Source organism: Eleutherodactylus coqui, chromosome 11 (assembly GCF_035609145.1).
Source record: "Eleutherodactylus coqui strain aEleCoq1 chromosome 11, aEleCoq1.hap1, whole genome shotgun sequence".
Lineage (NCBI taxonomy): Eukaryota > Metazoa > Chordata > Amphibia > Anura > Eleutherodactylidae > Eleutherodactylus > Eleutherodactylus coqui.
In genome coordinates, this window is record NC_089847.1 from 115,592,137 (window position 1) to 115,653,084 (window position 60,948).

The window sequence follows — 60,948 nt, forward strand, 5'->3', positions numbered from 1 at the left end:
ATGCAACATAAATAATCTAATCTATCTATCTATCCATCCATCCATCCATCCATCCATCCATCCATCTATCTATCTATCTATCTATCTATCTATCTATCTATCTATCTATCTATCTATCTATCTATCTATCTATCTATCTATCTATCTATCTATCTATCTATCCATCCATCCATCCATCCATCCATCCATCCATCCATCCATCCATCCATCCATCCATCCATCCATCCATCTATCTATCTATCTATCTATCTATCTATCTATCTATCTATCTATCTATCTATCTATCTATCTATCTATCTATCTATCTATCTATCTATCTATCTATCTATCTATCCTAATGGATAGAAATTATGGCATAACCGCAGGATAAATGTCTGATAGATGTGATTCTCACCTCGGGGACCCACATGGATTTCTAAACTTCAGGGTAATACAGCTGATGGCCGATGCATCCAGGCAGAGAATGAATGGAGAGAAGACCACCCATGAGCAAGAGTCTGTCCATTCACTTCTATGGGAGTCACAGAGCTAAAAACAGTCAGTCCCATAGAGGTGAATGGAGAGCGCCGCGCACATCCATGACCTCTCTTCTATTCCCTCTCTGCATGCATGCGGTAGTCATCAATTACTTTACCGGGTGCGAGACCCCAATCAGGAGATAGGCGAGGGTCCCAGAGTTAGGACACACATCTCTCAGACATGGTAAAAAGTTTGCTTATAGCTTGGTGAAAAGATTGATCCCCACCGTGAGATTTTAACGGTACCAAACTTTCTCATTTTCCCCAATATACATTGTTGGGATAAAATGAGCAGCTGCCGTTTTACTAATATATTAGGGAATTGTGCTTTATGTCATTATCTAGTATTTTATGGGGTCTCCAACTCCAGGCCGGCAGTGGAGGGGATCAATGTGCATTATATGAACATCTAATCTTATAGGCCGTGTCTATTTTACAGGACAAAATGGACAACAGGAGAAAACATCCGATACATTTACTGTTGAGAATGAAGTCATAAGACCAGAGGAAGAGTAAGTTCTTGTAGTTCTTGTTGAAGTAGCAGTCACTGCCGGCCCTGAAGTCTAATAAAAAAAATACCAATTTTATTAGCGCCGCTTGTGCCGGTCACACACACTGATGTCAGTGTGCGCACCTGGGATCATACTTCCCTGACCTCTTCTCATTGTTTCCTTAGGAGGAGGGGAGAAGAAAAGAACCTCCATCAGCTCGAGCGACCTGCAGCAGCGCCGAGAAGACTAAGGGTGTTCATAAGACTACAAAGAGGAGGTAAGTATATGGGTCTCAGGGGGGGAAGGGCTACTACTACTGGGGCTATTGTGGGGTTAATATTATTACTGGGGCCAATATAGTGGACACTATTAGTAATATATTGGCCCCAGTAATAATAGTAGTACTACCGAGGCCACTGTGGGGGTCACTATTACTACTGGGACAACTGTAGGGGTCACTGTTACTACCTGGGCCAATAAAGGGGACATTATTACTACTGAGGCCACTGTGAGGGACAATTTTACTACTAAGGCCACTGGGGGGGTCACATATACTATCGGGGCTACTCTGCACATGGCAGAATACCTAAAGCTGACTTAGGGTATGTTTACACTTGGTAGAAATGCTGTGGAATGTCCGTTGCTAAAATTTACGTGGCATATCCACAGCTGATTTCATAGTATGCGGTGTGTCCCCGCATCCCAAGGCTTCCCACTGTCAGCACTTCCTGGCTTTCTGTTCCCAGCGGCCTGTTCAGATGTGGTTCACTGTTCAGGTGGGAAAGCCTACAAAGGAGGTGAGGGGGAGCGCCGCAAAGTATGAAATCAGCTGCAGATATGCGGCCCTGTCCTTTTTATAATGACGGAGGTAAAATCATACGTGGTGATAAGCCCCGCCCCCTGGTGTGTTGGCACTTTGTGATAAATAAGTGGGTTTTGGGTTGCACTTTGGGCACTCGGTCTCTAAAAGGTTCGCCATCACTAGTATCGACTGATCTGGAGTCTGCAATGGACGTTTATACTAGTGGTGTAATATTATCTAGAGCCCCCAAATGGATGCATGAACTTCCCCGACTGTCCTGCTCGGTATAATCTGTCTCCATGTACATATACGAGTCCTCCTCCCTGATGGCACCAACTTCACACGATAACAAGATCTTTGGGAATTATTCTTACACTGGATTTTGTAATTTTTCAGGTCTGAAAACCAACAGGACAAGAAGGAAGAGGAGACGGAGATAGTCTCAGGGACCGGCAATAAGACCGCAATAAGACCGCGACGAGGTAACATATAGCGCTAATGATATGTCTTACAGCAGCTACACTACTCCAGTCTATGAAAAGCCTTATGTGTATATATTTGTAAAGTTCTCCCAGTCTTCAGGTCCTTCCATATCATTCCTCTTCACTTCTGGGAAAAGTTGTTTTAACCCCTCAAGGACCAGGATGTTTTGTCCCTAAAGGACCAGACATTTTTGGGGGGATTTTGCCCATGTGGTGGTTTTACTGCCCTATTTGTTTTTTTCCATCAGCTGTCAAAATTAATTTTGCTGCATTTTTTTTCTGTGACATATAGGTCAGTTTTTAAAATATCCATCACTGATTTTTTTTGCTGTTTTTGAATTTTGTTAGGGGTAAAAAAAAACAAAAGAAACCCAATTTTTGTAAAATATATAGTTTATTTTTGAGCCCTTTGTAGCCTGTACAAAGGAGAATGTAGAAAATCACAGCGATATAATAGTTGTGTTCCCGCGATATTGCTGCGTTTTCTTGCGGCAATATCACCATTTTGTCGTGCTACAAAGTCGCACAACTTTGTATCGCTCTTTTGCCGGCATTTTCGGGGAAGCTTGAAACAAAAGTTCTACTCCTAAAATAGGCCCTAGCTGCATTTAAAAACAAACAATACATTACCTAACAGGCGCTCTCCTCCCCATACTCCAGCACACTTGTTTGCAGTCTTCAGGGGGGTCATAAATCCCACCTACAGGAAGCGCTCGCTCTGATTGGTTCTTAAAAGCCACAGCTCAGCCAATCAATGCAGAGCTCGATGAACCAATTACAGCCATTGGTTTACATCCTTTATAGTAGTATCTCCACCCTTCCCTTCTTTTGGATTTTATAATAGGTGGCACTGCCAAAGTATTGTAACATCTCCCGTTTGTATATTGAGGTATATAGTCACATTACAAACAGAAAACTCTCCCAGTGTGAACATCCACATGAGCTGACCGGCTTTCTAATAACAGGCGATGTCTGATTTGAAACACATGAGATCATGGCATCTAATGCTAGACAGTATAACAATGGGCGACCCATCACAGTGATTATATATAGTGGCATCTTGGGGTTATTGAGTTTGGGGGTTGTCGCATTTCAGTAGCCCATGTCCAGCCAATTTTGGCCTTACTGGTCCTTTAAATCTCTGCAACTCCATCAGCAGACTTTATCACATATAGCATTCCATCTTCAGCCATACTGGCTCTATACTGCTATATATCATGTGCATCAGTGGAAATCAACACTTGTCCACTCATCACTGGACTTCCAGACGCTCAGGACACCTCAGCAGGGCTGTACAGCATTTTCCTTATCCGCATCCTCCCTGTCATACCCACACAAGGGTTTTCTGTAATTTACTAGCAGAATGACTGCTCTACTGCCCCCTGCAGGCCATCTGTGCTACCACACTGCCTATTTCTTAAAAGAAGGTTTAACTAAATTGTCTTTATGTTTTCTTTCTGCAGGAAGTGACATTCCCCATAACATCAGGGGAGATGTCAAACAGCAGCAAATACCATCTGTTGCCATCAACCAACATCAAAAACCACCTGCTGCCAAGAACAGCTAATACCACCTGCAGCCACCAACCAACAACAGATACCACCTGCTGCCAAGAACACCTAATACCAGCTGCAGCCACCAACCAACAATTGATACCATCTGCTGCCAAGAACACCTAATACCAGCTGCAGCCACCAACCAACAATAGATACCACCTGCTGCCAGGAACACCCAATACCACCTGCAGCCACCAACCAACAATAGATACCACCTGCTGCCATAAACACCTAATACCAGCTGCAGCCACCAACCAACAATAGATACCACCTGCTGCCAAGAACACCTAATACCACCTGCAGCCACCAACCAAGAATAGATACCACCTGCTGCCATGAACACCTAATACCAGCTGCAGCTACCAACCAACAATAGATACTACTTGCTGCCAAGTACACCTAATACATTCTGCAGCCACCAACCAACAATAGATACCACCTGCTGGCACCAACCAACAATAGATACCACCTGCTGCTAAGAACACCTAATACCAGCTGCAGCCACCAACCAACAGTAGATACCACCTGCTGCTAAGAACACCTAATACCAGCTGCAGCCACCAACCAACAATAGATACCACCTGCTGCCAGGAACACCCAATACCACCTGCAGCCACCAACCAACAATAGATACCATCTGCTGCCATAAACACCTAATACCAGCTGCAGCCACCAACCAACAATAGATACCACCTGCTGCCAGGAACACCCAATACCACCTGCAGCCACCAACCAACAATAGATACCATCTGCTGCCATAAACACCTAATACCAGCTGCAGCCACCAACCAACAATAGATACCATCTGCTGCCATGAACACCTAATACCAGCTGCAGCTACCAACCAACAATAGATACTACTTGCTGCCAAGTACACCTAATACATTCTGCAGCCACCAACCAACAATAGATACCACCTGCTGCTAAGAACACCTAATACCATCTGGTGCTAAGAACACCTAATACCATCTGGTGCTAAGAACACCTAATACCATCTGGTGCTAAGAACACCTAATACCATCTGGTGCCAGCAACCAACATTGTTGTTTTTTAAAATTAATTTTTTGATTTGTATATATTTTTATATTTATAATCCAACATCCTAAATTAAAGATATATTCTTTAAGTCTTGGAGCGGCTTCATTTTAATATTATTCCTTTATAGTGCTTATTTGTAGCAAGAGATTAATGTGGATGGACCCCGCACCTCAATAAAATGAAAGAAAAGAAGTAAGGGGGAGGAAGAAGGGCACTCTTCTTGGTTTCGCATTATAAGGGCCCATTCACACGGGAGCATTTACCATCTGGCGGTTCTTCACGCATTTTACGGGCATCACACAGACCCATTATAGCCAATTTGGCTATAAACATAAACATTTTTTCACATGCACTGATTTTCTTTTAGTGTAATCACTTAACTTAGCTGATACTAGAAAGGTATTGCAGGCTTATCAATCAGGTATGCCTAATTATCATTTGATGCATTGGAGAAGAAAACAATGAGACATATTTAAGTGATATTTCCAAGCTCTTCTGTGTTTATTGTTCCAATGTGAGAGGTTATATAGTGTGGCAACCCCCACAAGGTTAACAATTCAGAGTCTACAGCATGTGTTATACTGCTCTCTTAGTAAAACATTACAAAGGTTAATTATGACAAAGCTGCATGCTCAGTATATGATACCCTGTTAGTAAAATTTCACTACAATGTGTGTCCTTTGCACTTGTACATCTTGCCATACACACAGCACAAATATTATGCACACAACACTGCTTCATGAAATATAATTCAATAATTTCACAAGCACATGTGAAAAATTGCAGCATGTCTTATTTTGGTCTATATCACAGGCCAGAGTTGGACATGCAATATCCTCTACCTGTGGGGCTCTGACAGTTCACAGATGTGTGTCTGTGTGCTCTCTGGTGCATTTTGTACCTGAGAATCTCAGGCACAGTTCACATACAACCATCTGAATGGGCCCTAAAACCAATGTGCGATCACCTGGTACTTTTGTACATGATGGGCACAACTCCCACCTATTAGTACATATGATACATATTGCCACTACTAAACATCAAACTTGGGTTGATGAAACAATGTGTAAAGACATTGAAGAGGAATGGAAAGCATTTTGGCTTCAAATGTAGAAAACTTCCTGTGATGAGCATGGAGAAGCTGAAAGCAGGTAAATTCGATGGACTACAAATCCAGAAACTCATGAAAGACCAGCGATTCCAAGATTCAGGGATGTAAGTGATGAACAGTGTGAACGATCTCACCAGGAAAAAAAGATTATTAAAGAGCAGTACTTTAATAGAGGCGGGATTTATGAATTGGCCAATCATGGCTCAGCCAATTTATGAATCCCACTTCCACAACGTGATTGGTTCTTCAAACTCTTCTCAACTAATCAATGCAGAGCTGGATGAACCATATTGGTTGATCGAGCGTGGCATTGATTGGTCGAGTCGAGCTGGAGGAACCAAACAGAGACATCGCTTCCTGGAGGTGTGATTTTTGAATCCCGCAACCAGGAAGTGATCTTCTGTGGGTGAACGAGGACTGCAGAATGGCCAACAGAGCTCAAGGGAACAGCAGGAGGACCTGGACCATACCAGCTAGGTAAGTATTCTCCTTTTTTAGGGGAGGGTTTAACCTGCTCGCAATTTTATCACAGACAACAGCAAAGCATCGCTGACGCTACAAAATTGCAGGAACACAGTTGTGATATCATTGCGATTTTGTAGCACCGATATGCCTGTATAATCGGAGCCTACACAGCACTGTCCTTTAATTCCAACTCCCCTTCCCTCTTTTCAGAAAAAAACTGGGAAACAGAACTTCAGGAGACCTTTATTGAGGACCAATGGCTTCTGTATGTCAGTTGGGTACTAAGAACTCTTGTTGTGCTAATCATTAAGAAGACGTTTATATAGGTGGCATCTACCGCTTGTCTGAAATGCTTCCTGGTACTTCTGGTTTGTGTTGGAGATGTTATGGACAAGTTGGATCTCTGTTACATATCTGGTGGTCATGTGAAATCCTTAAACCTCTATGGGATCAGATTTATTTCCCACTGCATTCAATTTTAAATTGTGACTTCCGATGGGGCCCTAATGTGGCCCTATTATCAATGTTTTAGTGTCCAATCAAAATGTAGAATTGTACGACTTTTGCTTTCCCTGTAAGATCCGCATAACCCCTTAGTGAAAAATGTTGAAGACCAAATCCTGGGCATGAAAGATAAAAAGCAGTCAAAGAAGATCCCTTAAATAACGACACGTGGCGATTACATGTAATGATATAAGACGGTAAATAATATTCCACACTCATGATTGCTCCGTAGAACCACAACAACACTCAGCCTACAGTTGTCAAAAATGCTGGACTTTTCTTAGACAGCCCTTAGACATCCCTTTAAAGGACATCTGTCAGCTTCTCTGCGGCTACTAAACAGTAGCATGGCAGGGAGTTTAAAGTGAGGTACAATCTACACATATCACCCCACTGTACAACCTGCCTCAGGAGCCCCAAACGCTAAAAGCACTAAGGCCCTTTGTAAATGACGCAAGAGTGATGCGATGCGATGGGTGCGCCATAGCTAGATAGTAATGCAAACCAGAAACCAGCTCCTCTGCAGTCAGTCCCATGCAAAAACTGGCTGGAAACCACAACAGATGCACAAGAAAAGGGAGTAGGTCCAGCGTAGAACAAAAACTCTTTTAATTGAAAAATCTAGACCGGTGTTTCCCAATCTTCAGTCCTCACGGACCCCCACAGGTTATGTTTTCAGGATATCCTATAGTAAGATCCCCTGTAGCAATGCCTGAGGCACCGACAATAATTACATCACCTGTGCAATACTGAGGAAATCCTGAAAACATCACCTGTTAGGATGCCTTGAGGTCTGGAGTTTGGGAAACACTGATCCAGTCAGACATAGAAGAACAAGTAACATGTGCCATTATACATGTGTCAAGCAAACATGTTGCCCTTTATCATAGTCTATTATCAGGGCAACATGCTTGCGTGAAATATGTAAGACGGCACATGGTCCTTGTTCCTCTGGATTTTTCAATAAAGAAAAAGAGTTTTTATCCTACGCTGGACCTGCTCCATTTTCTTGTGCATCTATTGCTACATAGTGGTTCTGGATTTTACGCGATCATGAACCCTTTCTCATTGGTCTTGATTGGCTGCTAGCAATATAACTGAGCTGTCAATCAAGAGCCAAGGGGAGGGATTGATGATGCACCCCCACCTGTACTATACATAGGTGAATCGGGGGTTCAGGCATCTGGGATAGCGGGATGACACCTCCTGGACAGACTGCTGTAAGAAAACTAACTTTTCCATTGCCGTTTATCTTTCAGGCTCCATAAACAGCAGGTAAGACGTTGGCACCTTCACCCCTACCAGTCTGTTTAGTATTAGGTTTGTTGTGTGCTGATGACCAGCCATCTAGGCAGGATTATGCCACTGAATTTACACACCGCTTCCCAGAACTGGAGTCAAACGGAGAAGACAGTAAAAGTACTTTTAGTTGGACATCTGAACTTTATCAGCCTTTCTGGATAACTGGAAGTCGGACAAAAAGATATTCACTGTAATCTTAACATTTTTTTTAAAAAAACCTTATATTTATATATTTTTAATGCTATTTTAGGTGCACATTTCCACTCTGGCATTAATTTTGACTTTGGAACATATAAGATAAGGACAGATGCATCTCAGTAGCCCGGGCCGTGCTGGTAACTTCTATGGTGACAGATGAACCTGTAGACTTCATGATCAGCGGGATCTTTTCCTCCGTCAGTCGAGCTGTAAAGAAACATTCTGACATGTGAGCAGTGTAGAGTAGAACAAAGGTGAGCACTAATCTACAGGGCAGAGACCAGGGGCAATGACTTTACCAACTGCAGTACACACATCTATGCACCCAGTGTTACGAGTTTTGTGTCTACTGCAACCTTCAACTGAATACTGTATATGTCATAAGCAGGAACCTTCAACTAACGTAGTTTCAGACCAAAAGATGCATTTTTTAGCAAGGAAAAATCTTGCAAAATAATCTGTGTCTTTTGGTCTGAGGTCAGGTTGGTCTGGCAGTGCCAGACCCCTCTGACTGCTTCCATATGATCAAAGCAAAAGCGCTGTAACTGATCATTAGAACCACCAGGAAATACTTTACCTCCCTCTATAGCTTTAGTCTGACCAATGTTGATTATCACAGGATCTGACATCTGACACTTCCCACCCAGGGGTCTGCGTTGCATGTACATGGCATGCAATAATGCAGACATTGGGGGAAGTATCAGAAGTCACAACCTGTGATAATCAGTGGAAGTTGGACCGGAGCTACGGAAGGAGGTAAAGTAGTTCCTGCTTGGGTTGCTACCCCAGCAGAGGTATTGGGGGCACTATTACCATGAGGACCAGTTAACTACTGGGGGCACTATTAATACTGAGGCCACTGGGGGCCACTATTACTACTGGAGATACAAAAAAACTGGTGGCTTGGTGCAGCGCTCCAGGAGCAATCGCATTATTATGGACGATTGGGTTCAAATTCTCCTTTATTTGGTAATCTAAACAATCAGCATTGGAAAATACATTTCAGGGCGAAACCCCTTAATCTGTTCAGCTGGATTACATAACCCCTGCATCCTCTACGGACATATCCCGGTAGTCTTCCCTATTAATAATAAGGCACTATTTACCCCTTGAGTGGCGGGTTTCTTACCACCCTGTCAGACCCACCAGGGCAGGTTTTTTTAAAAGGGCCAATCATTTAATTGCAACTAGTTTTCCAGTCGCGCTCCAATAGCCATAGCATTTTTATTTTTCCATTGACACGGCCATATGAGGGCTTGTTTTTTGCAGGAAAAGTTGTATTTTTTGATGGAATCATTTTTGGGTATATATAATGTATTGCATAACTTTTGTAAAAAAAATTTGTAGGGAGATTGGGGAAAAAAAGGAAATTCTTTCATTTGTTTTTTGGATTTCATGTTTACAGCATTCAGCGTGCAGAATAAATAGTGTGATAACATTGTTCTCTGAGTCACACGATTCCGGCGATACCAAGTTTTTACAGTTTTTTAATGTTTTCCTATTTTTGTACATTTAAAACATTTTTTTTTCTTAAAGGTTTGCTTTTGTGTCGCCACATTCCAAGAGCCGTGTTAATTTTTTTTTCCATTGCCAGAGCCCTAGAAGGCCGTGTTTTTTGCGGGATGAACTCTAGTCTTCATTTATCTAATTTTAGCAACATGTAAAATGTTGATCGCTTTTTATTCTATTTTTTCTAGTGGCAAGCTTAACAAAATCTGTAATTCTGGCATGTTTTTTATTTTTATTTTTCCCTGCATTCTCTGAGCAGTATAAATAATGTATTAAAGTAATTCTACAGGCCAGTACAATTTTCTTTTTCGCGACTTTTTCACAGTTTTAAAAAAAAAGTAATAAAAGTTTAAATCCCCCACTTTTTGCCATATCTATGAGAAAAAAATGTAAGTCATAAAAGAAAAATACATATTTGGTATCACCACATCCGTAAATGTCCGATTCATCAAAGTAGCATATTATTTACCACGCACGGTGAACGTAGTCCGAAAAAAAATAAAGAACGCCACAAATGTATTTTTTCAGTTACCCTGTCTCCCAGAAAAAATGCAATAAAAAGTGATCAAAAGTCGTATGTTTTACAAATTAGCACTAACGTAAACTACAGAACATTCCGCAAAAAATGAGCCCTTGATCAACTATGTTGTTAGAAGAATAAAAAAGTTATTGCGCGCAGAAGATGCAGCAGAAAATAATTTTTTTTTAAATTAAATGTCTTTGGAAAAAAAATACAAGTACTGCAGCAAAAAAAACTATATACGTTTGGTATCGTGGTAATTGTACCGACCCATAAAATAAAGTTATGAGGTCATTTTTGTTGCAATTTGTGCCGTAGAAACAAAACGCACTGAAAGATGGCAGAATGTCATTTTTTTAAATTTTACTCCACTTAGAATTTTGTAAAAGCTTTTCAGTACATTATATGGTACTTTTTATAGCACCATTGAAAAATACAACTCATCCCGCAAAAAACAAGCCCTCATACGGAGACGTTGATGGATAAAAAAAGAAGTTATGTTTTTTTAAGCAGGGGGAGGAAAAAAAGAAAAGGAGGAAAAAAAAGGGGGGGGGGCCCGCATGATTAAATGGGGGGTTAAATAATGTAACTAACTTCCTTCTTTTGGTCATTACGATGCAGGGTTCCCATATGTGTAATTTTTTTACATAGTAAAGGGAGAAAAGTGTTTTTATTTTTATCTTTTTAATTTTTTTACTTTTAAAAACAAAAACATTTTTTTTAACTTTTTGTCCCTTTAAGGGACCTCCACAGAGACCCATCAGGACACCCTGATCACATTTCGGGGGTCCGATAGTGACAGCCTTTACATACTGCATTCGCATAGACTGTGGCATGTAAAGGATTAACACTGCAGAGATCGGAGGTTTTCTCCATTTTCTGCTGTGTAACAGCTGGTGCACAGCTATCCTCTGACAGAGGGAGCCCCCTCCCACTGTCAGCTCTTTACATGCTGTGGTTGTATAGACCGCGGCATGTAAAGGGTTAACACAGCAGAGATCAGAGGTTTTCTCCCTTCTCCGCTGTGTAAGAGCTGGTGCCCGGCTATCCTCTGACAGCCAAGCACCAGCCCTTACCCTGCCACAGAGACCATTGGCTGGATTCTGACAAGCCGATGGTCTCCATGGCAACCTGTAAACAAAGCAGTGCAGGAGTTTTAAAAAAAGAAGCGGAAAGTTGCCGGCAGATTAGTTCTATCTTTCTGCTTCTTTGTTTAAAGTCCTGCACTGTTCTGTGTGGGACTGTGCAGGCAGAGCACACTGCCACAGCTTGTGGCATTGTGCTCTGCAGGTCCCATAGTGAAACATAGCCCGGACATCTTCCAGGCTATATCACTATGGGCAGTGGAGCTCATCCTGAAAGATTTCCGGGCGTGCCACTCAAGGGATTAATACTGGGGGCCACTATTATTATTTCCCCAGCAGTTAGGACCTCATGTTCATAAAATTCCCGACTGTGTGTAATCCAGCTGAAGTGATGAAGGGGTTTCGCCCAGAAATGCGTTTTCCAAGGCTGATGGTTTAGATTACCAAATAAAGGAGAATTTGAAGCCAATTGTTCTAATAATGTGATTGCTCCTGGGGCTATCCGCTGAGCCACCATTTTATTGTCTCCCAGTAGTAATAGTAGCCCACGCTGGTTTCAATATTAATACTGTTATTATAAAAAATAAATATAAATATATATCTACGGGGGGTCACTATTACTACTGGGGGCCACTATTCTGTATGCTGGATTCATTAAAAACACAGTTTCTTTTTAGTTCTGTTTTAACTATATTCTGCTGTTTCATAAAACAAAAATTAAAAAAACAGATCCAGTAAAAACAAAAAGAGAAACGCTGATGTGAATGAGTCCCAATTTTATTCAGTGCCTAAGCATGCAGCCCCCAGTGCAGGTCCAGCATAAGACAAAAGTAATGGCTGGCCTGCAGATCTGGGATTATAACATGTAGCATTGGTGAATCCATGCGGCGCAGTATTCTCCTCCCTTCGCTCTGTCCGCTGTGTGTTGGAGCTCGTCGCCCTGAAACTTTAAGCCCTTTCAAGCCTCATCGGTTCCTAACTGCAGAGTGTGTCTAGCCAAGGTCAAGGCAGACAAGCAACAGCAGCACTGAGATTCATTAAGGGCATTGTCATCTGCTTCCTCCATATAACAGTCGGAGGGCAGCCGGTCCAGTTGCTAAATTAAATAGTTTGTTCCCCTTGACAATGTTCTATGTTCAGATAACGCCGTAAGGCTGCTGTCACACCGGCGTTAAGGCTGATTTAGACAATGATTTTCATTCAAAAATTGCTCAACGCCATCTTTTGAGCGATAATCGTTGTGTCTAACTGCAATGACATCCTGCAGTTTTCGTTAAGCCGACGCTGATCGCTGATCTTTCAGCGTGCTGAAAGATCAGTGATCAGTTATCAGGAATTCACAGCGGGATACAGCTGATACTATTGTTTCAGCTGTATCTCGCTCCCTGATGACAGGTAAGGTATGAAGAACAGAGCCTTCCAGCTGTGTTCTCCATACCCATGCTCGGAGCGCTCAGCTGTATAACACCCGGGTGCTCCAAGCAGGAAACAGCTGGATGCAGAAGACAAGCGGGGCCACCTTGCTTGTCTTCTGCATCCTTCACTCAGTGCGCTCGCCTGTGTAACAGCCGGGCGCTCCGAGCGGGGAACAGCTGGATGCACAAGGCAAGTGGCCTTGCTTGTCGTCTGCATCCTCTGCTCGGAGAGCTCGACCATATAACAGCCAGGTGCCCCGGGCGGGGAACAGCTGGATGCGGAAGGCAAGCGGCTCCGCCTGTCTTCTGCATCCTCCTCTCGGAGGGCAAGGCGATCGCTCAACGTTTGAGCGATCATCTTGCGCTGTAAAGCACACAACGATTATCGTTGATAAATCGCTCAAAAGTTTTTTTGGGCAATAATCGGTGTCTAAACCAGGCTCTAGGGTTAGTTCAGGGTTTCCATCTCTGCTCTGTTTTTGAAGGAGAGAAACCGAAATTGATCACTTTTTATTGCTGTGCTACATCGTTGTGAGAGTATTTTTCAAGCTTTGTGAATTGCTCTTACCTTTAAAAGTTTTGTTGCTGGCTCCCCCTTCATAGATAAGCAGGGAGAAGTGCCGGCCGGACAGACTCAGCTGGTTAACATGGAGCAAAATAAAATGGTCCATTGGAGCCTGGAATATCAGCCGGCATCTGAAATAACCGACAGTCATAAAGCACTTCTAGCATCCAGTCCTGTGAGGAAGGACTGTGTACAGCTCTTAGAGCAGAACCTATAGAACATCTGATCATCTACACGGGCCCCATACTGGTGACATATGCCGCTCACATACCCCCACAAAGTTGCAGACATACCCCCACAACAATGTCGCCCTACAGTGCCCCAGAACAACGTCGTTCACATGCCCCTCAACAATATTACTGAGCCATGTTGCCGAAATGCCCCTCAACAATATCCCCAGAACAATGTTGCCCACATGCCAGTTAGCAATGTTACACGTGCCCCCAGAACAATGTGGGTCACATATCCCCACAACAATGTCGCCCACATTCCCCCTCAACAATGTTGCCTACGTCTCCAGCCACAATGCCAGCTATTGAAAAGTGCCAACCACAAGCCCTCCTTAACAGTGCAACCACAACACTTACACTGGGCTGTTAGTGTAGTGGCCCAGAGTTTGGGGCCCCTCCAGCACTGTAGAATGCATGTTCTATGTAGGTTTTATGAGTCGAAATATGTGTATTAGTATTTCCAGGCATGAAAGAGTTAACGTCTGTGAATGTCTGGGAATGTCTGGAAAATGTATCAATTTTTTTAGGCATGTATTGGTTGGTATGCACGTGATAATAGTGGAGAGAGGTGTCAAAGAAGAAGGTTGTGTTGAGTGAGTAGTTGGTAGTCGACCAATGGAGATGGAGGAGAGATGGGTTGCAACTCCGGCAGAAGCTCAGCCATGCTGGAGTCTCTCCTTAAAGAAGTTTTGGAACCCAGGACATGCTGAGTACTGTTCCTATTCAGAAACCGCAAGTCATGCAAGAACAGTGAGTGACCGCCTGATGTAACCACAAGTGTGAAAGAGGTCTAGACTCCATCCAGTTGAAAGAGTTTTGTCCAAGAAAGAGAGATCCAACAGATAACCGAGACTGTGGATGTATATACCTTGGAAAACCCGAACTGCACAAGTGAAAGGAAAACAGGCGAGGAATTTAACCCTACTACTAATACAACTCTCGTACTGCCCAAGTGGCTCCGTACAAGTTATTCTTCCGTTGATTGAAAAAGACGTTGAAGAAAAAGAAGACCGAACGTTCCCAGTTCTTGTTGGAAAAATACCATGTGTGTGGACTACTCTTTATTCAAGTTGGGTAATCCACCACTGATCAAGGAACGTTGGCGTCACAGTGACAAAACAGGGACTTAAGGTAACCCAGGTAACTAAACGTGATCTCCCCCAGTTGGTAACGAGGTCGGGTGTTACGCCAGCCATTTAGAGGAGACAGTAGAGCCCCGTGACAAGGTTGCTACTTCATTTGCCCCGCTGTCTCCTCGGCTGACGGCCTACTCCTTAGACACTGCATTAGCACTCTTCTTGTACACATGTGTGCGCATCTATACATACATGTCTGCATGGGCAACTGCTTTGTATGCAGCAAGGAAAACATTGCCATAAATTTACTGCGTGCTATTGCCATTTTTGGTTTCTGCTTCTACTGTATGTTGCAGCCATGGCTTAACGTGCACCTATATATTTCCACTGAGATATATTTCCATTGGGTAGTGCTGACCTATTTTACCTTTCTTGAACAAATATTTGTAAAGTTCTGGCTGCCCCCACCTGGTCGTGCCCACCTGCTGCCCATTTACCTTCTGTCCCTCCTACTGGAGCATACGAATGGTATCCTACCTTCCCTGGTTTTATTTGTACGCTTAGTCCCAAGAGAGGAACATTCTGAGAGGTGGGAACCCAACATTCCCAGGTTGAGATTTACCACCTGGTATTAATGTTAGGACCCATCTGAGCTTGGTCACCTGGACGTTGGTAGATGGGTCAATGTAATTTGATCAAATTGTATACCAAGAACCTTGCATTATTTAATGTGGTTAGAGTATTGATTATAGGTATGTACCCCTCTGATAGTAAATTTATTTTGCGTGCTGTTGCCATTTTTGGTTTCTGCCACCTGCTGTCCTTATACTACGCTACTGGGCTGCACTCAAAACCACATGTGCTCAATGCATGGTTGGTACCGGTTAAACAGCTTGAAAATACATGTAAGAACCATGAGGACCGACCACCATATAGAATACAGTAAAACTCATGCAGGGGAGTCACATAGTTGACCTGTTAGGATGTAGAAAGGTGTTACTGATGTGTTACTATGAAAAAAAAAATTGGTACCATGTTAGCCAGTAGAGACATAAGCCTGAGGAAGAACCCTGAGTAGGTTCAAAAGCTTGCTATATCATCATGTATTTTTGTGAGCCATTAAAAGGTATCATATCTACAAGATTACTTGGTTTCTCTTACTGAGAACAATCACATGATGTGTTACTGTTGCTTAAAATTTTATTCAGGTGTTTATTGAAAAGGGAGAAATGCTGGTTGGCGGTCTTGCAAGAGGAACAGGCTAAAAAAAGATTAAGGTATTCATGCGCTGCCTCTTTGGCGGCGGCAGTGTGTGGTCGTGCAGTGATGCTGACAAGTGAGGGGAAGATAAGTAGACCCCTCCAAAAAGGAGCTACGCAACGGCTCAGAGCACCACCAAGTCTAGGCAAAAGTGATTAAAGACCACTTTCTGAATAGTGAAGTCCATTCTGCTTCTTTAACAGAGACTGTTACCCAGCAGGACCCCGCTTACCCTGGTGATATCACCGCCTGCTGTATTGGTATATTACTGATATTAAAAGTTGTAAGTTCTTCAGGAAGACAAAGTGGAATCCTGTGTCTTAGTAGTTGTGATCAGAGGGCATTTGTCTCCAGTGTGTCTACCTCGAGCATCCATCCAGATACCAACAAGTGGTTTCTGATAGCCAAAGTGCCATCCAGTTTATTGAAAGATCCTGCCCTGGCGTTTGGCTCTGCCAGGCTTCCACAAGTGTTACATGGTATAGTTGGCAGGATAAACCAACCCATTATACCAGAACAGTATGAACTGACCAGCCAAAATACCGACCCAAGAACATCTGAACACTTTCCAAGTGATGAACTTCTCAACTGACTGAACCTGCAGTAAGCTGAACTACGAGTCCTGAGGCTTACGAGAGACCCTCCAGCAAGACTACAGGAGATAGTGCCATGGTCAAGAATGACCTTCACCAGTGAGTGGCAAAAAATGAGCTGAGGCCTAGGGTTGCCAGCACCATGTATAGGCTCATGTCCAAGGTTGAGTTGCAGTGGCAGGTGCTAAAGGACAGTGTACTCAGTGGGAAAGACCAGAAGTGCGCAACTGAAAGAAATCCTTATCAGTCATGCTGGAGGACTTAACTTTCAAGAACCATGATCTGGCTGAGAGTGGGGTGGTGTGCTACAGCTAAATGTGGAGCCTACGAAGCTACTGGGCCACAGCAATATACCAGTATGATAAAACAGGTGGAAATACCCCTTGGTAGAAGGTAAGGACAGAGAGAAGAGCCCACCATGACCCAGTACAGCTGGGAATTTAACTTATACTTGACTGGGAACAGTTCCGTGATCCTAGGGGTGGCCAAGAGAGGTCAAGCTCTGGGTCACCTGGCTGTGTTAGGTCTCTTGGACTCAATTCAGGGGACCAGGGAGGCAAACATGGAAGGCTGGAGAGGCCACTGACCCCTACTACAAGGTGTCTCTACAAATTAACCCCTTTGTTGTCATAAGAAGAAATATTCAAATGTGATAAGTAACAAATTAAAAGGATGTCACCGCTACTACAGTTGTTTTATTGTTTGATCTATTGTTGGTTGCAGAATCTGCAACCCTTAAAGAAGGGAGGGATGTAGAAAGGTATTACCAATAGGTTACTGTCACATTAAATTTTATTCAGTTGTTTACTGTAAAGGGGGCATTGCTGGAGGAATAGGCTATAAAAATGGTTAAGGTTAGCATGCGAGGCCACTTTGGTAGTGTAGTGACCGAAGCGCAGGGCACACCACTGAAAGATGGTGGGGGTGGTTGTCATGGATGTCACGGTAGCTCTACCAACTCCTCCCCTGAGGGACGCGTGTGACCCTTTGCCAAGGCCCTGACAGGATTCTTCAGGCAAACGCTGGTGGTGCAATTTACCTGTATATGGGGTTGTCACGGGTGACGCCACCATTCCTTACTCCGCTGTGAAATCCAAATGGGAGAAATAAAGTCCAAACACACACACGGGTAAATTGCAGAACACAGCCTACAGCCACCTGGTTTCCCCCTCACCCTGCAAGCTGGTGGCTGGCACCCTGTGGAACTGCCTGGGTTGCATGTAGCCAAGGTCAGCCATTGTTGTATATTTACATTTTAAAGCACCTTATACTGGAACCAAAGACCAAGGCCTGATAACATGAAGATGGGGACAATCAAAAGTGAATTTCATATACTGTATAAAGATTAATGGATTAATTGAAGCAATGGAAGGTATTTATCATCTCATTATGGCCGCCTGCAGACGGCCGGGGTCGGATCCCGCTGCGAGAATTCTCGCAGCGGGATGCGGACACGTGCCCCTGCAGAGACCTGCGGCTCACCCGCTCCTGGCGACTCGTCTTCTCTGTGATGTGCCAGTTGCCACACAGCCGGCGCATACGCAGAGCGGAGCGGGCGGATCTCTACTGACATTTCTGTGCGGTCCTCTGTGAGACCCGCACAGAAATAGAACATGCCGTGATTTGTTTTCCGTGTGTGTTTTCACACGGACAAATCACGGCTGTGTGTATAGGATTGCGTTCATGCATGCAATCCTATGGCAGCGCACACAGGCGGAAATTCTGCGGGAAATCCCACCGCGGAATTTCCGCCTTGTGCAGAGGCCTTATAGTAAACCCAGTGATTTATCTTTGATTTCTCTAGTCTCACCTGAGTCCTTCAGGTCTGTCCTTACCGCTGACGACCAATCTAAGGTCTCCCGGTGATTGTAGCGGCATGACGCCTTCACAAGGCACATACATGTTGTGTGAAGAGCTGGAAGCATTGGATGACCGATTGTCTGTAAATAGAGACTTGTATAGTTTATAAGTAAGTGAATGAAAGCGATTTTCATCCTGTGCATTGAATGGTTTGCAGTCTGAAATTTTTAGCATTTTTTGATGAGATTAGGAAAAGAGGTTTCTTTAAAAACTTTTATATTTTTACTATTGCAATAATTAACCCTTTCCAATCCACTGTCTGACATCTAAAGACATTCTGATTAAAGGCTGTATAGCTCCAATGTTGGAAGACGTCCGGCAGGGTATTCTTACTGTTTATTACTGGCCGCTCTGTTGTCGGGGGCCTCTCCAGCATGTCCCACACTGCAGTACTGGCTCTAGCCAGCAGATGGCGCCATTGTATAATGGCAGAAATAGAAAGCCCCCCTAGGAAACCCTGAATCCAAAATTGGATTGCAAAGGGTTAAAAATTCTTTATTTTATTTCTACTTTCTACCTACGAGTGTTTGATTGCTTATACAGTATAATGCAATACTATACTATTGCATTATACTGTATTCTAACAGGCATTCTACTAAGACATGCCAAAAGAACATCTTAGTAGGCAAAGTTTCTTGGCAGTCTTGGGGGCCTTCACAAAGCCGCAGGCTGCCATGACACCTGGATGGCATGTGGGGGTCCATTTGGGACACCCCAATCTTGATTTGGATATTTAAATGCTGCTTTCCGAATTGATAGCAGCATTTAAGTGGTTAACAGCTGCAATCAGAATTACCTTCTATCATGACTGTTGAAGGTAGTGTCAAAGACAGCCGACACCCTCTCTGTAGGGAGCCAGCTCAGTCCCCTGGGTTAAAGGGGTTTTTCATGACATTTTAGTAGCGTATAAAGTAAATGAAAAACACATACTGCTACTGAGTAAAGTAATTGTTCCTCAGTTCTGTCACATCTTAAAGGGGTTTTCTTAGACATTTTAAAATCTGACATGGGGCTAATAAAGGTATGACAAACAAAAAAACAAAAAACTCACCTTCACGCACTTCTAGAACCGGATCAGCAGTACCGGCCTGACGGAACATTTATCATGTGAATATGATTTTTTCCTTATATTATACCCTTATCAGTTCCCTGTCAGGTCTTAAAATGTCTTTGAAAACCCCTTTAAGACGTTACAGGACTAAGAGGCAATTACTATCTTCAATAGCTTTCACAGAGGATAGAGGCTCCCATAGAAAACATAACAATTAGGCCTCTTTAACCCTTTGCAATCCAATTTTGGATTCAGGGTTTCCTAGGGGGCTTTTTTTCTTTCTGCCATTTTACAATGTTGCCATCTGCTGGCTAGAGCCAGTACTGCAGTATGTGACATGCCGGAGAGGCCCCCGACCATAGAGTATCCAGTAATATACAGTAAGAATACCCTGCCGGATGTCTTCCGACATCGGAGCTGTACAGGGTTTAATCAGAATGTCTTCAGGCGTCAGACAGTGGATTGGAAAGGCTTAAAGTGACTGTATCACCTATATTTTTTTACCAATTTAAGCCAGACAGTGAAACATTTTCCATTTTTCTAATCTGATTTTATTTTCTGATTATTATCTTTTTAACCTCTTTTTTTGTACATAACTATGAGGGCGTCCATTTTGCATTCAGAGATTGGCTTTACAGCAGCCACATGGCCCATTGGAACCTGCAGTCTGGAGATGACTCGTTGACTTCTATGGGAGAATGTTGTTGGCATGCTCTGCAGAGAGGGGGAGGAGGTGAGCTGTGATCATCACCTATTGTGAACAGTGGATCCTGTCTATTAATAACGGTTACCTTTCATTGTAATACTTCCTGTGATGATAATGAGATGAGTGCTGAGCAGTGATCTCCACAGAACAGGAAATGCCAGATTATTATTAGGCTATGTTTTTAAATAAGCATGATGATGTTGAAAAATGTAAAAAAAAAAATCACCAAAAAATATAAAAAATTGGTTTTAGCATAAAAACGTAACTTGAACAGTAGGTCATTTTCTGATAGTGGCTCCCACAGTAGACCTTCAGCCGGGCAACATCCCAACAAGCATTGCACTCATTCTTCCCACAGCTCTGGTCGAGCTGCTGCTATCAGTCTGTGACCCCTGACCTCTCAATATGGCGTATATGCTGTGTACAGGAATGCAGATACAGGGAAGAGAGGTCAGGGGTAACAGACCGATTACAGCGCGGCGGCCGCCCAACCAGAGTGAGTGCAATGCTTGTAGGGTTGCTGCTGTGCGGGTGGCAGCCCTAGCTCTGCCCCTTTGAGGTCCTGCAGGCTGCCGCCTGAGGTGGCAGGCTCGGGTTGCCTTATGGCAGGGGTGACTTTAACTGCGCTTATGTAGCAGCATTGATATTATTACAGAGCCTCTTACTGGCCTGAAATGCTAGATGAGCGAGACCCCAGGACAACGACTAGGTACTTACTGACAACTAATTCTGCACTTACCTGAGTTCATCGTTTCCTTTATCCATTGAATAAACGCGAGAACATTGCTGTACACTCCAGGTTTTGAGTTTACATTGCATCCAACACCCCGGCTCACAATGCCATATACAAAGTAGCTCCCCGCATCAGACTGACGTACTAGTGGTGCTCCAGACTGTGTCTACAATACATGGACCTCTGTTATTACAGACACCTTCATATAAATGATAATACATAGGTTCTCTTGATCTGATTAGTTATTGACTTATTATAGCAGACGTTTGTGCCCCAGAGCTGATCTTACTATTGTAACTGGGAACAGAAAGTATCAATGATTGTTATACTAATCAGCATTATGACACCTGTTGGTCACCAATACTGTATACAGGTATACATAGACTTGTAAGGGGTGCTCTCCTTGGACGTGGAAGAAGAAGCCACGCCATCTTGTGACGAGCAGAATATCAAAGAGCAACTTACAGGATAGATTGTTCCTAACGGGTGGCCCGTCAAGACCAGGTGACTGAAATAATCAGTCTGTGTTGGTATCGGGCCGATTTCACAAAAATCATTGTAAATCGGGGCGGTCAATTTAGACTACCATTAAAGGTAATGGGAGTGAAAATTGGGTTCATTAATTTGGCTTCCCCCAAAAATTGGTCAAAATAGTGTACAGTGGTGTAGGGGGTCACTCATAGCACAGAAGTGTCACTGAAAACAAAAGAAGGTCCACATCGGGGCTCCTAGATCAAAAATTGCACCAAAGACGACAACAGGTCTGCAGCTAGTTTTAAAAACAAAGTTTTTAACTTTTTAAGGAGAAATTCTACCAGGTGAACTCAACACTCAACATGGGCCTCATTCTCCTTCAAGGAAAAGCAGTAGGGTTTGTGGCGGCCCACAAAGCCAGCAGTAACGCAGAGGGGTTCGGGTGGCAGAAAAAGAGCAGCGGCAGTGGCTCCGCTATTCCTCCTCTTACATACCGCACAGCGGAGAAAACAAAAAACGGACAAAAATAGAAAACTCCACAGTGTGAATCGTGTGTCTCCTTTGGCGTTTGGGTGCTACCCGTTGGGTCAGGTAGGGTAAGATGGTAAGGCTGTCAAGTTTGTGATGCCAGTTCGTATGTACAAAGAATATAGAGTATCCAGCAGCACTCACTCTATCCCAACACACACTGTGGGGAGGGGATCTCCAAAACACAAATCAATGAATAGCCAACAATGGGGTTGTGAACTGTCAACCCCTAAGGATCACTCAAATGTAAAGTATGAAATATGGCAGCATAAATGGTGCAGACGGCTTCCTAAAAAAAGAGCTTTTATTGTTCCATAGATAGATATACAGGCAACGTTTCGACCATTTCAGGTCTTTCTCAAGCCTAAAGACAATATCAGACAGCATACACAAAATAGATATACAAATAACACATAACACTTAATTAAAAATCAATCCCATAAGGGAAAGTACAGCACATACAGCTATCTGTTGAAACAGAGCACTAGCTCCAAGCTCCAGATGCCCAGCCTGACCACAGATCCACACCTAAATAGTGTTAGTTTGTCAGTGTCATAATTGTGGGACGTCCCGTTGGGGAAACCCACTTTCAGCATCTGTGTGTAATCACCACTAAATAGCGCAATGTTGTAGGTATTCCCCATCATTTGCCAGGGCTCATGCGCTGCGTGAGGACACGTGATGTCATCACATCAAAGACGCATAACGTATGGGCGTAGCATATGCCAACTATGATTACTTGAGTGCGCATGCGCCACCTGACAACAACATGTCAAATGACGCTGCTGGCGTGCTGACGTCAGGACGCAACATATACGTAATGTGATTCCAATTCGAATTTAGGCCGAGACCTACTGCAGACAAAATAGCTGAAGCCTGCAGCTTGATCGTGAAGGTACAGCTTTTATATTTGTTTGCAACAACCTACCCCCTGTCTGCCCTGCAATGTCCGTCTCTTTCTTTCCTCCTTCGAGCTGTTATCATGACTCTCCCTGTTTCTCCATGTTGGGTCAAGCACCTCATCATCTTCCACCTCCTCTTTATCGTCCTCCTGCTCCTGAGTAGACTCTATGTCACAGTGAGAATCAGTAGCTGGCATATCTGTTTCCACATCACCCTGAGTATACATTGCCTGTGGAGGGCTGACCGTGCACTGACCCACCCTCATCTTCTTTGAAGGAGGAAAAAAATGGTTGGGTTTGAGTGTATTCAATGTCTTGGTCTTCTCTCCCTCTGGTTGTTTGATCATGCAGTGCCTCGGATGTCAACCGGAAGGTTAAAACAGCTAGTCAGACTGATCCATGTGGACTGATGTGGAGATGGATTTGGCACAGGGTGAAGTAGAGGGAGGATGCTCATGGCCAACTAGTGCAGACTGACTGCTTTGTGCCTGCGACTGGGAGGAAGAGGAGTTAGTGGTACTTGAGGCATGCTGTGTCATCCATTCTACGACCTGTTCTGTGTGTTGCGGATGTAACGCATGGGCAGAACTACTTCTAAGGAATGTCAGGAGACCCACCTTGCCTCCTGCAGAAGGTGGAGCTGTTGCTTCAGTGGGAGAGACTTCAAAGTTCCAACTTGGCTTATCCTCCACCACCACCGATATGTCCCCTACCCCTTGCTTTCTTCATGTTTCTTTTTTTAATTTTATTTAGGTTTTTTTATTACTTTTTAGTGTAGATTTATGCAACTTATCAGCTAACTTGTAGTTTGCAGAAAATCACTGCTAGCTGCGTAAGTCCTGCAAATAATTTATAATGGCCAGACTGGAGACTTTGAATGAAGTCTGAGGCCCCCAACAGAACTGCAATATTGCGAACGCCAAAGTGAAGTTTGTTGGTCTGCTTTGCTTCTATATTTGTTGACAGCAGCAGAAATATACTCTCTCCTAATGTACAGACCACATTTCCAATAGGCATATATAAACGTTTCTTTCTGTGCTCCCTCCTCTCTGTTAGTATACAAGCTTTCACACCCTGCAGCAAAATATCCTCTGTAAAATATCTCTCCCTAACAACATACCATATGTTACATAAACCTGATGCAGCTTGTCTGTCCTGTGCTCAACTGTAAAATGGCTACTGGTTTTACTGTACCTATGTTATATATGGTTAGGTCATGGAATGCAGGCATCCAAAGAAACTGCTGCGCATATGCAAGATAGAAGGCACATTTGTCGACATCAGCAAGGTGCCCTGGCTGCTGATTGGCTGCATGCTGACCACTGCAGCAGGCATTATGTGAAATTCGATTTTCTCCTGATTTTTGCCAAAACGGTTTGGACTTACCCTATTTGATTTTGTAAAATTGAGGAGATTTTATCACTCAGTCAATCAAGACGAGCAACACTAATAAAAATAAAGTTCACAAGCAACCATGCACTTGCCTGGTCTTCTTTCTCCGTCTGGCCAATTTTTAGCCAGAGCCCATGGTATACTGCAAGCCCCGGAGAGGCCGGGGTCGTGGATGGTTTCTAGATGCACCACCAGGCTTCCTGACAGAACATCAGGTAGGCCCACCTTCCAGGGATAGTCATGCACATCCTGAACTGGAACCTTAGGCCCCATTTTAGACTCTTCCCTGGTTTCCATCCAAGAGTGTAAGTCTTATTTACAGTAGTTTACTTGTATAGTCTCACCTCTTCTTGGACTGAGACACAAGAGAAAATTCCTTCTTATCCTGGAGTTAGGAATGCTAAGTTCTTTTTAGATCTATACAAATATGGGATCTACCTCGGTTTCCAAGGATATAGTTTGATGACTGTAGTCTATACATGGTCACAGCTAGAGAGATTGGCAAAGCATGTGCAATGGCTTCTGGGTGACTCTAAAGATGCCACTTTACCTTCAACAGGGTATTTAGATGCAGTATAGGGCAGGAAACTATACCTTCAACCTAGGGAAGGAAAGCTTAGCTATGACTAGGGTGCATGACATTGGCCTTCAGATTATTTTGTAGTTCAGTGTTGGAAAAAAGTGCAAGATTTTTAGATCTATTAGTGGATTATATGATTTATATGATTCTGGATTAATTTAACTGTAACTCCAAACAGAAGTTATTCTTTGAACTCATTGGAATGGGAATAAATAGCACAAAAGAGCCATGAAGCTCAGGGACTGGAGCCAGGTCATTGTGTCTCGGAGATGGAGTCTACCAGTCTACCATGGCACAGTGACTGCTCTCTCTATGAACAGAAGAGTTTGGCATGAGTACTGAAAAAACTAGGTAACTCTGAGATAAAAGCAGTACATTCATATATTAATAAATACCCATTTCTATTTTTTTTCCGTATAGCCCGCTCCTATAAAAGTTAGCAGCCTGTCCTGAAGTGCTAAGGCTAATGCCTAGTCAATCTTGTACACACTTATACGAAAAACCAAAGCCATATTTGCGTTAGGTGGCAGTCTTGATTAGGTGTGAAGCCCTCACAATGGTACTTACCGAGCAAGTAGAATTATCTTCTTCTGCTATATCCCCAGCACAAAGCATCCTGTCGGTCATACGACCATAGTATCTCTTACAAACATCATCAAGGAGCACCGGGACTTCCAGCTGCTGAAGTTTTGTAGATAATTTCTCTAGAAAAAATATATAATTTGTGATAATTGTAAAAAAAAAAAAACTAATTTGAAGGTAAGGAACCGATATTAGCATTTATCAAGTACATTTAGCCAATAGATGTCCATTGTGATCCATTTTGTAATGAATCCCATTGGCGGAAACCCAATAGGCACTAAAGTATTAGCAAAACTTAAAAACAAGAAATAGAACTACTAACTAGACCTTTGGTTAGGTAGATCTTTGGAGAACCCTAGCAATCAGGTGGTCTTCAATCCTTGGCCAAACATTTAAGACTTATTAAGTCAGTATTTACTCTTGGTGACCATTTGAATAGTTGTTCTCAAAGTTGTATTAATGTTTTTTTTGTGATTGTATCTAGTGGTGGTTCTCTTCCTCATTTTCTTGGAATTGTTCCAAGCATAGTTGCTTTGAAGAAGGAGCTGGGTCTTCTTATAATATATCCAAAATAAGAAGAAGCTCAGTTTGGTAATTTATTTCGTGAAGATACCAACTGTTGATTCTTGATGACTACAGTGTCTTCAAAGGTTTTCTCCACCACCATAGCTCAAAAGCTCAATACAGTTTTTATTTCAGTTCTGTATGGTCTTTTTAACATCCATAGAGACCCATGGAAATATAGTCTTCTAACACATCCATTTTTTGGATGATTTTTTTTTCATAGACACTTTGCTTTATAAATGAGATAGAATAGACAGAAATCCAGAACAAAACTTCCAATAATCCATAACCTGCATTGGCATTAAGAGTTTCCATTGGCAGTGAACTGCAAAGAAAAGCCAAATATGCTGCTTCTAAGACATTTCGTAAGGAAAATAATATAACACATATAGTTGTACTCACTGTTAAAATCCCATCCAGTTGTCACATATAGGTCAGATGGTTCTGGTTTCATATGCCCATGCGGGAGACATATGGGATGCACGAAGGAGTTATACTGGAATGGCTCATTTAAGTAGATCAGGGCCATGTCATAGTCAAAATGGACATATTGAGGATGTATAATAAGTTTTTTCACAGACCGATTCTGAAATGGCAAAAATAACTGGTACTAACAAGTACAAAAAAGCTGGAAATTACCAAAGCTTCCATGCTCAAGACTGCTAATGACTAACCTTTCTTAAATGGGATGTCTGCTTTGGAGAATCCCTCTCTACCAGTTCCCGAACAATGACCTGACCCTAGATTGTCCTACTGATGGGAACCTTCATGATTGGTTGTAATCTGTTGGAGAACCTGGCAGTGTTCAATGAAAGAGTATACCTCTAACGTATAGCACTGTAGAGACATATGTAGTTGTGCGGAAGGTCCTCCAGGGTAGCCACATCATCATTTGTCCTGTAACACCTAGCTATGTGCTTCTATGAGACCTAGAAGGTGCTGTACTTCGGAAATACCCTATTTTACCCCTTTCTTCTCAAGGCTAAAGCTAACTGCTTGGCAACAGCTGATTGCTTATTGGCTGCTTGTCATGCTACCTCTGATTGGTGGGGGGATGGTGTGATAGTCCAGAGTGGGAAAATATCAGGGTGAGACAGGATGTTAGAGGGAGGTGTAGACAGAAAGTGCGGGTGTTAGACAGGAAGAGAAGGCAGTTAAAAGGAAAACTTAGTAAATGTGTAGAGAGAGTCAGGAGGAGGCAGTCAGAGGAGAAGGACATGCAGGAGGAGTTCTGCAGTGTGAGCAGAGATAACGTGTTCTGAAATGGGAAGCCAGGATTTTACCAGTTTCTTAATCGGCAGCAGTGTGGAGGATAAAACGTGGGATCTAATCCACTAAAAACAGTGAGTTACACAAAACATGGTGAAGTCAAAGCCAGGGAGAGTAAAGAGGCCCATCTTAAAATTCACTTCATTAACTGCCTTAAAGTTATCCAGTAAGCCCAGCAGATAACTAGGACTGTGGGGATTCTACTGAGTAACCTCTATAGTCAAAAAGAGAGAGGATTGAAGGTTAATTTGTGTTCAACTGTATTCTACTGTAAAATAACAAGTCATTTCACTACAAAGTCATTATCTCTGCCAATTACTGCAAGACTGCTGTTGGTGTTGTGTTATTCTCCAAATTTGAGCTTGAGTAAAACTGTGCACTCCAGTTTACTAAATCAAAGCTACCAGGACTCGTGTCAGTTAATTCGCCATTAACTCTTGGAGTCTCGGGTTAAGTGCTGGCATCATGTGACAAAGCACCATTTAGTAATTTAGAGACTGTAAACCCTTTTGCCACTGTGCGTCCACTGAGTAAGGCACCTTTGCCGCCATTGCCAGTAGAGCCACCCATGACATCCATTTTGCTTTTCCCCATGGTCTCTTTCAGATTGGTGCACCCCACTCGGACGTTGCACATATAATGGTATATTGTTCATCACCCATTGATTGCAATCTTAAAAACATATAAACTATAGTATATGTTGTTTGCTATGGCCCACTGTATAGGAAACCACAATCTATGATGCTTTCCTATGCAGTTAAAGAAAAAAGTATACCAGCCCGATAGAAGCCAAAAGGACACTTGGGTAAAAGAAGGCCTATGACTTTGTTAGCATATGTGTTAGGAGTCTTTTCAACACATACGTCAAGTTTAGTCTAAAAGAAAGATGTGTCACCAGATGGACAATGAAGAAATTGGCTGTTCAGGTCTGTGCATGGATATATGCAGTCCTCCGAAGTAAAGATGCTCTTTGTAGGTGCTCTCTGCTCTGGCAATATAGAGTTGTTAATGTGGGATTCTCCCATATTAAAGGGGTTGTACCAGAATTACAAGTTATTCCTTCTGCTCCTGTGGATAGGGAATAACTTGTAATTCTGGTACAACCCCTTTAACTTGCTGATCAGTAGCAGCCTAACCACTGAGACCACCACCGATCCTGAGAACGGGAGTCCCATGTCCCCCTGTTCCTGTCACTGCAGGGATGCTTCTCCCACCCACAGTGATATCACAGTGCATGGAGCTCTGGCCGCGCATCCTATCTCTGCAGTTCCATTGAATATAAAGGGAGTGGCAGTGTGTTTGTGCGATTAGTACTCCATTTATTCTCCTCCTCACTATGGGGGGGGGTGCAGTAAGCCTGCAGTGAGGAGGAAGGCGGACATGGGAACCCTGTTCTCAGGATTAGTGGTTGTCTTAGCTGTGATTGGGCATAACTTGCAATTCTGGTACACTTTTAACTCAAAATTACCTAATAGGGTATTTAAAAATGGGTTTGGTAGAACATTGAATTCCATCAAGACCTCCAGAAGAACCATACTCCAACCCATAAATCCCATTTATATGCAGGGACTTTATCATGAGATTGAAGCCATTTTACATAGTAAGAACATTTATTTTGCTGTTACTATTAAATACTAAGTTCCATAATCCAAATGACCATATATTGTAATGTATGCACACATAACGTTATACTTCCAGTTGTATAAAGTCTCCAATTGAACCATGCAATCTATGAAGGTAATCTACATTAGACTCCATTGGACAATAACTCTACCAAATATGATTGTTCATTTTTTTAGAAGATAGTGGAAGCTGAGTAAGTATACAAACCTGAGCATTTATCGGCGACTCTCGATCATGCAGTCCTGCAACTACCAGCCATAAGTTGTGGAACGCTGCTCTGAAACAACATGTATAAGTTTTAGGGTCAAAAATATCTATAGTGCTGTAGTAAAGATTATCCAAATGATATATGATTTGTTTTAAAGCCTTTTCCCAAAACCATAGCTATCAGGAAGAAGACTTGAACATACAGACCTTTCTGTGACACAGTTGGCCGATGTAAGGACACAGTTAGTTGAAACAATCGCTCCATTACACACATGCTTATTATCATATTTGATGCTGACATGCCAAGGCCATGAATATGGAACTGCCTCTTCCGCTTTAGCTATGTTACGATAGTTGAACCTGGGTGGGACTTGAGAGACTCCACAAACCTCATCTAAGGGAAAACGGTAGAGACTGTAAATGATTTATTGACATGAGGCACATGGGACATGACCACCAAGACACCGGATGAGACCTTCATAAAAATATCTTCCCCACCTTTGAATGACCAACTTTTTATGGGCACAAGGAAAGAACAAATCACCACCACCAGCTACCCTAGAGAGTAGGAGTTCCCTAACTTTTCTCCAGATATCGGCTTGTTCAGATGATTCAATGCTTTGATGCCAAATACCACTTTTCCATATACACTGATGAAATATCCTTGATAAGGCAATCTTGATCACTAATGTGTAGACACAAATCAGATTCTACTTTGAAGGCTTGGATTGGTGGCCCTCTTCTTGGAAGCAATGTCAATGGGTCATTCATCAAGCTACAGTGAATGACAACTTAGTTAGATACACCTGTGACTTCAAATTAGGCCTAATCATTGGCGTTAGACGAGCTAGGCCCAGTATTTTAAAAACTGCCAACCTTGTGTGGTTTTCTTATATAACGGTGTGGACAGTATACAGAGAATACTCTGAATGAGGAAAAACATTCAGCAAAAAGGCATCCTGTGGATATAAACAACTCATCAAGGAAATCGGTCAGAGGAGGATGTCAAGAATAGCTCTGACAAACAGGCAGTGCACAGTCAAGCTAATTGCAGTTGAATGCAACATTGCTGCTCTAATTAACATTTCTGTATACACAACTCGTCAATCCTTAGCACAGATGAGCTATAACAGCAGGCGACTAGTTCCAGTGTCATTGCTGGGCAAAAGAGTGCAAAAATTGGATCAGTGGAAAAACATTGTCTGGTCAGATGAATCCAGATTTCTGTTGTGCCATGCTGATGGGAGGATCAGAATTTGGCACCAAGCAGCATGAATCGATGAACCTTTACAATCAACTGTTTAGAGCATGCCAGTACCTACATCTATTTAGCAGCAAATTTTAGAAGCTTTCCTATCCCCATAGGCCATGACGAATTGCTGAGGTTTTGAAGGCCAAGGGAGGTCCAATGCGCTACTAGTTGGGTGTCTCTAATAAAGTTGACATTCAGTGTATGCCGATTACTCCAGAAGAGTGAGAAGACCTATATTATGTGTCTTCCACCATATTGCTATACTGTATATCGCATTTTGGATATATAGCACCGATCAGATATGCTCTTCTGCTCCTCCTCATCTACAGCTCTAGTAATTCCAGTGAGGCTTGGTGCAAACTGGTGAAGGATGTCCATTGGTGGGAGTAGTGCCCTACAGTGGGAATTAGGTAATGCAGCAACTGGATTTTTAACAGGTCCCAGCCCATGGACCCCATTTCTAGCTTACACCAATTTGATGCAACAGGTTTGGGAACCATGTAAAGTATGGAGAACATAGTTGTTGTGAAGGGCTGTTGAAGCATGTACCAGGTACTGGATGCCAAAGGCAGAGTTACAGCTAGCCTCTTTGTTCTGACCCAAGTATTTAGATCAGTGCTACTCAAACTCTGAGATGGTCTTCACTGGTGAGGCAGCACCCAGCTATTGGCTACACCAATTTAAAGTTTTTGCAACATTACTGACCCTCTTCTGTGCTTATTTCTTACAGCTTGTGCTACTGGGTCCAGGATTCATATTTTAAGACAAATTAAGATGTTGTCATGATTTACGACCAATGGTGAGGCCCCATTATCGAAACAGCCAGAAGCCATGATTTACATAATGGGCTATGGTAGCAAATTTCTTTGCCTCACGTTGAAAAAAACTGAGCTATGCCTGTACTGAGAGGAAATATGTCAATTAGGCGTCACGTGCAAGAGTGATATTCGACATTACAAAAAATTACTTGCCAAAGTATTCTATTTCCTTTTGACCTTTCCGTGGCTGATTTTTTCCTCTCCACCGTCTCAATGGCCTAATATTACCTGTGATTTAAGAGAGAGAGTCATAGCTAATTATGTTTTTGCCTAGTTAAATAAAAATAAGACATCCTTTAACCCTTTCGAATCCACTGTCTGACGTCTGAAGACATTCTGATTAAAGGCTGTACAGCTCCAATGTCAGAAGATGTCCGGCAGGGTATTCTTACTGTACATTACTGGACGCTCTGTTGTTGGGTGCCTCTCCAGCATGTCCTACACCGCAGTACTGGCTCTAGCCAGCAGATGGCGCCATTGTATAATGGCAGAAAGAGAAAGCCCCCTAGGAAACCCTGAATCCAAAATTAGATAGCAAAGGGTTAACCCCTTCCTGCAACAGGACATAAGCTTACAACGTGAGTGGGAATGGATGTAGGTTTATGTCCAATTGATGGCACAGGCTGAGAAGCTGACTGACAGTCAGCCTCCCACTGCAACAGCGGGGATCAGTGAGAACATCAACTCTGCTGCTAATCGTGGTATGTAAAGGGCCCTCTGCTATGTAATCTCGGACGGCCAATGCCTTACCATGGCAACCGGAAGCCAATTAATGGTATCTGCATCTGCCATGGCCAGTGATCCTTAATAACAGTAATAACACATTGCAGTACAGAAGTGCTGCAATGTATTATCATAGCCATCATAGGTCCACAGGTTCAAAAGACTGTAAAAACAATATGCATAGTATCGTTGCATCTGTAATGACCTATGCAATAAATTGAACACACTTTATATGCTGCACGGCAAACACTTTAAAGAATAATGGAGCCAAAATGCATGTTTTATTCATTTTGCCTCTCCCCCAAAAAAACACAATAAAAGTGATCAAAAGGCCATATGTAACCCAAACTGATACCAATAAAAGCTACAGCCTGTAACACAAATGGAAAATGTAAAAATGTTATGAGACTTTAAACACAGCGATGCAAAAAAATTATTTCCAAAAAAAGGGGGTTTTATTGAGAAAAAGTAGAAAAACCTAAAAAAATATATATATACATGATCCATTTTTTTTTGCAGGTTGGTATGATTATGACAACGTCATATGTATATATAATTCTGGTGTTATCATAATCATACCAACCCGCAAAAAAGTGTATCATGTATGCTGCATGATCAATGCTGTAAAAAAAACTAAAACAATGGCAGAATTTATATGTTTTCTCTCCCTGCCCTCCAAAAAAATTAATAAATGGTTATACAATACATTATATGTACCGGAAAATTAGTTCCAATAAAAACTACAGCTCACCACACAGAAAAACAAGCCCTCATACGGCCATGTCAACAGAAAAATAAAGGTATGACTTTTTAAAAGTAGAGATGAAGATCCTCCAAAAATTGTCTTGTACTTAGGTTCAAAATAGGCCATGTCCTTAAGGGGTTAAGTTACGCAAAAAAAGAGGTAATGCTTATAACGACCAGCAGAGCCATTGACTGACTATAGGACCCCTTCATACGTACAATTCTAGTGTATTGCAAAAACTTCAATTTTCTTTACAAGTTTTTTTTTCTACTATCGGTATACCGTACAACTGTAGAATCAATTCACAATATCTAATCTTTGATGTAATGTGAATGTAGAGTCGATATAAATCTAGTTGTCCATTGAATGCTAATGTTTGGCACAAAATAGGGAGATCAGTTTGTGCCGTTTTACTCATCTACAGGACCTGCGAATATATATAGGCAAAAGATTTAGGGATTCTTACGAGATGAAGACAGAAATGAGATGACGCATCGAAATCCATTGTAATTGGCACTGTAATCAGAGGTAAATGTCATCCGCATGACATTGGAGACACTTAGAATTGGGTCAGGAAGTCCAAATCCACAATACTTTCCTAAAAGAGAAAAAAAAAGAATGGCAAATAGTGGTAGAATTTAATAACCTGTATATTTGCTCGAGGGCAATTCTAGCAATGCATGAGATTTTACGTTGATGGATAGTATATGACTGATGGAGAGAGCTCTCCCTGGAAACTTTGATCGAATAGAAGAATGGGTTTGATAATGCAGCTCATCCCATTAACCCCATTGGTTTTGCTGTTCTGTGGGGGCCCAGGGATGCCCGCCAATCATGCACTGTTGATTTTTCTTAAAGATGTATCAGGTAGCAGAGGAAGGTGTTCATAGAGCACTGAAACAAGAGAGCCGATGCCAGGCAATAGAAAGTGAAATCCTTTAATGGCGCTATGTGTTGGTGCCAGATTGGCATCTTTCTCTGGCTGTTTACAACTCCAGCACTGAAATGCGTTGCCATTAAAAGGATTTTTCTTGCTCTCCAGTGGCAGCATTGTGGTCGGATTTCTTGGCCCTGTATAACAGCATTTGTGGCACTCCCATTGTTCTTACCTGCAAGATGGCTTTGCTGTCAATGCTATCGGGGTCCAACGCAAAGGTAAAGAGGGATATGTTATGACTCATTGTCCAGGCAGATTATCCCAAGATTGTGGAGAACCAACATTTCCCCAACCAGAGTTCAATGGGTGGAGGCAATCATCTCTTCATAACGCATCAGGGTGTTGAGAACTGAGAAGGTCCTAGATCATTTTATATGGTGTGGCAGCCATGGCTTGAATTTAGATCATCTGCCAGAATGGAACAATGGTTGTCTTCAGGTTCGGGCATGGCATGGCAAAAGCTATCTTTGGGCTTGCCCTGGGATTCCTTGGCCTCACATGAGAGAATGTCATAGATAGCCTGGCCTCCCACATTTCTACTCGGCAGGGTTTTCCAACTCCTTTAAGGCCCTGATGTCCCTTCCCACCTTTTCCTCCCCTAGATTTCCCTTTCCTACCCGGAGTTCATCTGTTCTATTTTATGAGTTTTATTATATTGATTGATTTATCAGAAAAATCTTTGACAGGCTGTACTTTTTGGATGTTTTTCAAGGTCCACTGGCAGAAGAGATATGCTGTTAAATTCCATTTTACAGAGCTTAGCTTGTCAGAGTTATACAGCTATATGTTATAGTAAATTATGTTTGTTACCTATGTCATCATAAAATCTTTTTGAACAAAAGCATTTTCCTTTCTATTGCCTAGTCTTGGCTCTTCTGTCTCAGCGCTCAATGATGCCACTTCTTCTGCTACATGACACTGGCTGTAGGGAGGTCCTTGATCTTTCATCCAGGGAGGCATCCATTTGATAGGCTCTTTACCGTGTTGTACAAGTGCACAACCACCCAATGTACATTTATTCTTTGCTTTTCTTTGCTACTCTGCAGTGTTGAGACCCTCTGCACTATGGAGCTCTATTTTATATTTTCTATCTCTCTTTCCGTTATCCATACGGCTATGTACATCCTAAATGCATATTCCACATGCAGTTTGGACGTATGCAGATATCCACCGCATAAGTCGTGTATGGAGCCAGCTCTGGAGCTGAACCTGCTCCATACACGGCAGTTATCAGCTGTCTTGATGCGGCCCACAACAGCCGTGATCGGAGATAACACCAATTGCAACTGTTAGTCTTGACAGCATTATTTAAATGTTCCAAATAGCCCAGCCATAATAAGATTGCATGGGTGCTGTCAGGGTGTCATGGCAGCCTGTGACCTTCTGAGAGCCCCCAGAGCCATGACTGTTTGCCTATTAAGACATGCCTGTGGCATGTCTTTAATTAAAGGCCTCTTAAAATACAGTATAATGCAATACTATAGTATTGCATTACACTGTATAAACAATCAGATGATTGCAACTTCAATTTCCATATGGGAGCTAAAAAAGATAAAATATAGACTTAAAATAAACTTGCCTTTTTTCACATAAAAAAGAAGTAAAAATTAGTATACCTGCATCAATAAGGTCCAATTTATTAAAACATCACATTATTAATCCTTCATGGGGAACACTGTCAAAAAAAAAATTGCAGCGCCAGAATTGAGCTTTATTGGTCACCCTGTCTTCAAGCAAAAATGAATAAAAAGAGATCAAAAAGTTACATCTACCCCAAAATGGTACGAATAAAAACTACAGGTCGTCCCAGAAAAAACAAGCTCTAACACAACACCAGCAACGGAAAAATAAAAACGTTATGGGAGATCAAAAGATAGCAATAAAAAGCAATTTTTTCAATAAAAAGTTTTTTGTTTTTTTTTAAAGTAGTACTACATTTAAAAACTATATAAACTTGTTATCGCTGTAATCATACTAACTCACAAAAAAGTTATGATCTTGTGAAAATGGAAAAAACTGCAGAATGTGAGTTACGCAATAAGCCAAAATACAAGGGGCTGCTGATAAGTTTTTGACTTTACCCAGAAAGAAATGATATAGGATGAAACTTTACATTTATTCCACATACTCTCCACTGATGCCAACACACTTCTTACATCGGTATTCCAAGTTCTGTAAGCCTTCCAAAAAGAAGGATTTTGGTTGTGCCTCAAACCAGTCATCCATAGCAGCCATGGCATCAGAAATGCTGTGAAATTTGGTCCCCTTGAGGTGTTTCTTCAGGTTTGGAAACAGATGATAGTCAGAGGGAGCTAGATCTGGTGAATAAGGTGGGTGGTCAACCAGCTGGAAGCCTAGCGCCACCAGTTTTGCCGTGGTCGCTTGTGCAGTGTGAGCGGAGGCGTTGTCTTGCAGGAACAAGATTGCTTTGGACAGCTTGCCGCGCCTTTTGGCCTTCAGAGCTGCCTTCAATTGGTCCAAAAGTTCAATGTGATACCTTGCATTGATGGTGGAACCATTGTGAAGGTCGTCCACTAGCAGCATGCCCTCCTTATCCCAGAACACAGACGCCATCACCTTAGTGGCTGAACGTCTTTGGGCAAGGAGAACCACTGTGCCTCCACTCTTTTGACTGCTCCTTGGTTTCAGGGTCATACAAATAAATCCAGGTCTCATCCATAGTGACCAGTCGATCCAGGAAGTTCTTATTAGTCTGGAAACGCTGACAAATGGACCGGGCAGTTTTCACTCGCATGCTTTTCTAATCTTTTGTCAAACATTTGGGGACCCACTTTGCAGATAGCTTCTTCATGGATAATGACACAAACACGTTCACCAGAAATCCCCATGATGTCGGCTATTCCTGCAGCTGAAATTGGCCGATTCTCCAGTATGAGGTTTTGCACAGCACCGACGATCTCCGGAACTACAACCTCTCTCGGTTGTCCAGGACGTTCCTCATCATTGGTGCTGAAGTGGCCCGCTTTAAATTTGGCAACCCAGTTCTTAACTGAAGAATATGAAGGGCATTGATCCCCCAATGTCTGCGACATATCACCATGAGTATCCTTCGTGGACCTTCCTTGCAGAAACAAGAATTGTATCACTCCTCTGCTCTCATTTGCTGTGAATATCGCCTTAGACTCCGCCATTTTGTTTTCCCGCGGGCCTAGATCACGGTTGCCATAAGCTACAAACACAACATTTTGAAAACATATATTAGACACATAAGGCTTTCATGTGATGTAACATTCGTTACCATAGAAACAAAAAAAGAACACAAAGCCAAAGACTTATCAGCAGCCCCTCGTAACTATAACAAGCACAATGGCGAACCTGCAACCATGCTCCCTTGCAGATCGTGATAAACAGTCAAGCGATCAAAAATGCAGTCTCTACTGGGTTCAAGCTCGAATGCTTGAAAGGTGATCTGTGAAGAAAGAAAAAAACAAAAAAATAACATTTTGAGCAATGACTTACAGTAAGTAAATCCCACTTAATGATGCAGATGAACAGCAACATTTATATCATTTTCCTACCACGAGGAGGGCAAATATATACCTATCTTTTTTTTTGTGCCATTACTACTTTTAAAGCATTCCATATCCTTTACTTCAAAGAACCTCTACATACTGTATATTGATGATATAAACTATGTATGAACATTCACGACTTATCATATCAGTCAATGCATGCCACAAGTTCATAATTACAAATCAATGACAAATTTCAAAGATGTCAAAGATTACCTTGATGAGGTGATCCATTGGACTGTGGATGACCCATTGACAGTCAGCATTGCTGTTGTATTGCTGTGGGTGGTTCATAGTTTGAATTTCTCCTTCCGCAATGATCACGGCGACCGATCCACAATCAGAACCTAAAATTGTGGTAATCATACAACAATATAAATGTGGCAATATCACAAAGATCATATCCCATAATTAATTCAACATTAGACCATGCACCCTTTCTAAAGTCAAAGGTCCCTTTCATCAATCAGCTGTTCCCAATGGGTCCAAATGCTGATACTATATCAATGAAGGAAAATGGTTCTTAATCATTACAAGAAATCAGAAAAGTCGTTTTCAACCGTTACAAAAATTTAAAGGGGTTTTCCAACAATTTAAAACAGGTTCACAACCACTCTGTTCTTCCTGGTTGCTGCTGACCAGGACATGTGACTGCAGCAACCAATCACTGGCTATAGAAGCTCGCTGCTATGGACAGTGATTGGCTGCAATAGTCACATGTTCTGGTCAGCAGCAACCAGGAAGGACAGAATGATTGTAAAGCAATGGGAAAAGTCCTTTAAAACTATGAAATTAAAGAGAACCTGTCAGCATTTCCAGCCACCTACAGCTACAGATTGTTGAGGAAGAGCTGGTTCCAAATCTCATCCGGTTACAGTTTCAACAGACATGCCTTGAGAAATTGCCTTTAAAAATTTCCCATGCCTCAGCCGACCAGTGCGGTGGGCATGTCATACCAGACCATTTTTCCTGCCCGGAGTTCCTCCCTGACTGTGCAACTTGAATGACATCTCCTATATCCACAGAATAATCAAAATCTCGCACATGCACCAGGAGATCATGGACCGATCATGAGCAAATCAGTAGGCCAATTTGTGGGCAGATTTGGCTCAGTTGGCTGTGTCGGCAAGGATCCTGCTTCCGGGAGGATAGATCTGCGGTCAGCAGTGTTGCTTACGTAGGAGAGTCATCCACAACAAACAGTCAAGAGGGGTCATGGAAGGAACTTTCGGCAACAGAGGCAGCCCGGTCCACCCACCAGCTTGGTCAGCTGAGATTTTCATGCGTTGCTGCAAATTTTTTAAAGCGATTTCTTGAGGTATGATCTCTGTAATAACTGTAACTGGATGAGATTTGGAACCAACTCTAATCTGTAGCTGTAGGTGGGTTGACATACTTGGAAGTGTTGATAGATAACCTTTAAACTTATATGAAAGGCAATATCCAAAATCAGACATCACTGACAATGGCATCACTGGCTGTGATTGGTTTATCGAGCGCCAGCTGTGATTGGCCGGCGCTCGATCCAATCACAGCGCTGACGGCAGGAACTGTAAAAGCAAGCCGGGGAAAAGAATGCAGCAGCTGGCTGCACCGCCGGGGAGATCATCGCGCCAGGGACACAGACGCTGGCTGATAGGTGAGTATTGCTTTTTTTTTTTTTTTACCTACTATATACTCGAGTATAGCTCGGCTTATACTTGAGTCAATAAGTTTTACCAATTCTTTGTGGTAAAACTTATTTAGTCGGCTTATACTCGGGTCAGCTAATACTCGAGTATATACGGTATGTTGAAAAATTTCAATAAAAAATTAATGTTCAAAAAAGAAAAAATAATAGCATTTTCATAGAATTTCCCCTTTTAGCTAGATTGTGCCAACCCCCTTTAATGATTGCTTCATATGAAAGTCGAAACATTACATTATACTCAATTACTACAATAGAAAGTTTACAACAGCAACGAAATCACCTGGATAAAGATTTGGTTCTACTGCCAGATAAGAGAGTGAAAATCCAGTCTTGGATTCCTGAAAATCAGAGATGAATTTCAGAGTGATACTTGTATGAGTGATCAGTAATGGCCGAGGCCTGACATCCCCACAGAATTTCCCTACAATGAAGATGAAATGTCAGTCACTCCACATTTGCTTTGCTAAAAAGCCAGGTTGTGCATTGTCAGATATGGTGTAAAAGGTTTGCACATTTACAATAAGAGTCTGTCAAAACTATTTACATCCTTCAAAGGGTTTTCCCACAAGAATAGCTTATCATCTATCTACCATTGGACCCCAACGATCAGACACTTATCCCCTAAAACTGGTGTATAACACTGTCTAAGAGTCATAAAAGCCCTGTAAAATGCTCTTAGGTCACCTAGGAGGGCATCTAAGTACTTTTGAGCTGTTTTTGGAGTAAAGTTAAGAAGAAGGAAGAAGAAGGAGGAGGAAGAAGAAGAAGGAGGAAGAAGAAGGAAGAAGGAAGAAAAAGAAGAAGGAAGAAGAAGAAGAAAGAAGGAAAGGGATAAGGAAAAGGAGAAGAAGGAGGAGGAAAAAGGAGAAGAATTAGGAAAAACATTATGGAAAAGAAGAAGGAAAAAGAAGAAAAAAAGATAAGGGAAAATGCAGAAGTATGAAAGAGAAGGAAGAGGAAAAATATTTTTCCTTTTTCTTCATGCTCCTTTTCATTCTTTTTCTTTGCCCTTCTTCCATTTTTTTCCTTCAGTTTTTTTTATTATTCTGTTTGCTTCTTCTCCTTCTTTTTGCTTAAAAGAAGGGGGAAAAAAGAACAAAAGAAGGAGAAAGAGCAAGAAGATAGGAGAAGAAAGAATTTTAGTGGATGAACCATCCATTTAGGTTTGTGACTAACCAAACGTTTCAGCAAATTTATCCCTAAAAAGGGTTCTACTCTTTGGGTTCACTCCAGACTACTTATTACTGTCAATGAAGTTCATCAATGTCTGTTGAAATCAATGAAAAACGGATCTGTCACTATGATCTTGGACGCATTCTAAATGTATAAATAGAGTCTAAAGGTGGCCATACACGTTAGATGAATGTCAGATAAACCAGCTGCTTTTGGTTGATCTGCTCTCCTCATTCTTCTACGTCAGATTTCAGCGAAATAAGGTTCAGGTATGTTGGATTCAAACATGCTTGATCCTTTGTTCTTGCTAGAGATCTGGTACATGCTCCTTCCCCTTTCCTCACTGAAATAAACACGTACACCTAGCCAAACATGTATATTAATGATGGAGTTAGGAAGAATAGCTGTTAATTAAATGAGCATTTGGTTTACAGCTATCTAAACTGTATGAGCTCCCTAACACCTTGGGGGCATGGCCATTTTTTTTCTCATTTTTGTACTTGCCTCCCCACTTTTAAATATTACTAAAGTGAGCTCATAAGTGTGGTCATAAGGAGGCACTTACTATGTGTGGCCTACAGGGGGACAATAAAGAGGAGATACTATTACTGTGTGGGGCACCACAACTTGCATTATTACTATCTGGGCCATTATGGGGAAAGATTATGTAGAGGTGTGGAAAATGTAGAGAGGGTACTGGAAAAGCCAGAAGCCAAGATGTCTGTGTGTCAAATTCTGCAGGGACAAGTTCTGTTTGGGAGATGTCATCATGGCAGTCTGGGCCAGATGGAAAACATAAGAAAAGTGAAAGACTCCAGTCAGAGGAGACGTCACCTGTAATCACTGGATATAACAGTGCTGTAATCACTATATGGTTACTGTATAGGGGTAATATTTCTTTGTGAAACATTTTTTTAATAGCACTATGATGATATTATGTGGTCATGGTATGAGGGTATTATCTGGCACCATATAGTGTTGCTGGTAATATTGATCTTTGCAGTTTCTAATTTTTCAATGAGGTCCAACTTTTTCTATTTCTGCCCTGCTTTCAGTATAGCTGGTTGGTAGGCCCTCAGCTCTGGTACGCCCAAGGTGGTCCAGTGCAAGCCTAGGAACAGTGTTTACTGCTATGAGAACCTTGGCAAAAATACAGGAACCACTGGAGCATTCTTCTTTGTAAGGCTTTATGGCATAAGGACAGTTGTCCTATAAAGGGAGCATATGCCCTATTCTCACATGGATGGTGAGAACATACCTTGAACTCCAATTCTCCAGTCATTCCAGTGTTGCTAAATAAGAGACATGGATATGGGCCTGTGGGTAAAGTAGGCCTAGGCCACTGTTACACTAGGATGGGGTGCAATGTTATGAACAAATGACTGAAGAGAAGGACAGTAATTTTATTTTGGCTCTGCGGTGCCTTGTCATCGTTGAATGCCCATAATATGACATATGATCCATCTGTATGCAAACCGTATTACAATCTGTATGTATGCAATACATAAATACTTGTCAATACAAGATATTAGCTCTCCATCTGAATATGTACAATATCAGACTCACCAATGAAATGTCCTAACGTAGTACAGATCACCAGATAATCTAGGTCACAAAAATAATCCCACTCGACATCAAAGTGATTGAACCTCAGAAGGATGTGCTTATCTTTAGGGACAAGAATTGTCCATATACACTTTCTACGGGAAGAAAAAATGAAAAAAATTTAGAGCAAAATTAATTATTACACAGCCAATACCCATTCTTAGGATTGTTGGAGGTCCAAGCAATTGCACCTCTTCTGGCATGTGTGATTGATAATCTGCTTTGGCAAAATGGGGCAAGAGAAGAGGCTGGCACATCACAATGGGCCCAAACTGGTTATAAAACAGCGCTACTGTTGATCATACAGATCTTCTGCCAAGCACTCTGAAGTGTACTATAGCTGGAATTCATTGGGAATTCATTTGACCTCTGTTATTGGCACGTGGATGGGGACATTTGTTAACTTATGGGAAAATGGAACTGGACTGACTCTGTTATGAAGGGATCATTGATTGCAATCTAATGTGGTAACTATGACTAGCCTTCGTGGAGTAACCAAGGACTTCAGATGGCAGAACATTTTCCATTTTGGCCTGCACCTTTTTTAGCCAATAGTTCCTCCATTCTCTGTATGTTTGAGAATTCAATAAGCCATTATAATCATGTAGAAATTGTTAATGACTTCCAGTGTCTTGAGAATTATCAAACTAACAGTCTGCAGCCGCAGGAAGAACCTTAATTTATCTTTGCTTTGGGAGGATATGGTACCCAATAACATGAAGAGAAGACACATAGCTGGAGTCCAGAAGGTCTGATCTCTAGTAACCTGGGCATATAACCGATTCGGCATTTCCCAAAACTGAATAATAAGATTACTGCTCCATCATACACGGGAGTAGCTAAAGGCTCACGGGCCCGGGCGCAAAAGTTTATCTTGAGGCCCCCCAACTTCTCTTAACACCTTAACGCAGAGGTGTAACTTGAAGCTCCTGGGCCCCAATGCAAAACCTGTAACAGGGCCCCCAACTATAATGCTTTATTCATAGTACTAGGCTCCCTATAGGGAGAAGAGAGGCCTTATGGGCCCCCTAAGGCTCCTGGGCCCGGGTGCTACCGCATCCCCTGCACCCTCTATAGTTAGGCCACTGATCATATATATACAGTACTGTGCAAGAGTTTTATGCAGGTGTGAAAAAATGCTGCAAAAGTAAGAATGCTTTCAAAAATAGAAGTATTAATAGTTTATTTTTGTCAATTAACAAAATACAAAGTGAATGAACAAAAGTGAAATCTAAATCAAATCAATATTTAGAGTGATCGCCCTTTGCCTTCAAAACAGCATTAGTTCTATTTGCCCTAAGTCAGGGATTTTTTTGGATTATAGTCAGAAGCAGCTATGTAGGAGGCTTATAAATGGGTGAGGAACAGCCAGACTTTGCTACAAAGGTAATGCTGTGGAAGACAGTTTCATGTTACAGGTCATGCACCATGGCAGGAATGAGCACAGCAACAAGACACAAAACAAGATCTCTCCCAGGCAAAGATTTCAAAGCAGACTGGGGTTTCAAAATGTGCTGTTTAATCTATTTTGAAGAAGCACAAAGAAACGGGCAACACTAAGAACCGTAGATGCAGTGGTCGGCCAAGGAAACGGTGCAGCAGAAGAAAGACACGTCATGTTTACTGTCCTTCAAAATCAGAAGATGTCCTGCAGTGCCATCAACTCAGAACTGGTAGAAACCAGTGGGACCCAGGTACACCCTTTTACTGTTTGGGAAATTCCTGCCAGATGTGGTCTTCATAGAAGAATTGTGGCCAAATGCATAGAAACAAGGCCAAGTGACTCAACTATTGAGCGGCTTCTGTTTATACGTGCCAACAGTCAATTGGCTTTTAGTTTTGTTAAAAATTAAGTGACCCCAATGACCCCAACAGGTAAATGATTTCTTGCGTTGTGCCCAACCAGCAGCCGCATGTACACGGGATGATTATCATTCAGGCAATAATCGCCCGGTGTAGAGTACCCTTTTGAAGCCATCCACTTAAGTCTTATAAGCGCACTCTTATGGAGCCACCATTGAGGGCATCATGTAGACACTGTGAAGAGGAGGTGTCAGGTTTGTCTGGTTGGAGCATTCCTGGATTGAGTTACATCAAAGATTATATGAATTGCCATGTAATGTTTTAAAGTTTTGTCTACAGAAATGAACAGTTAAGACAAAAAAATTGATGGCAAGAGATTACTGACTACTTGTTCTAAACCCTCAAACATTAAATGGGTGCCTGAAAAATACTCACTCATTATTGGAATATTTCCTTTTGCCTTTTGGAAGCACTATTTCCCCCGACACTCCCCTCAGGAATCCATCATCTGTACTGCACTGCGCTGCATGATATGACAGAAATCGCTTGTAATCATAGGATGTTGATGTCATTCAGTGAAGCACACAAGCAGATTGTATTTACCTTCAAACGTGGGTGAATCAGATTTCTCTAGTGAAAAGAAAGAGATAAGAGAAGATAAAATTCAGTTGTCAGGTTTGTAATGCAGCTTGGTGAACAGGGTTCCTCATTCTAGCTGTCTACTCTACCGATCGTTGGGGGTCCTACCGGTAAGAAATCGGACCGATCTAATTCAGGTAATAAATGTTTTACGCCTTGAATACCCAACTATGGAATACTTTGTTGACTTAGCAGATTAAAGGTGCACACATGTCTATCAAAACTCTTGAGGTCTCTTCTTCAGGCTTCTTGACCATAAACATCTGAGGTCTCTTCTTCAGGCCTAATGTGCCTCTGGATAAAGACACCTGAGCTTTCTTGAAAGTTTACATCTTAAATCTACTCATGTAGGTGATAATAGAACTTGCATAATCAAAATGCATCATAATAGAATGCGTGGAGAATTGGGATAGAAGGGCCGACAACACTCTACGGTCGATACTCAACTGGGCGGGTATTCCAATACTTAAAATTTTAGAGATCCCAAAAAGAGTAAAGTAAAAGTATATGAGACTATGAGAACACTGACCTTCATTGAGGTTTGGACTGAGCCAGCTGAGAAGCCTCTGGATATCTGTGAAGACACCTGGTGACCCTCTCTTGCTTAGTGGGTACATGAAATTGTCATTCCATTTACGTGCACATCCCGATCCCCAGGAAGTTATACCAACCAAAGTCCACCTTCCATTGCCCCTCTGGCAGAGTAAAGGACCTCCAGAGTCACCCTAAGAAGAATAAGAAAAAAATACTGACAACTAGAGCCACAGGTGGGGACATCATTAAAAATGTTACTATTGACAAACACTCCAGTACTGCATGAGGTGACACATTGGATAGGCTCTGACAGCAGAGAGGCTGGCAATATACAGTAAGAGAACCCTGACGGACATCTTACAACATCGGACCTGGACAGCCTTAAATTATATTGCTATGGGACCTCCTCTTTTTTGCACACGCTATTTTTTCTGAGGACCTTCACTAAAAAGTGATTGCAAACTGAAAAATAAAAAAGCCATAAATTACAATCAATTATCATGCACCTGACATGCGTCCTTTCCCCCTTCCGGAAATCCTGCACAAACAACTGTATCAAATCCCAATTGTGAATCCACGGTGTTCAGAATTCTCAAGCACCTTTCTTTGTCAATGAGAGGTAACGCGACTTGTTGAAGGTTGGTAGGTAACTTGCCATCTGAAATTCCAATTTTACAGTAAAGTTACAATAAGGAATCTTAACTTAATCCTGCGTACTATGGCTGAGGTCTCTTACTTTCATTCAGACGCCCCCAACCAAGAGTAATGCAGAGAGATCCTGATGCAAATGCATCATCAGGGTTTGGTAGGCATGCCGGTTGGATATTCTTATCTGAAAAGCAAAATTGCAAAGACACACATTCAAAACAATGCGTGTATACAAAACATAGACCCAAATTATCCTCCCAAACCCTGTGGATGGTGTCTATACCCAAATTCCCATAGGAATTCCTTCTAAGGAGAGTTCAAGCTCTAATGCCAGCCAAGCGAGGCATCTTCTATTTCATCCCTCCACAGGACTAAGGTTATTATTAGTTACCAAATGTGATGTCTTGCGCCAGCTCCAATATTGCAATGTCATAGTTGAAGGGCTTGCTTGGGTTGAAGTTGGGGTGCTTGATAGCATATTTTAGGGAGTAACTCTGTTCACTGATTTCTTTAGTAGCGAAATCAAGGTCTCCAACAGAAACTTTCACAAGATTTTCAACATTTCTGTAAAGGCCAAAAAAAATCTTGAAGGAGATTCTGGTATTACATTTTTATAATTGTTGATACATTTGTATCAGTATGTTCCATATTATACCTTAGAAGAGACCCAAAAGAAGAATACAATAAGACAGCCTTCAGTGTGCATTAAAAGTATGAAAACTTTAATATCCAACTTTTAGGTTGATATATGTTCACTTGACTTTACATTCCCAAAGCCTGAGACTGTTCTACTAAGGGGTTCACATGAAAACAATTCCTACTTGTAGCAATGTCCAATGGAACCAAGATGATAGAACTGGACTTCACCTATAGCAGTCACCTTTCCTGTGTACTAACAGTGTCTCCCAGTACTCAGATAACCCCAGAACTTACAGGAGAACCGAGTTATGTAATAACTAGACAGTTAATTGAGTAGGTAGAAAAATACAAGAAGAGGACCCCACCAATAGATGGCAGGAACACGACAATGATGGAAGTCAGATGATGGGATAAATGGATGACGGTGATGTAGTCAGACAATGGGGCAGACAGATGATGTTGAACAAATAATGGCAAACTGACAATAACTGACCCTAAAACTACCCATATACTTTCAACAGTTGTCGGATGACCAATAGTGTTTATCTGACAACACTTTCCAATTGTTCCTCGATAAACATGAACATTCGGCTCGGCCGAGCATTCATGTGTTTAAAGAGTTAAGCTGAAATCAGACACCCATGGTGGTGGCTTATCTCTCAGGGCGCAAAAGGTCTGGGCATTAAAATTCAATGGGTGGGTTGTTTGAGCAACAGAACCCGCTATTACGCCTAGTACCTCCTCCATACAGACAGGCACTGGTACCTCCATGGGACAATGTCAAAGAAAGATAGGAGGATGCCGGAAAGCTGGACCACAGACAGAGAGGGAGTAGGCGCTGAATGAATTACTTTTATTGAAACAGACAAAGCCTTTTGGTATTGCATTGTTACCTTTATCTGGCCAAACCAGATACACAGACTTATAAAACTTGCATAGTTTCAAAAAAGTTTAGGGTTAGTGGGTGGCGTGTGACGTCACCAGAACCTGCCCCCTTATGCTCTAAAGATTTTTATGAACGAAGCGACCAGGTTAAAACAAACAAAAATAATAATACAGACAGATTCTAACACTAGACACCACTGTCCCTTAGTATCCCTAAAGATATCCTTAATGGAAACCCTATCTGAAACACTGTCCCTAACAAATAATGAGAGGGCACTAAGACCCAGAAATAAGAACTAAGAAGCAAGACATGAGAAACAAAAAACAAAAACAACTATTACCCTAGGAAGCAAGTACTGGACTAGACATACCCACAGACACAAAACTACACTGACAAGAAATAAAGCTAGGCTGGAACAAGACACTAGAAGCAAACAAGAAATACTGGATTTAAATGCACATAGGTTATACTATAACCAGTGACACACTGCATAAACCACAAATATTTAAATAAAGAATAGCAGTGTGGTCCGTTAACCCATTCTAATGGATCAGCTTGAGATAGTTGCATAGCTGCTGCCCCAACAACAAACTAGAAGACAAGAGATGGCAAACCAAAAGGAGAATTCTTGCTGATTGTAGCATTATTCTGATTTCTTTCAGATACAAATACCATACAGCAATATCTACTGTCTACCCAGTTTAAACATTGCATTTGGTGAGTTGGATCCACAATTGAGAGAAAAAAAGAACAGAAATGTTGCCATTAGGATCTCACAGCAGTACAGCCTCAGGCTTTAGACCTGTAACTTCGAAATATCAGATCTCCAAACAGAAGATATTCAAAAATGGTTTTCCTATTTTTAATGTACACTGTAGGACCTCTCTGAACTTTCCTCTGCTGGTGTTTAACTGTTTATATTTTGGTATTCCAACACCACTATAAAGATCATGTGGGTAGGGTGGGGATCCAGAGCCGAACCCCCATGCCTCCTGTCCAACCCTGTCAATTCTATTTACTAGCCCCCACTTATTTGCAAGAAACTCTGTCCACGGCAGTTTAGAAGAACCTTCTGTTCAGTGATTTCTTTAAGTTACACCGACACTACTGTCAGACACAAATCAGCTCTGTGAAGAGCTCGAATCCTCCGTCTCTGATGCATTCAATGAGAACTGAAAACTGGGGGAGTAATCACGATCTGCAAAGAGCTGTATCATGTGGGGCAGCAGTGTCAGCATCATGTAGGAAGGGTTTTTTTAAGTTTAAATTACTTTGTGGGGCACAGAGAGGGCATTATTACTTTGTGGATCAACACAGGGGCACTATTACTTAGTGGGGTCACAGAAGGGAAATCAAAATTATGGGGGGTAATGAGAGTTTTGATGGGAATAGCAACAGGATGGGGAGAGTGTGTAGAGACAAGTAGTGGCTGGAAGAATTCTTCATGGTGGTCTGGGCCGAATAGAGAAGAAAAAAACTGATTACTTCAATGAGAAAATATGCCCCTGTGATCACAGAAGGTAATCACTATCACTGTACAGTGCTGGTCTCTGTCTATTATAGCATGGCTGCATTATTTAGAGGCATTTTAGATCTGAGCCATCATTATCTGAGATCATTATGTTATAAAAGTAGATTTTTTGGGGGGGGGGGAGATTCTCAACTTTTTAGGTATGTCCCTGGATCCCTATAGTACTGTAAGTACTGTACGTTTAAGTAGAATTGTGGGAAATCCAGGTGTTATATCTAGAATAAAGTGAAACTTGAGTACAATACATTCCTTTGAATGAGGCCCAACTCTGCAGGCAAATCTTCAATCTTCTTCAAATTCCAATATACAGGAAATGGTTTCTTACTTGTCTGATATGCAGTGAGCAGCTGTAAGTATATATTTATTGCTAATAATGGTCCCTCCACAGAAGTGTTTCCCATTTCGTTTCAAAGAAGCCTAAAGAAGGAAAAATATTACAAGAATAATCTTGGTTTTATATATTTTGAGCGTCTGTCATACATTCCCTCTGCTAATCCCCATACAGCCCCTAACCAACCACTAATGGTAATTTTTAGCTTTTAGATACTAAACTGTGATTTTAAAGGGGACCTGTCACATTGAAAATGCAGTCCCTTCTGCAGACAGCCTGTTATATGCAGGAGGAGCTGAAAAGATTGATATACAATTTTGTGGGTAAAGATCTAGTATAATTTGTAACTTATTGATTGAACCTCTGCTTTTTCTATGCTTAGGAGTCCAGTGGGTGGTCCTACTTAGTGACTGACAACCTTGCATGTTTGAGTGTCAGAGCCAGACTGAGACAAAAAAAAGCAGCCCTGGCACACAAACCCCACCAGCCCACATATATCCTGATTGTGGAAAAATACTGGTGCGCTATGGTCCCTGGAGCAGCCTTTGATTTACTTGGTCATAGCCTTTGTCACTCAATTAAAAAGCTTTCTTATTTTCAAAAATGTTCTGGAAACAACAATATATTAGTAAGTGATTTACAGTGCCGTTTTCAACACAGTTCTTAAAATAATGATAAAGTGTCTGGTGACTTTAAATATGTAAATTAAACCATCAACACCAGAAGGAAAATAATAGTAGAACATATAAACACCTTATCAGATGGTTGGGAGCTCACGCACTAGCTTTCTTAAGTCAAGGCAAGCATACGGTACACTAGCACTATACAAGTACCAATATAACCAAAAATACTGCAATACAGAGACCATACAGTGGTCAGGTATTTAAATATTATTACTGAGCAACATGTACTACACAATAGCCAATATTACCACTCCACAAGGCCCAAATAATATCGCCCCAGCACAGTGACTAAAAATACCTCCCACGTAGAGCAAGTGTACTAACTCATAAAAATATCCCTTTCAGATGTGAGTCATATTTAGAGATTCAAAGGGCAGATTTATTTGCCTTAGATGTACTATTGCTCAGAAGAACTATTTTTTTGTTACAATGATATATAGTATTGTAACTAAAAATAGTATGTATATATATATATATATATATATATATACATATTATTGTAACTAAAAAATAGTTCCTCTGAGCAATAGTACATCTAAGGCAAATAAATCTGCCCTTTGAATCTCTAAATATGACTCACATCTGAAAGGGATATTTTGATGAATTAGTACACTTGCTCTATGTGGGAGGTATTTTTAGTCGCTGTGCTGTGGCGATATTATTTGGGTCTTGTGGAGTGGTAATATTGGCTATTGTATAGAACATATTCCTCAGTAATAATATGTAAATACCTCACCACTGTATGGTCTCTGTATGGCAGTATTTTTGGTTATAGCTGAATCCTCTTCAGTGTTCTGGAGTTACGGAGGGGTGTAATATCTTATTTATATAGACAGATGCTTTGCTATTATTTACAATTCCCAATAAAGGTAAAGAAAAATGGGAAGAAGACTTGGGCCAAATTAGCAAAGATAAATGGGCCACAGTGTTGCATATGATTCCAATGATATCTCTATCTGAAAGTCAAAGGGGATCTCAATTATATTTAGTGCATAGAGCCTATTGCACTCCATTAAGGCTGTTTAATATGCGTATTAGATTAAACTCAGACTGCACAAAATGTCATATGGATGGTGCAGAGTTAATGCATATGGTGTGGGATTGTGTAAAATTACATGAATTCAGATTTTTTTTTCTCACACAAGGCCTGCTGCCCACGAGCGATATTCCATTGCATTATCCACGGTGATACTCCGCACGCGGGTAACGCAATAAACGCTTTCCATAGTATAAGTATGGAAAGCGCAGCCCGATGCACATGAGGAAAAAAAAATCTGCGATTTTCCACTCTCGTAAAAAAATCACCGCATGCCCTGATTTGGCCACAATTTTCTGCAATGAACCTATCCTTAATGATGGGTTCATCGCAGAAAATCGCCGTGACTTTAGCATTCTCCTGCGGCGGCTCCCGCAGCGGAAATCCATTGTGGGAAAATGCTACGCCTGTGGACAGCCGGCCTAAGTGGGTTTTGATGGGGATGGGGAAGGGGTATGATCTGTTTCAATATTAGGTTTCAATGCACTGTTTGGGTGAGGTAATGATATGTCATATGTATATTATAATTTTAATATAGCACCTTATAATATCTATGCATTAATACAAACATAAACAACTTCAACAAAAATGATCAGATTCAAAAAAAATATTCCCGCCATACGGTGACCATAGATACCAGCTCTATACAGGCACTCTGTGTATAAATGATCACAGTAGAGTTTCATTTAGTGATTCTCTGACTAGAATCTTTCATTTTCCTGTCTTTTCGATCCGGCCCAGACCACCATGAAGATTTCTTCCTGCCACAATTTATCTATGCTGAATTTATAGTAGAGACAACTTTTGTTCCTCACTATTCTAGTACCTCAAAAACCATTTATCAACCTACATAGTCTCCATTCTACTGTTATTGCAAATACCTGCTGTGTGACATGGTGCCCTCAAAAACTGTAGTTCAGAAGTAATGGTGTCATAACTATAATTTAGCTCCCAGAATTGTGTCCCACAGATATCACCCTTGAAAACAATAGTAAAGTGCCAATAAAAATAGTAGTGCCAAACATATAGTGTCCCATATTCTGAACCAGAAGTTAATAGTGCACCAATCAGCAATAGTTCCATCTTTGATTTCCAAGATAGTAATAGTGCTCTTCTTAGTGCCCCCTTGATGCTCCTTCATTGTAATAATACCCACAATAGTGCACCTTACAAAGTAAAAATGTATCTTGCCCCTTCAGACAGTAATAATATCCCCTATGTGCTCCTAGAAAATAATTCCCTCTCTATGTACCTAGACAGTAATATTGCGCCTCTTTGCCACCTTTTACAATAATATTGCTCCTCAGTGACCCTTTATACATTAACCCCTTCATGACATGGCCTATTTTGGGCTTAAGGACGCAACAATTTTTGGCGGATTTTCTTCTCCGTTTATCAAAAGTCATAACTTTTTTATTTTTCCGTCGACGCGGCCGTATGAGGGCTTGTTTTTTGCGTGGCGAACTGTAGTTTTTATCGGTGCCACTCTTGGGTACATAGACTATATTGTAAAACTTTTTTTTTTTTTTTTAATGATAGCAGGGAGAGAAAACGCATCAATTCTGCCATAGTTTTTTTTTTTTTTTTTACAGCGGTACTCATGCAGCATAAATGAGACATTCCATTTTTTCTGCGGACCGGTACGGTTACAACGATACCAAAATTCTTACATTTTTTTTAGGTTTTCCCACTTTTCTGCAATAAAAACCTTTTTTCTGGGTAATCTTTTTTTTTTTCTAAATTGCTGCATTCAAAGTCCTGTAACTTTTTTATTTTTTGATGTACGGCGCTCTATGAGGGCTTATTTTTTGCGAGACGAGCTGTAGATTTTATTGGTACCTCTTTGGGGTACATACGGCTTTTTTGATCACTTTTATTGCGTTTTTAGTGAGGCAAAATGCTAAAAATTAGCATTTTGCCTCAGTTTTTTAGCGTTTTTTATTGCGTTTTTTTCCGTGCACAGTCAAAAGCATGTGCAACTTATTGTACGCGTCGTTATGGACGCGACAATACCAAATATGTGGGGTTTTACCTTTTTTTACCTTTTTTTATGCTAATCTGAGAAAAAGCATTAAAAAATGGTTTTTTTAACTCTTTTTTTTACTTTTTTTAAATTCTTTTTTTAATCTTTGTTTTTTTTACACTGTTTGTGTCCCTCTGAGGGACTTTAACCACTGCCCTGATGATCGCTGGTATAAGGTATGGCAGAGCTACTGCTCTGCCATGCCTTATCGCTTGTACAGCGATTATAGGCACAGGCAATACAGGACGCCAGTGTCTGGCGTCCTGTTGCCGTGGTGACAGGCCGGGCTCTCGCGATGACATCGCAAGTTCCGGCCGGAGACACAGAGGGAGCCGCGCTCCCTCTGTGAACTCTTTCCCTGCGGCGATCTACTTAGATCGCGGCAGGGAAGGGGTTAAAAGCGGGGGCGCATCTCCGATGCCCCCCCGCTGTTGCAGCGGGACGCCGGCTGTGACTGACAGCCGGCTCCCGCTGCGAGAGAGCGCGGGATCTTATGCGATCCCGCGCTATCTCCAGGACGTAAGTTTACGCCCTGTTGCGAGAAGTACCAGGCTGCCAGGACGTAAACTTACGCCCTGCAGCGGGAAGGGGTTAATAGTGTCCCCTTATAGAATAATAATAATGCTTCTCAATGACCCCTTACAGAATAATGATGTTTCTCAGCTCCCCTCTTATTCATTAATAATACCGGCGAGTGTGCATAGAGAGATAGCCATCACTGGATAGGATCACCCATTGTACTCCCAAGCATAGAAAGAGTAGGAATTTCAATCAATAAGTTACAATATATCCCTTCAACTACTTCTAATTTTATATATGAATTGACCTGATTGGATATTATTGTTAACCGTTCAATTTCCATATACAGTAAAATTTCCTTAATCCAGGAGAAATGGGACCTGGTACAGAAGCGTAACTTAAAGCTCCTGGGCCCCAATGCAAAACCTGTAACAGGGCCCCCAACCGTAAAGCTTTATTCATAGTACTGGGCTCCCTATATGGAGAAGAGAGGCCTTATGGGCCCCCCAAGGCTCCTGGGCCCGGGTGCAACCGCATCCCCTGCATCCTCTATAGTTACGCCCCTGACCTGGTAGGTTCAGAGGGCCACAAAAAAGTAAAAGTCACTAGTAAAAGTAGACTACTGGGAAGAAGAAAGCCCAAAAGAAGATACCAAAACCTAATACTGTATAACTTTTTTTTTGCAGCCAGAAGAATACCCTAACGGCTCCAGTTTATATAGTCTTGGAAATAAGAGTGCTGGACTATCAGGTTTTTGGATGCCAGATCAAAGGAATTATACTGCATATATCGCATTAGATTGGAACTTACTATCCATGGGCATTCCTCTTTTTTGGCGGACGTTCCTCCAACAATACGAGAGTACAAACTGTAGTTGGTAGAGGCATTGGCAGCAGGTCGTTCTCCACACCTAGAAACTAAGACAACAGTTCAAGTACATTTTGCAGTACAGTTAGGCTACAGCGGCAGGACGCGTCTCATGTCATTGCTGATTACTGTAGTGTTTTCTAATAATACATGATTTTTTTAGAGGGAATTTGGGGTGCAATTGTTTCCTACTCTGTAAGAAGGTTAAAAGTTGCTACTGTTTTATGTTACATATGATGCTATTTTTATTATTTTAGTGTATCTTTAAGAGGAGGCGGAGCAGAGAACTCTTTGTTTATGAATAAAGGAATGAAAACAAGTAATGTTGTAACAACAAGCAGTTAGCTTTTACCATAGACATTTTTAAAACGGTTTCCTGTTGCAGGGGTGGTTTGCTGGGTACTCATTTTACCGACCTCAGAAGGCAACCTTGAGCCGGCTACCTGAACCACACGGGGATTGAACCCGCAACCTTCAAGTCGTGAGTAAGAGCTTAGAACTACATTTCTGCTGCTTTAACACTCTGCGCCACACAAAGCTCAGTTCATACCCACAAGTGCAACAGGCCCATTTAACTGTTTGTGAAGCTACAGTTTGCACATGTAGTATTTTTCGCTGAGGCCAGCCTCACTTACGACTCATTAACAACAAATTCCTTGGTGTCCTCTTTGGTCTTGGTCTGTTACTCTGCCACAGAGTCCTGTACTCTCTCTGTTCTCCAGACGGCTCTTCTCCCTGGATTCTGGCATTCACCAAGGCCGTAAAGCAGCAACAAGTCAAACAGCCATTCTCCCATTCATTGCCTTTTCCACTTTGATAGCCTCAGCTCCTCTGCAGGCTGTTGCATCTCTCCAATAGCACCTCCACTCACTAACACGGCCTCTGCACTCTGTCTGTGGTGCAGCAGAAATTTCTTTTATAGTGCTGACATCATCTCATTAAAAAGTTCTCAGGGAGCATGCTCAGTTCTGTTTGGAGCAGCCATCATGGTCCTCTATCATGAAATCCAATACACACTTTAGGAAGCCCCTCACAGGAGTTGCACCTTTGTTTCTCTTAGCAAAGGCACAGGGTTGGCAGTTTTTTAAATACAGCCCTCAGCTGGTCTAGCGCTGATGACAATGCCTTGCCTAAACATAAAGAAATATTAGAATGGTACTAGATGTCCCGTCGGCTCTTCACCAGAATGCAGCAGAGCATCAAGCCAGGTTGATCCACCCTAACATCAAAATTCACTACAAAGGTGATAGCGATGTCAGCATGGCCCTGTGTGACCCAAAGTTGTCACTACATAAAGAATGTATATAGTTTATTTAAATGTATGTATGTTACTTTAATTTACACTTGTTCTAGAATGGATCTGGTGATTGGAAGACCAAAAACTCCCTATTGGAGGATAGACTATGGCCCTGTCTAGTCCCAGGGCTCTATGCTCAGAGGATGACCTAGAACCTACTTATAACTCCACCCAGTTTCCAGAGGTATCTACAAATAAAAGTGAGCTTCACCAGTTTCACTTCCTTTACTCTGACTCCTGGAACTCCTTCTCACTAAAAACACTATGCCACGTACTACACCACCCTCTAGGGGAAGGAAATACAAGCCCCAACAAACCAAAAAACTAGTCACTAGCTTTTGTGCTACACTTGGGGGGTCATGCGTCTAATTTTTAATTGTGAAAGGGATAGGGTCTCTAATAAAGTGGCTGCAGCATCCCGTAGGGTAACCCCGGACACATGACATATGTTGAAGAGCTAGGAGGGTAAAGTGTTGGCTTGCCACAGCGGCACTTACCAGGTTCCTTCCCGGTGGGACACATGTAGCCAAGGCCAGGGCAGTGTTGGGCCTCTTCCGGACACCCCCGGCATGGGGATGCCCAATAAACAGGGTAACAGGTGTAGAGGGATTTGTCACGTGTGATGCCACCGTTCCAGTACCCGTCGGCATGAACATCAGCGGGGAAAATAAATGAGTCACAGACAGTTTAAGTACCTCAGGTCCCCGGGAACAGTCAGGGCCTGGAAATAACTTTACTGGAAAACTTCAGCAATACAAGGCAAGAATTCACAAGACACACTAGGGCAGTCAAGAGAGAAGATCTGAGGTCAGGGAGGAAACTCAGGACGATACCAGTCCTGCAGTCCAAGTTATCTGTCAGGCACCGATCCTGGACAGGGAACAATCCAGAGGAGAATAGGGTTAGGAAAACTCCACAGACTCTCGGTCAGACAAGTACCTCCACTGGCGGTTCCAGACTTCAGGACACGTGGGTGTCTAGAACAGACAATTGCGTACCTCTGCACTAGGCCTTGACAGACTGAACTAGCTTTCTGCTCACTCTCTCTTTGGGGCTCACTTACAGTTCATGCTGATGAAAAGCATTCCCGGAAACCTCTCCTCTTCTTCCATCTTCAGCACATGAGGGGTAAAGGTGCCCCCATGTGCCTCTAAGTTAGGTGGACCCCAGATTGAAGACGAAGACCTGATGAAACTCAAGATGGAAGACCCTTATCCCGCTCTCAATCACTCACATTTATACCTTCTCTCACGCCACAGGACAGGAAAGAATTGTTACATTTACAGGCAGTCAGCTCATATTTTGCAGACATTAACCCATCACATGCTGCAGAACAGAATGACAAGACAGTTTGCACAGAGCATCAAGACAAGACATTACATGTATGACATTATGGAGGGGGCCAGGAAAGCTTGTCCTGGGCCACTACATGGCCATTCAGTGTGAGTGATAATTATAGACAATCATAGTCCAAGGACACTTTTACACAAGATGACTGTTGGCAGCTTAGTCCTCAAACAGCCGTCTCAACCAGTATCTCTCCTGTGTCTTCACACAGGAGAGATGAATGATCTCTCACTGAATCGAGGTGGAGCGCACCGGACAGCTCTACAGCTCTTCAGCTGCTTTCACTCAGAGTAAACAGGCAGTTGTTCATAGATGAATGGCTGCCTGTTTAGAAAGGCCAACCATTGCTTTGCTTTTAAGTGAACTAAAATACAAGTGACTCTGACTAGTGAGCGATTCTCACAGTCTTGCCCTGTTGGATCCCATGCTTACGCAAGAGGACAGTCGCCCGTAATCGCTCTTTTGAGCGATTATGTGGGCGACTATCGATCCATGTAAAAGTACCCTAAGAATGCTGCAATAAGCCAAATTTTGGCACAGAATAAACTAAAGAATCGTTGACAAGATTATTCGTATTTTAGAATAGCCAAGTCATAATCCTGACCTTATCTTAAAAGCTGTGCCATTATCTGAAGAGGGCTGTGCTCAAAAGGCATCCCAGAAATATTGATGAAATGAAACATAGTATTTAATTCAAGGGTTGACTTATTTTTCCTCCCTGTACTATGGATGTTTACTCAATGTGCTCAATAAAAGACATGAATGATACAACGGTGTCTTATTAGTTAGATTGTGTTTACTAGAGATGAGCGAATGTACTCGTCCGAGCTTGATACTCGCTCGAGTATTAGGGTGTTCGAGATGCTCGTTACTCGAGACGAGTACCACGCGGTGTTCGAGTCACTTTCATTTTCTTCCCTGAGAAATTTGCGCGCTTTTCTGGACAATAGAAAGACAGGGAAGGCATTACAACTTCCTCCTGTGATGTTCCAGCCCTATACCACCCCCCTGCAGTGAGTGGCTGGGGAGATCAGGTGTCACCCGAGTATTAAAATCTGCCTGCCCGCGGCTCGCCACAGATGCATTCTGACAGAGATCAGGGACAGTGCTGCTGATGCCGGAGCTGCTATAGGGAGAGCGTTAGGAGTTATTTTAGGCTTCAAGAACCCCAACGGTCCTTCTTAGGCCATAGTCAGAAATCGCAGATCGCACCTATCTGCGATCTGCGATTCCTGTTCTCTTCTCTATATGCGCTCAATGGGGCCGGCGGCAGCAGCGCCGACCCCATTGAGAACATATAGAAGACAAATCATTCTTCTCTGCCACAGCTGTAACAGCTGTGGCAGAGAAGAACGATGTTTGCCCATTGAATTCAATGGAGCCGGCAATACAGCCGGTAAGTATATATATTTTGTTTATTTTTACACATTTCTGGATGAATTGCAGGGAAGGGCTTCTATATTTAAGCCCTTCCCGACAATTCATCCCGCGCACGCCGGCAGCCCATTGCTTTCAGTGGAACCGGCTATAAGCATGTAACCCAGGAGAAGTGGCAGCGGAGTGTCATGCAGGCAGTGATTGTGCTTTGTTGGAGGTAGTGTGGTGCTTAGCTAAGGTATGCCATGCTAATGAGGGCTTTTCAGAAGTAAAAATTGTTGGGAGAGGGGGGGGGGGCACTCTTGCCGCTATTGTGGCTTAATAGTGGGACCTGGGAACTTGAGATGCAGTCCAACATGTAGCCGCTCGCCTGCCCTATCCGTTGCTGTGTCATTCCCATCACTTTCTTGAATTGCCCAGATTTTCACAAATGAAAACCTTAGCGAGCATCGGCGATATACAAAAATGCTCGGGTCGCCCATTGACTTCAATGGGGTTCGTACTCGAAACGAACCCTCGAGCATCGCGATAATTTCGTCCCGAGTAACGAGCACCCGGCAATTTTGGTGCTTGCTCCTCTCTAGTGTTTACCAATAAATGTGACTTAGATAACAACTAGACCACATTTTATTAGAAAGCAATGCAGAAATCCAGGTACAGTACTTTCAAAGGGTTCACTTACCTTTTCTTGCAACTGTAGTGTGTGGCCCCATGTTGCTATGGATACTTAGCCTTATGCAAAAATAATATTATGTTTTGTCCACATGTAGTGCTTACGGTGTGTACCCCTTGCAATCTGTTATCAGGACCCCCCCATACTCCAGACAACCCACCAGTAGGGAGGAATGTTTGATCTGCCAACAAGAACTAGTAGATCCAACAGTTTCATTGCCCACCATCCAGACACAGGTGGCACCTTCATTACAGAACCCTGTCTCTGCCCAGACCATTTCCTGGTCCTTAGCAGAAGGAAATTTGCTGTCACAGCACCCATTACGTATCCTGCCATTACCAGAAGGATTCATGCGTGAATGGAAAGTATGAGACATCTATAGCACAGATAACACTGCTGGCCTGGTGACCCCCTAACACTCAATCAGGGACCATAAAACCTTCACATCTTTATCAGTGGACTATTTAAGTATTTATTTCTCTACTCATCCTGTTGTGGTATTCTTTTAAGTGCAAATTAATCACATCCATGTCTGTGCCTTGTCATAAGTATGTGTATATACATGCATGCCTCTTCGATCTATTCCATTATGCCTGAGGAAGAACCATGAGAGGTTTGAAAGCTCACAATAACATCATGCACATTTGGTAGCCATGAAAAGGTATCATATCTACAAGATAACTTGGTTTCTCTTGCTGGGATCAATCACATTTCACCCCAACCTCGGTTGTCTCCATTCGCAGTGGTGTTGTTAACAAGAAATCTAGACTGCTAGGAACTGGGACGATATCGTCTGTAAGTTCTGCTTGGGAGCAGAGGACGGTCGTGTTGCAGTATGGAGGCCTCGTGGTAAGCGCTTCAACCCTGCCTTGCCATGCACTGCCCCAGCTCATGTGATGATCTAGAGAGCCATCGCATACAACAGTCGGCCACCCCTAGTAGTGAATTCTGAGGCCACGTAAGTTTATAGTATAATGGGAGTCCTACTTACCTCTACCAGGGATGCCAGTTTCACCTCTTCCTACGTGGATCCCGACTGTCAGCATTATAACAAGTGACGAGAGAAACGTCTTTGCCATGTTGTCCCATCTAACTACCCACGGAGAGGCTGGTAGAAGTTTTATAACAGGCTTTGGTCCACTGTGGGAGAGTTGACATTGATTAATGGGCAGCCTGGTTGATTATTGACTTTTCACTGGCACATCCTGCATTGTTAGGTGGAGCCAGCCATTGTGTCTTTCACTGAGTGTTGAACTTTACGTTCTCCCAGCAATTACCTGTAGTTTAAGAAATATGTTCAAGCTTGAGTGGAAATTAAGATAAAAATCAGAGAACGATTGAACATAAGAATAATGTGGGAAGATAAATAAGACAAAATATAAAGCACAGATTGATAGGATATCCAGTTCTTAAGTGGAATTTTATTGTTCTTTTTAATGGAGAATAATGGATTTCTCAAGTCTTTGGCAAGAAAAGTTACTCCTCCTGTTTAAGAAAGTTGAACAAAGTTTTGTGGTAAGAAAAAAAAAATGCAGCCATCCCAAAAGAAAATGGAAAGTTATGAGAACCCCTTGAAGAAATAGGTAACTTCCTAAGGCTTGCTTTAAGGCGATGGCTTACATAAAGGTCGAGCAACATTGTGTGGCTGTTGCTTTGCAAAAATATAGGGGAACTAGAGGTCCTTTACATAGGCAGATAAAACACCCATTGATTGACAAGTCAACCAGTGCTTGTTTAAGGACCTTTCACACTGGGCAATTGTCAGGAATTATTGGTTATACGAATGACCTTTCATGACGTGATCGATTGTGTGGCTGTTCGTTTCCACTGATGTAGGCAACACGTCCCCTGTTTATACAGGAAGATGTACTGCCAACATCGATGGCTTTTACCTAAAGTGGCATGCTTACAATGGGCAATGATCCGGAACAAATGTTCGTTCTGCTGATCGGCCTGTATTAAAAAGGTCCTTTACTGTTACTGGCGCACTGCCCATGATTACGCCATTGTACAAATGGTGTGCCATGGACCATACAACTCAAATGGGGACAACCTTTTGGGGAATGCAGAGCATGCTACTACACAATATCAATCTCCTGACAGGGCTAAAAGGTTAAGGGTATCTATAAGATGGCTTTGCCAAAGGGGAGTCGGTGGATATACTAGCACTATGTTTGCCACCTTTTTTACCCAAAAATACCAGATGGGTTAAAGGTGTACATATACATGCCGTATTTCGGGCATTTTTTGCAGTGCTAGAACCCAGATTGCAGCCAAACCCCATAAACTTGTAAATATACCCTAACATGATAAAATATGGTTTCATTTTGGTGATATGACTTAAAGGGGTTGTCTCGCGAAATCAAGTGGGGTTATACACTTCTGTATGGCCATATACAGCTCCTGATTGGCTGGAATCGGCACATGACGGGGGCGGAGCTACGCGAT

The 60,948-nt window shown here is 42.1% G+C and overlaps 1 protein-coding gene across 1 annotated transcript; it reads right to left on the reverse strand.

The window, feature by feature from the left end:
* Positions 1–8,464: 8,464 nt before the first annotated feature.
* LOC136581652 (ovochymase-2-like) lies at positions 8,465–59,579 on the reverse strand. Its single transcript, XM_066582275.1, has 23 exons — positions 59,492–59,579; positions 53,750–53,856; positions 48,673–48,764; positions 45,683–45,855; positions 45,380–45,475; positions 45,150–45,301; positions 44,639–44,834; positions 44,074–44,100; positions 43,906–43,993; positions 41,629–41,762; positions 39,170–39,310; positions 37,416–37,546; positions 37,003–37,096; positions 33,196–33,327; positions 31,415–31,489; positions 29,399–29,585; positions 29,192–29,261; positions 26,495–26,678; positions 25,514–25,650; positions 21,077–21,236; positions 18,531–18,660; positions 13,565–13,692; positions 8,465–8,674 (listed from the first exon to the last, which is right to left on the reverse strand). Exons 1-23 carry the CDS (start codon positions 59,577–59,579, stop codon positions 8,541–8,543), a joined length of 2,856 nt encoding a protein of 951 aa, XP_066438372.1. The 3' UTR covers positions 8,465–8,540.
* Between the last annotated feature and the right edge of the window lie 1,369 nt (positions 59,580–60,948).

Bases quoted from the DNA above. Each gene is read 5' to 3' on its own strand.
- LOC136581652 (XM_066582275.1), bottom strand. From the start codon at position 59,579: ATGGCAAAGACGTTTCTCTCGTCACTTGTTATAATGCTGACAGTCGGG. The intron at 48,765-53,749 runs GTAAGTTCCAAT...TTCCTTCTTTAG, and splicing joins AAGAGGAATGCCCATGGATA to GCTTCTTTGAAACGAAATGG. The intron at 21,237-25,513 runs GTAAGTACCATT...CATGTATTGTAG, and splicing joins AAGATAATTCTACTTGCTCG to ACACAGTCTGGAGCACCACT.